Below are 72,089 nucleotides of genomic sequence, written 5' to 3'. Positions count from 1 at the left end.
TCATACTGAGTGACATGATCTAGAGCAGTCATGGGTTGATGGTTGGACTAGTTGGGCTAGATGACTTAATTGGTCCTTCCTTAATCGGTCCTTAATGATTCTATGCTTCTAAGTTTCTAAGTGAAGAATTTACATGGCAGTACTCACCCCTACAGTTTCCATCCACTGCTCCCCAAGAAGGTGCTGAATTTGGGGCTGCTCACTGGGAACATTTTTAAAGCATTTTGAAGGTTACATCTTAAAAGTGGCAATAATACAATACAGAAGAACATGAAAGTAGGAGAAACTTTAGAGACTACTCAATCAAAATTCAATTTCTTTTGATGGAGGATGAGGACGTATGTGTTTTGTATTTCAGAATGTGCAGATGAAAGTATCTGCAGTCCCAATTTGATTATAAACACATAAAATCATGTTGCTTCTTTCTTTAAAATATCCTGACTGTGAATGTTTATGTGGATTTTGCATCTTGACTGTAATTAAGATAAGCATAAAAAAGGCTGTGCTTTGAGAGGACAAGATGACAAGAGAGTCAAGAGAATAATGACAGTAAATGTTAACATCTTTCACTTTGGAATAAGGCAAATGAGTTCTGTTCAAAGACAATGCCTTGGCAATCATGACGATAAAATACAGATATAAAAGCTGTATTTATATACATTAATTAACAAATGGACAAACATCTCCCTTCTCACCACTCCTCTCCAAAAACAACAACAAAACAGTTTTAGGAAATTAAGAAATTACTAAGAATACAGAGGAACTGTATTCATGCTATTGACCCTATCATTATTTTATAGAAAATTTGATGTGTGGGTTGTTTTTTGATGTTTCTTTATTTCATCTTGAAGATTACTTTTCTTCAGCCAAAGTAATCTTCCTTGAATCAATTACTTGTTTTCACTACTGCCTTATCAGTTTGCATTACCTTTAAACATGAATATGCATGTGTGTTATTTATCTACATCAAATGTTTTAACATGCTTTCATCAGAAATCCTTGCGAGTTTTTCAAAGATCTTTGTTACCAAGGTTGTCAGAATGGTAACACTTTTATATAGAAGAGTCTTTACAAAGTTAATATCTTTAGTGTAATGAAGATTTGAGGATGAAAGAAATCCCTGAAGCTTTAGAATCATGAAAGTATTTTCAAAGGAATATTCCACTTTTCCTCATCACAGTCATTAGGAATACATACCAGTTAAGAAAAACACTCTGCTAAACTTTCTAACCAGACATAATAGCCATTTGGTTTCAGAATATATTTTTATTCTACTACTATTTAAGGAGTTTTAGTGTTTTCTACTGACAGAAAGAATTAGTTCAAATCACTTCATTTATGCTGTACCCAAATCTGTATTAAGCCTTGAATGAATAATCATCTGACCTATAAATCACTCAGTAGATCCAAATCTGATATTTAAAAAGTACAAAGTCGAAAGAAAGGAGTTACTGATCAAACCAATTTAATTAAACTCAGTTGAGTGAGATATCTGCCTAACTGTATAATGATTAAAATAAACATTTTACAGAAACTTTTATGTATGTTCTGTGAGAAGAAGAAAGAAAACACACTACTGATTGAACTCAAGGTCATTGCTGGTACTTGACTTTATGGAGTAACAAAGCAAGGTCCTTCCCCACTGATTTTGAAATATGTATAGGAGACTCTACATGGGGAATTGCATTAAGTTAAATGATATGCAAGACCCTCGAATCAACACAGCTTTACGTAGATATTTGATGGCTCCATTTTTTTTCCCTTGAGGCCTTTTCTATCATGCTTATTATTAATACATGCTATTGTAAAGCAAGATAAGCTTCAGCTAATTTAATTGCAGCAAATTATGAGTATTTTCTAGTAGAAATTTTCCTACAATGTCCTGAGGAATTTACTCAATTTCAGATACACAATCCTTAGAGTTGTCGCATTTAGATAGAAAAATACTAATTACTTTATAAGAAAAGATCAGTCAGATATTAGTATGATTGCCACTAATCATCAATAGAGATCTTTAGTCATAAGAAATGACTGGATAAATTATGTTTCTTAAATTTTTAAAATGCATTTCCTTAAATAAAGTCCGAAAAAGGAATATGTTGACTTCATTTTCCAGTTTAACTTCAGCTAAATAGCTAACAACAACAACACAGTTCATGCAACAACAATTTGTTAATGGAAACCGTTGAACAGTTCCTAATAAGGATTTTAAGCCTACTAACAGTGTCAGAATACAAGTGATAGTGTCAAAAACAACAGGTAAAAGGTTGAAAATGAGCAGAATTTATGAACACATGTCCATGATCTGCTTTCCTCCAGTAACATGGAACAAAGCACTTTGACCCAGGAAGTCTCAATGCACACCTTGTCCTTTTTCACTTGTATTTATTCGGACATATCCTTCTAAAAAAGCTGAGAATCAACAAACAGAAAGTGCAGTGGTACAAAAGGCCCAAAGGCACATTAAAAAAAATAAATGAAAACCTATGTAATTTATGGGTGTCTAGGGAAATCATAGCTCTAGCTCTAAGTTAAAATATAACAATTTAATTTGAAATACCTTTTGTGCAGTTGCAGCCAGCTTCTGGTGGTGAAAACCAAAAAGGAAAATTTTTTCATTTTTTTCATTATTTGGCCTCACAAATTATGCCTCCTGATACAATTTGGATGGGATAATTATATAGAACATGCATGTACAAAATGTAATTCTGAAGCCTTAATAAGAAGCTAGCCTTTTCAGAGAAATTAGCAAAGTAAGTCTATACAGGATCTTTAATTAGATAGATGCACAGTCCTTGATAAGCATATATGTAACCCATTAATGTGCAAATTGTTTTTATATGTTGAAGTATCTTTTTTTTTTAACCATCTCAGACAACAAGCTTTTGAGTCTCTACATAATGCAACTAATAGATGCCTGAGAGCAACAGTGAACTGTACAGTAATTCCTATGCATAAGAAACAAAGAATGAGAAGTAAGATTTTGACCAGCTGACAACTGTAAGAGGGAAAGAGGTGATGGCAGCTCCAGCTGCTAATTTTTTTTAATGTGCTATTTATTTGTAAGTGATAAATCAATTTGCAAAGAAAAAATGTGGAAATTGAATCATTCTACATCTATTCCATTAATTAAAGTTACGATCTCATTATTTTACTGAATTTCTCCTAAACGAGGAAGTATATAATTGATTATCTTATTGCACCTTTTAGTTAATGCTTTTATTTTTTTACCGTAACTTCATTTTCTCCATTCCCTCTAATTTTCCTCTGAAGATAGTTAATAGTAACAACAACAAAAAAGTATAATCTAAACTCTTAAAGTAAGTCACAAAAATACTTAAGGATCTGAATTTTCAAGCTTTGCTCTTTAGAATGTAAAAGAGTGTCCAAAAATTTACTCAGGAATCCCTTTTCTACATACTACTAATGAAACCCACTAGTAGTCTTTTTTTTTCCATTTCAATATTTCTGTCCATGTGTTTTCTTTCACTGGCTGCCTCAGAAGTGGGAAATATCATCCACATCTCCACTTTCTGCTCAGGTACAGTGAGTTTCTCTTCACTGGATCTAAATATTTAATATTTTGAGAATATACTTCCAGAAAGTAGTCTGTCACAAATTTTTTTACACCATTTTTTAGACCCTTTCCATTTTAAAGCTACACTTTAGACCAAACAGTCAAAATTTTTGCCCCTCCAATCTGTCACACTGTGTATTTTCCAGTGAACCATATATAACCAAGATATATCCAGAAAGTGTTACTTTATATTTCATATTCATTCTTAATTTTATGTTGAGAATCTGATGAGATATAGATCTGAATTTCTACAATATGACCTTTCATGTATTTGATTTACTAAAGCCTTGTATGTGATAGTTCACATTTACACGCTTTGTTTTATATGGATGACATTTTCTCTCTGAACATTAATCTGCCATTTTATTGTCTACCAACTACTTTCAATATGTTTCATAGATAGAGCAATTTTGACTTGTCACAGAAAGAAAACTGTCTCACAAAAATTTAGCTCCTGTAAAGAACACAGGTTTTTGTTCTTTTTTTGCCCTTCTGAGAGCATAAATTTACATTCAGCCTCTTGTCATTTCTTTAATAGGACACATAACACTTTTATAGATTGCTTTTTTTCCCGGGCCATGTATTTTACATGATTCTAAAGGACCTTTCATGTGGTACTTCATGTCATCAGTAGCCATTAAGGTATTATTTATAGAAATACACCTTAAAAAAAATTATTATGTAATCTTATTGTCAAAAATCATGCAACTGCTCAGAATACAATCTCTGTGAATCAGTCATGTTTCCCTTTGTCATTGTCTACTGTGGCGACTGTCATATGCTTTGTATATTTATCTAATCACCCTGAGTCACACAAAGACAAGACACATAAAGCAATTCTTTGGGAATATTTTCATGTTACTTCTCATAGAATATGGCTTATTTGTCCAGAAAAAAATCTCACATGTAAAAACCAAAGACTATGAGAGATGAGTGTGATGAGTGTGGCTAGAGATGATAATTCCTTTTTTATCATCACTAACAAGAATGCTAAGCTATTGCAGAATAAAAATGGCTGCAAGCAGGTCATCCAACAGCTCTTATGTTTCAGAAGAAAAAGTGCTGCAGAGCCATTCCCAGCCACTGCTGTTAGTGCATGGGGTGTATGAAATCAATAGGAAACTCAGGCATCAGTGCTAAGGCATCTGCCAGAGGAAATATCCATGTTACCTATCACAATGAGCTTCTGATTTTTATCCTTTTGATTCTGTTCATATATGGCAGATAGTTACAAAGCTCTTTTTTCTGAATTTCAGACTCTTTTTATCAATCATTAATCTCTGCAGTAGCTTGCACTATTTAATTACTCCAAAGAATATAATTATACATGAGTATAAAATTGTTTTTTGCCAAAATTAAAAATGAAATGAACACTACTGAAATACTACCTTAACAGCAACTATGATTTGGCTTTAGTAGTCTTCCCCTTTTTAAAGCAAGGGTAGACAAAGTATAACAAAATATCTGTAAAAAACACTTGGAATTAATAATAGAACATCTTTTTCATTATAATTAAGATTTTATTTTCTACAGGAAATTATGAATATTTTAATAGGCTACCCTTAGTGGGCTACCACGCTTTAAAACTAAAATACTTGGCATCTTAAGGCATCTTGACTCCTCTGCCCTTAACAGATTTGCATGAAAACCGGCACAAAATGTGCATTTCCCTGCACACTAAATACCAAGATGTATGACTCCTTAGAGTTCAGCATTCTTTCTTTTACTTTAGTTGCCAAACTTCTATTAAAAGTTTCTATGAAAAGGCCAGAAGGAAGGTTTCAAACTGTGGCAAATCTATATCTCACATTATCATATATCATGTTAAATCATTATGAGTAATGAATATAGTTCTTGTTCTAAAAATATTGGAGTTACAGAGAAAGGAACTGGTTAATTAGCAGATAACATCACCCCTACAATAAATGAAAATTCATTTCTTAAAAAGTAGAACAGATAATCCTACATTTATATTTATATATAATAATTTACACACACATATGTATATATATATGTATATACAGATATAGTATAAAGAATACAGACCTTGAAATCCATGAAATCCACAAAAAGAGTGAAAAAGAAGGGGGAAAACTGGTTTTAAAGTTCTTCTGAAATATTTCCAGCTTGTTATCTTGGAGAGATGTTAGACAAAAGTCATCTTGGAGGCAAGGTTCATCCCCAGTGCATTTGGGTCTCAGGTTGCAAAACTGCCCAGGTGAGCTGCAGCTTGCCCCAAGAGCCCTCTCCCTGTAAGTCTAAAACTCTCATTTCTGATTCAATGACAACAGCACTGCTGCTATTTTATATTTATTAAAAACATTAACTACAGCAATGAAGTATGCCATCTTAGAAAGCTCTATAATCCAGAGCTCTACCTCCTAAGGATGCTTAAACAATTGACATTCCCCATAAAAATGAAACACAAAAAGGAATATAATACATATAAAAATAATTAAAAAAAAATTAAAGTCCTTTAAGTGCAGTAAGCAAAAATAAGAAAACGTAGACTTAAATATTAAAGTGAGTGAAAAAGTATTTTTAGCACAAGAAAACTTCACCTCCCTGACCCTACTATTCATCCATGAAACAAAAAACTCAACAAAAACACAGTGAATATATATGCAGTTGAAGTCACTGCCTAAGCAACAGTAGAGGATTGTACTATTATTGTTTTGTTTTTTGTTTTTTAATTATAAAAAGTTTATCCTTTAGAGTGGAGAGAATGCAAATTATTAGCCCACTTCCTGCTGAACATACATTTTTGTGTCCTCAGATGTTTATCAGCAGTTTTCAAAATAAAGTGTTAAACATTCACGTGCTTTCACATCCAAGTGTGAAGGACGGAAACTGTTTTCCTTTCTTTTGTCTCAAAGCTTGCTTTGTAAGGCCTTTTCTGGTGACAAGACTCTGACTGGAAACTGCCAGTTATCTAGATGGGTGTTATGGTGCCTCACTGTCTCTGCTTATGGTTGTAAAATAGGGGCAAATAGTCTTTTCTGGGGGGTGGGGGTGGGGGGGGTATGGCTTGGAGAAGCTTACCACCACAAAAAGACAACAATGCTCCTGCATGGCTATGAAGGTGACATCTGCTGCTGGCTTATCTGTTGGGCAGACATGTCACACAAACAAAGAGAAAAGAAAAAAAAATTGAGAAATGGAGAATAAAAGGCCTTCACTGAACCAAGGATTTTAGAGAAGAATTCCTAGAGAAGAATTCCTGGAGAAGAACTCCCAAAGAAAAAAGTCTTTGACTGAGAAAAAACCTTTGGCAGAGAATTCCCTGAGGGGGAAACCTCTTTGGAAGAACCCCTTGGCCTGCTTGCTGCCATCTCCATCTCCCGCAGTGACCTGACAAGTTCCTGAGATCAACGGACCTACTACGAACCTCGCTGGGTCCACAGTGGTCATGATATCTCTCTTGCTTTCTGCCAAGACTCCTTGCTTTCTATCTCTTTTCTATCGCTCACCTTCCCTTCCCCATATCCCTAAGCAACTAGTATTTGTAAAAAACTGGTTGGGCTAACGTTTGACTCATTGTGTCTTAATCTCACGCTAGGTATGCACATAATCAAAGAACCTCGTCTCCCTCCTTTATATTGGAGCATGACACCATGTGAAGCACTTATCTGTATAAGGAAAATTGCTGTTCAGATCCACAAAGAAGCAAATTCCAAGATCAAGATCAGAGAAGTATGAGTGGAGACTTGTACCAAAATAAATATTATAAATAATACACAGCAAATGAGATAAACTGTTCTTTCCTGCACTTCTTTCTGACCAAAGCAATACAATACAGTGTCAATGCTAGTAACTGCTTAATAGAAAAATATTTACACAATGCCTGACTCCCTAATCATTCATCATGCCAGCAGCCACAAAAAGAAGGTATAAGGCCTATCAGCACTACTGCTTGCCAGCACAGAACTAGATTTTAGATATACATTTGCTTCAGCATTGATGCTGACAATACACATGAATTTTCATTCAGCTCCATAGAAGTTTCAGGCTTAGAATATCAGGATATTTATCAAAACAAAACTGGCATAGCTAAAAAATTGTGCAATATTTTCAGTAGAAATGGCATGATTAAATAAGAGACTGTGTTTAGATCAGCTGGCTTAGAGAAAGAGTGAGAAGAAACTTCTAAGAAGTAAATGAGAAAGAAATTGAAAAAATTCTGTCTGGTTCTCAAAACTGCATGTCAGATGCTTTATACCTGGAAAAAAATACGATTAGATAGACATACGGTTGAGAAAGTTCATAATATATATATAGGAAGAAAGAGAGAGAGATGTAAAAGAAATACTGCCAAACATGTAAAAGGACTGATAGTGATGTTTGTGGTTATTTCAGCATTCTTCTAGAGATAACGGCTCAAAAATGTGACTTTGGCTTTTCTTGTGTGTGTGTGGTTGACAGAATTTTTTTTCACTGACAAAAACATCTCTAGTTCACCATGATGAGTTGTAATATTACTCAGAAAAGGTTCTGGTAGGGCTGAGCAGTGCTGCATGATTCAGGGTATCAAGCCTAAAAAAAAAGCTTCCTGCCAGCAGCAACAAACTTCACAGAAAACATAGAAGTCAGCTACGAATATCAGCACTGACTTTGAATCGAATGTGGCCTGGGGATGAGCCACCTGAGTGCCATCCCCTTATAGAAAGAGGAAATGCCTGTAAACGTCCCCAGGATCCCCATCTTTTTGCACTCCCTACTCTATCCCATTTCTTATGGTCCTCAAGACCAGCAGCGACATCACTGTTATCCTCTGTACTAATGAAAGTTTCAGACTGTCCATTAGCATTTAGCATTGAAACATGACAGAAAAAGGGCTGGCTGTTCTAAAGGTTATGCAGGTAATGTAAAGACATTCAGAAGATTTTATATTCAAGAGAAAGGGAGGGAGGGAGGGCTGTTAGAACTGCTTAATCAGCAACACTTAATTTCCCTACAATAGCTGATACAGCTGAATTAGTGAAATGATCCTTATTCAAAGATCACTCTAGCAACTTGCAGAGTGATTAAACTTCTGCACGCCCGTCTATTATTTCTGTATTCGCATTTATTTTTACTGAAATCCTAAAAAAAAATTACAGCCAAAAATATAGCTGTTTTATTCCTCATAATAATCTAGATTGATTTTCCCACCATAACATTTAAATGCACTTCATTTCCTAAGGCATTAAATGCAGTTTACAGTTAGTTGCAATAGAGTGTCTAGCATTAAAAATGTTGGGTACTTAGCTGAGACAAAAGTATTGTGGTTTATCTGTGTAATTATTTTCTATTTTCTCTCTTTCCTGCTATAATTCAGCTTGTTTATACATAGAGGAAATGTGATGATAACTGAAAGCATACAATGTTATTAATCCATTGATTTTCATGCATATATATCTAGAATTTAGTAAGAATGTAATAATACTGATTTTCTTTCATAAAGAATTGGATTTAGAATAGCCCAGTCCATTAAAACCTTACCTGAAGAAATTCTATCAGCCAAGTGATTTATTTTTCATTTCACAGCCTGTCATAGTTATGGGAACTCGAGGGACAATAGCTCAGCAAAAAGTCACAGCAACATCCTAAAATTCTGGGTTGGGATTGTGCTAAAAGATAGGTACAGTGTATAGTGCACGTAGGTCTCGTGGCATTCTGAAGTTCAGAAGAGTTCTGCTTCTTATTCAGGTAATTCAGAGATCAGTACAACTGCAGTGAGTACACTGCATTCCCCACTGATAGAAAAGAGAATGAGATTTATAGTTGTGCTTTCTGAAATCAAAATCTAAAGAATTGTTCTCAAAATTTATTTCAAATTCTGAACATGATCACTGCCTGGTTTATGAGAATAGATGTTACCTTTGCTGAAACACCCTCCACTGGATATAGAAAACTTAAAAGAGACATTTCCTTGTAATTACAAGGTCAGGCTGGACCGGCTCTGAGCAACCTGATCAAGCTGTAGATGTCCCTGTTCATTACAGGGGTGTTGGTCTAGATGTCCTTTAAAGGTCTCTTCCAACTCAAATGATTCTTTGATTCTATGATGGCCTAATAATCCCACAGTAGTTAAGCTCCTTATTGTTGGACAAATTATTCACACAATTTTTGTAATCTATTGCATTTGGGTCACTTCTGCTATGCAAAAAGACATCAGTGTAATAATTATGTGGAAAAGGAGGTATCACAGATTTTATCATGAACATATGCTCTGAAACACCTTCTCGAGGTGCCACAGTTCCTTAAAAGAAATGAAATCAGACAACAGTAGCATTATTTTTCTTCAAAACAAAGAAAAGAATTTTTCTAATTACTATACATTAAAGCCATAAAAGTGCCCAGAAGGACACAGTAATGTGGATTTTAATGTTTTTTCTCCTCTGTTATTAATCTCTTAATTTTTGTAAAGACTACGAGGTGTCTGGTATATTGCATTTAGTATAAAATAGGAAGGGTCAGGCATTTAAATGTAAACCTCTACACTGGATTATTTATGAAGTTGTTGAAGTTTACATAAACTCAAGAGTTAATATTAGTAGAAAATTTAATCTACGTTATATTAAAATTAATAAAATCAATAACAACCAGATTTTATTTTGTAAAAAATAAAGAAGGTAGGCCTTCAAAGAAAAGAAATTGCTTAGAAAATTTAACAAAACTACTTTGCTATCAAGAGCTTTGTTTCGGAAAGCAACAACACCAATGAGGAGAAAAGCAAACTTAACATCTTTCATGCTCCTATGGTGCTCCAAAAGCCACCATCATACTGAGCAGCTGGCATCTTCCTGCAGAGAGAGAAAGAAAAGGGAAGAAAGAAGTACTTTCTCCTTTACATTTCCAAAGATGCTCTGTTTGTTAAAGACTTAAACACTTTTTCTTGTGATACAAGCTGAAGCATCAGCCTCACTGAGCTGTTTGAGACTTTTCTCATCCTTTTTGGTTACTAAATTGCGGCAGTGAAAGGCTCCCTGACACCTATGATGAGCAAGTCATGGCCTGAATGCATCATAATTAGAGAAAAGAAGTGTGGGCTAGGTATTTTAAGCATTGCTATTGATTCAGTTCTCTTCATTGCAGAAAAGATTTTATTGCTTTAAAACATACACTTTGTGAGAAGACACTGAAACCTTTTTAAGAGTTATTCCCTCCACTTGTTAGCTAATGTGTCCACTCAGATAGTATTCACACTGTCAATGATCATATTCCATTTCACTATAAAGCAGAATATGCAATGTAAGCCACTGCTGAAGGTAACTTCTTCTATTTCACCTTATTTAAAGAGGAAATAGAAACAACCACAAATAATATATTTGTGTAGAAAAGAAACATGCATGAGTTAAACAGTTATACTTCCACTCTTGTTATACATGCTGGCACAGATCTTCTATAATTCACAAACTACCACTTAGAGTTTTGTAATTCTAACAATATCAATAATCTTCAGGACAAGAATGTGCTCAATAACTCACTAAATTCTAGTGTGCTGAACTTCTGAGAATAAAATCCACCAGATTCCTGTACTAGGTGTTCATAATCCAAAACAATCTGTACCCCCTCTTACTGAACATGAACACTCTGACACCTCCTCCATAGGAAAATAAATAAATTCATCTCAAAGAGGTCATGATCTCCTACTGTTATCTTTCATAGGTAGAACAGTATTGCTCAGCAAAAATGTCCTCTAAGACATTTGCTGTCTCTACATAACCTGTACCTTCTTTTTTTGGTTGGACTATCCCTGGCTAAGTGTTGGAAAATGACCTCGAGCAACTGTGCCACCGGGATTTATCATCACTTGACTAAGATCTAATAAAATTTCAATCTAAGGCAAATTTTCATTAATTTTATGGCCCCTAGAAGGCTAATATAATACATACAACTTTTAAGTTTATATCTATGCTTGCTGAGCTGAATCTTTAATTCTAGCCCAAATCAGCCAGGCACTTACAGGGATACTTTATTTTTGAGCACTTAATTCTACGGAATTAAGAATTCTACAGAATTAAATGTAAAACTGAACTAAAAATATGAAAAGTTTTCTTGCCTTTCTAAAAGTATAGTTCATATTGTGAAGTTACTGGATACTTCTCCTTGTACTTTCCAGTTGATACAACCTAGACCTTTACTTCTGAAGTAATCAGATTTAATTAAACCAATGAGTTTTTCATATTGCCCTAATGCATGTAATAATTGTTATGATTCTATTATTTTCTTTGTTAAATACATCTGTAGTTTTAAATGACAGGAAATCAAGCCAGTAATTTGTAAAGATGTGTGAAAAAGAAAATTGCTCTATTCATACATTCATAATGAAGAGGGAGATAACATAATAATGCTTTGTATTCTCACACCCTCTAACAAGAGGAGAAAAAAAAGGAAAGGAGCTGGCCTGGATAATTTCCTGCAACCCTTCCTTTGTTCTCAAGTCTTTAGAAGTATTTGTTTGAGGTATGCAAAGGAAGAAAAATCATCCAAACCAAGCTTTGAACATAGTGCTTTAGTGACACAGCTTCCAAGAACAAGAAAAAGCTCATTCATTAGAATAAAAAGCTGGAAAAATGCCAGTGCACAACCATGCACATTACTGTTGTCATTCTGTACTACATCATTCCACAATTACTCAATTTCAAATACCACAACTGAAATTTGTGCAAATGAAAGATTTTCCAGTCTTAAACTACACCTCATGTCAAGCTCTCCAGTTTTGTCATCACTGTAAATAAAATGTATTCAGGACATTTTACCATTCAATACATTCACTGTCTGGTTAAACAGAGAGGAAGCAAAGGGCACAGACGTTACTGAGAGAGAATTCAATTGCTATTTTCCTTTGATTTTTAGGACTTCAGAGGTAGACCTGTCAAAGGACATAAGGAAGTGAAGAGAGAGCCTTAGTGACACTGGCACTGCCTTCTTACCCTTCTCAGCTCCAGAGCAGGCTGCAATACCCATCACCAAAGAAAGGGCTCAGCTACTCCACTGTCTTATTAAGCTACTTTCTGCCTCATTTTTCATGGATCCCTGAAACTCCACAGAAATGATTTCTTCAGAGGAGGAAGGGGGAAAAAAACTCTTTTTGCTAAATAGTTTTGTCAAAGTATTTAAGTCTAGTTAGTTATTTAAGAGATTTTATAGCTGCATAATGCTATCCTATCCAAGTTCCTTGAATTTTTCCTCTCCATTCATGAATAAACCTCAATGCTCAAGCATTACTACTAATTATGTCTAAAATTATGAGCAGCAGACACACAAAAACATATTCATGCCAATTTGCTCAATTCAAGTGTTGTTTATCTCCAAATTCTGTTAACGCTTCTATTTGAATGTGAAGAAATTTTGAAAGATAAAACTGATCTGTAATCTTATCCCTTTAATGTAGGATTATGACAGAATCATAGAATGGTTGAGACAGGAAGGGACTCGTGGGTCCATCTGGTTCAGGCCCCCTGCTCAAGCAGGGATACCTACAACAGGTTGCCCAGGATCACACTCATCTCTCAGTTCTAGGGTGAAAACTCCTTGTCTAGTAGTACGTTGAACAAACAAACCAGCTAGTTCAAGAAGGATTTAACAGTTAGTTTAGCTAGCAGACTGAAGAAAAGGTTTGGTCTGGTTTTTCCACACCTTTATTTTTCCCTGTATATCTTTCTCTGCTCTACTGTGAAAGATGTATGGAAATAAACTGCTGATTTAGAGATAGATAACTCCTTACATTCACTTTAAATAAAACAATCTTTTCTTATATGCAAATATTTTAGCTTATTTTATGTTTTACCTATGCAAACAGTTTTTTCACTTCACATAGTAAATATTAGGTGGCATATTTCACCTTAGCAAAAATAACAAAAAAATATGATAAAAATACACCACGTGTTATGAAGTCCAAGACATAAAATCTTTTCATAAGACAAAAAATCATCATTTTTCATTATGCTTTATTTAGAGGTTACACATTCTCTGGCAACATATTAGCCCTCCTTTGGCAAGCACTGCATATTTTCTACTTTAAGACTGCAGCGGTAAGATCCATACCCAACTTTGTCCTGAAATATCCCTTGAATGTTTAAAGTATGATGTAGCCACAGGCATAAACCGTACAAATACATTTTATTTACTTTCTTAGAGGTCTTAGAAAAGACAAGGATGTCCCAACAGACACTTGAAGACAGCACAACCATTCAAACTGTTGGTGACTTACTTAAATGTTTCATTCCTGAATTTAATTTCATAATCCAAAAAAGTCAGCACTATGAGCCTCATCAACAAGCTGGTTGAAATGTTCAAAACCCTACGCAGATAAATGAGTGCTACCACTGAGCCAGTATATATATTCAAACTTTTAAAAAAATATTATTCTAATCTTTTGAAGATTACAGGTATGCTGAAGTTAAATATTTGAATACATATACTGATCTATGCTTACTGATATATTTTTCAAATACTTTGTCAGTTTTTGGCCCATGCCCTCATAAACTTACAGATTTTCTCTATCTAAGTATTTATAGTTATCTTTACTTCAATAGCCGAATATCTCTGCACAATATAATATTTCACCATAACTATCTTAGCAACTAAGAAGATAGACAGATTTCAAGTGTATTTATACTGTGCATTACCCAGAGTCAACACTGACTGGACCTAATGGCTTCACAAAGCATTGCACAGAAAACCAAGCTGGCATATGAAATTCAGATGCCTCTTCTAAAGATCAGGATTGCACTAAGGAAGGACTGACACTGCTTTGCATCTGACCATCACACATTCACCTGTGGTACAGCAACACACTGAGTTCCAGGCTCCTGTAGACAGCCATTTTTCCAGCTGTGTACAGAGATGAAATAGTAGTCAGAACCACAAACGTAAACAGCTCAGACATATATGAAGCTATTTATGGAAATACATTTATAGCACATTTACCTAACAACTATCATTCTGAACACAGTTTGGCACTTAGCTTCAGTTAAAGTAGCAGCGTTACAAAATGCTGCACCACCCAGCAAGGACAGGGAACTTTCCCAGCAATGGCAATCCTTGGGACCCCCACATGCCACCTGAAAAATTAAAGAGGTGAAAGTAAAATATCTTCTGCCTGCCTGAGCTGCCTCTGCAGACCCAGAAAAAACTGAGTTTTTACGCCTTTATCATCACTGCTACATTGTAAAATAAATTTAAAAATTCACATCACATTAGGACAGAATCATTTCTGATAGCTGACCTGAATACAGAAGAGGTACATCAGCACTGGGTTGAAGAGAGTTTATAAATCTTGTTTTGACTGAAATGCTCTTGTCCACTGATAGATATTCAGGACTAACTCCTGCAGGAAATAAGATCTGAGATTCTTGTCATTATACACAGAGTGAAAGCAAAATGTTCAAATTGAGTTTAGTATTCTCTGTGCTCCCTTACAGGAGGGATAGAATTAAAAGGGATTAAGGCCCAGCAGCAAACTAAGAAACATCTTCCTATTTATTACTTCTATAGTGGAATACTTCTTACCTGCTCTGGACATAATTAAATTTCTGGTATCCTAGAGATACCAATATAAATATCTTTCCCTATTGTTGAGTTAGTTGGCTGGTGATCCACACACATCTAGAGCTCTACGTACATCTTATTCATCTTCACATTTCAATTCAGGAATTTCCCAATGAGCAATTTTTGAGTACATATCTCAATGTACAAGCAACATACTTGTTATTTTGTTCCTTTTACATCTGGATTTTTTTATATTTTATTTTACAGCTTCACAAAAGTCACTTAGACTTCCTCATTAATCATCTTCTGTTCCCAGCAGCAATTCCACAAACACAGATTTCTGGAACACTAGTGGCCCATAATTAGTAGTTTATAGCTGACCTGCTTTACATAACAAAATTCAGAAATTCATATGTCCAGTCCTGTAATATAGCAAACACAGAATTATAGAATAGCTTAGGTTGGAAGGGTACTTAAAGATGCTTTAGTTGTAACCCTCTGCTGTGGGCTGGTTGTTTCCACTAGATCAGATTGCCTAGGGTCTCATGCAGCAAGGTCTTGAGTGCCTCCAGAGCTGGGGCATCCATAGCTCCATGGGCAACTTGTCCCAAGGCCCAACTACTCTCTAAATAAATAATTCCTTCCTAACCTAAATCTAACCTTTATTAGTTTAAAACCATTCCTTCTTGTCCTAACTCTATCAGACCATGTAAAAAGTAGATTCCCATTTATTTTAGAAGCTCCTTTATAACACTAAGGCTCCAGAGCCTTCCCTTCTCCAGGCTAAATAAATCCAGTTCCCTCAGCCTCTTTCTTCTAGCAAGTAAATTCAAAGCTTAGTAAAGGTTTATTGGTCTAGAACTAGAATTCATTCTGCAGCATCTGTAAAGTCAGCCTCAGTAGTGCAGCATTTGACATTTCTTAAACTTCGTAACATTTTACAGACCAAGGAAACAAAGCCTTAAATGCTTTCAAAATGTTTTCTTCTTGCTACTGTTCTATTACTGCAGATAGAATCAAAGCAGCATTATTTCAGTTCATCTTATAGCTAATGTAACTAATTTCTCTCTAATAAACAACCATTTACATCCAGTGTCCTACTTCACCAAGTTATTAAAGTGGCTAAACATAAATAAAGCATACACAACTATATTACACAAGTTGCATCTGTAGTGCCACTGTAGCGTGAACTCACATTGGAGAAAAATCATCACACAGTTTAGTCATTGTTGCACATTCTCTCCATGTATTATCAATCCTTAATTACAGGAATCTAACACCACTGAAGAAGCACTTCCATCTCTTGATTTCCAATATCCCAAGTTCTTTCCATTTTAACTCATTATTACTAGAACATAGACTATATTTCTTACATTACAAACACAAATAGAATCATAGAATTACTTAGATTGGAAAAGACTTTTAAGACTACCAAACCCAACCTAACACTACAAGTCCATCACTAAATCATGTCCTTAAGCTACACCCAGCTATCTCATAAATGCCTTTAGTGATGGTGACTGCTCCACCTCCCCGTGCAGCCTCTTCCAAAGCCTGCCATCAATTCATTGAAATTCCATGCAATCAATTCCAATTGGGGTTGCATCACATTTTAAATAATTTAAAAAATGGATACAGTTGCGCTTAATACAGCTCTTGTCAGAGAAGCACTGTTATCTTAGTGCTAGGCACTGAACAAATGTATTTTATAACTAAATTTCAAACAAGATACTAGAATTCCTGGTGTTTCAACAGGTGAATGAATCAACATAGTGGAATTCACATATGATAATATGTATTTGTCAGCATATATCCTGAATCACAGCATCATCTTTTAACAGCTCCATCCTATGGCAATCATAATAGAAACCTATTACTTCACTGACTTCTCTCAGTGTTAGCCCATGACAATATACATTTTTCATGCCTGATGATTCATTGCAGAAATGTCACAGAGAATGTGGAAAGGCTATGTTTACAGAAAGCCACACTGACTGGATCGTGAATCATAACTACCGAAGTTTATCATAGCTGCCGAAGAAAGAATTGTGTTAGATTTAAAGATGGATTAAAACAATGTTTTAACTCCTTTCTCATCAGCTTAGTTAGATATACTATTAAGATTAAAACAATGAAACATGATAAGCAATGCGAAAAATACGATATAAACAGATTCCTTCTCTGTGGAAAGCATTCCAATTTTTGCAATAGTAAGCTTCTCTGAAAGTAGTCTTGCCCAAAATCAGAATTTTATTTGGTGATTTCTTCTGAAAAGGGTTTCCTTACCAGACTTTTCTTTCCTAATAAGTGAAATGCATGAAAATACACTTTATTTGCATTTCCATTCCATTATTATCAAAACAAATCTTTATTAAAACTATATTTAATCAAAGAACTGATAAGAAATTAAAAATCCCAAATTTGTAATGTAGAAACAATTTATTTCATCACTTATCTTTCATTAATTCCTGTAATTTTCAATAATTTCTGATGTTGTGTCTACAGGAGAGCTAAACTAAATGAGCAGCATCTACCAGCTGAAGGGCAGCTCTAAGCCTTAAAGATATTACTTCTCATATGAAAATGAAAGCTCTCTCTATGAACATAAAGCAAAAAAATACCAAACAAACAAACAAAAAATTTTTAGAGAAACTCTAGAACTCAGTTCTAATACTATGAATGAAAACAGGATGTCTACACTAAGAAAAGCTACAAATAGAATACTGTTCAATTTGTCAGCAGTGTTTTATATGTCTGTTCCACTTCACAGCAGTCACGTTGGTTATGAGGACACAATGGATAATAGGGAAATTCATCATCAGACAAACTGCTGAGCTTTTTGGGTTAAAGTCCTGCTCAATTCTTTAATATTTCTACAATACATTTGTAAAAGAATCAAGAAAGAGAATTCTTGCTACATATAACATAATGAGCAGAATGCATGGACTACATCACATCAACTAAAATATCATGTGCACTTTTCCTTCATAGAGTGCCAACATTAAACATATGCTTACTTAAAGTGTACTTGTGAACTTTTTACTTTTTTAACAGAAGACCCAACAGTGTCTAACAGAACAAAGATTGCTCAGAGGCATTACAGATGCTGCAGAGAGAAAACGTGTTTGGAATAAACAGAAGAGGGCAGCATTTTACCATATTTTAAAATCTATAGCCGCTTTGCTTCCTAAAACTGAGACACTAACAGGCATAACTTTTTGAATGCTAATTTTGTTCAAAGATGACCTACATTCGTTAAAAATTTCCCTTTTGTTAATGCACAATATATCACCTTGCTAGTTAGGCATTTTAAAAACTCCTCTGTAAACTAATTGCTAATAACAGCTGATAGCATTTACAAAAGCAAAGTAACTTTAATTATGTATCCAACCACAGATTCCATTTTACTTTGGGAAAAATGAAATTTCTATTTGGAAGCAGCACTAACAGTACTTGAGCTTAAAAACAGACCTCAAAGAAAGCAGCAGATCTGAACGCACCGAAGTTTATTATATAGCTCTTTCTGCTCATTATGTTTTATATCAGAAAAGGAACACGTGTTAAGAGCATATGTGGTATCATAACTATAATATTCAAAAATTTATGTGAAATGCTATCTAAATTTCACTTCTGTGCTCCTAGGAAGTAAGAGTTATGAGTTCATAAATAACATATCTGCTTACATTTCTTAGAAGTTGGTTGAAAAGCAGGGTTTTTAAACAAACTTTGCTAGCCATTGATGTTAATAAGTAAAAAGATTGTCAATAAGCAACAGAATCTCAAATAAGGGTTTAGAGAAGAGGTAATATTTAATGTATTTTTTCCAAAGAAAAACATCGATCGATCTTCTAAACTTTTTAAAGACTGCATCCACTGCTTTGCTCCTGTCTAAGAATGATCATTAAACACTTTTAGAAAAATCTCTCTGTCTTGTCCCACTTCTTCCAATTGCTCAGATGAGAAATGGCTCCAAGACAAGGTAGGAACAAAATGGTTTCTGTAACGGTATACTATGTATTCAAAGGTTGCCCTAAATAAATTTCTAGCTTGATAACTGACGGCTTTGCATATCTGTCTGTGCTAACAATATATGTCTAAATGCTACTTTTCAGGAAGAATATTGAGTATTTTTTCAGAATCTTGCTGTAGGGTAAACAAATGTGAACTGAAAATAATGTTTCCTATTTTATTACATTGGCCTACAGAGTCAGAGGAGGATGTTGCTGGGATGGTAGTAGAGGTTGAGCTTTCCAACCAATATTTCATTATATTTTGTTGCCATGCAACAGATGTCAGAAGAGGGGCAGTCTGACAAAATGTTGTCTGACATGGAAGTATGTATAAAGCAAAGGAGTGGAATTGGATTCCTCCATGCAGAAGACATTGCTCCCACTGTCATTCACTGACATTTGCTGAATATTTATGGAGATCAAACCATAGATGTGAGCGCAGTGAGGCAGTGGGTGGTGAAACATCAACAGTGGTGATGGCAACAGTGGATAACTTCCACTGGTGCAGACTTTTACAAGACTCTTCAGTAGCAATCAGTTCTGTATTAAGCAGCTTCACATTAAACTAATGAACATAGTGCAAGACGGGAACACCTTCTATAGGGAAGATTTCATGTTAATTTTATGTTTACTTAGTCTCCACACCTACCTCATTGTTAACACTGCCTGCTCATTGTTTCTAGTACTTTTAAAATTCATTACATTAAAAACACCCACTTGATTTTTCTTTTTTCTGCAGAAATTGTCTTTTCTATACAACAAAGATAGGAAATCATTTTTAAAAACATAGCATTAGTCTGTTTTTTTAAATGCCACATTAATACCTTGTCAGCTGTCTCTCATAATATTTAAGTACATTCCACTCCTTGGCATTAGATGAAAAAAAGCTATACATCATCCCATGACATATATCATATGCCATTCGCAAACCACAGCATAATGCATTTGTATTTTCCTTAGATAATAAATTAGGAAACTCTGAGTCAGACTGTGCAACCTTACAGTCCAGTTTGCTCCTGAAATGGCAGAGGAGTAACAGGAGGGACCTGAGCTCATGAGCTCAGATTGGTTATGCCCATGGACCTCCCCAGGCCCCTTCTCAAGAGCTAACTGGCAGAACTCGCCTCCTCCCTTTGTCCCAGCAAAAAAAATGAAAATTGAAGTTATTTCAAGTCCAAACTTCACCAGATGTTAAGCACCAATACTTCTGTTCAGTTTTATTATTATTATTGCCTCCTCCAAACAAACAATGATCTTACCTCTGCTTTTTCAGCAGGTTTGGAATTTCTTTATATTGCTCTTCCAAAGGTAAAACGGAGTCTGTAGTCTCATCTACGCTTCCATACCCTTCCTTTAAGGCCAAAATGACTGTAAAAGTACTTGGAATCAATGTTTGCAGTGCCTGCAGGGAAAATCTCCAGACGTGGACTGGCAGAAAGTGAGTTCTGTGCAAACAAGTGCACTAGTGGAGGCTAATCTCCATTACATGATTTCTGTAGAGAACCACATGGCTCTGTTTGTGGCCATCCTGTAAAATCTTTTCCCAGGGGGCTCTTTTAAAGAACTCATATTTATACTATTTTAAGGTAATTGGAATCCATTATTTATTTTGTTTGAGCCTTTTTTAATATATTTTTTTTATGTCCACTTGACCAAGCCATCCAGTATGAATCCCCTTACCTTCTTCTGACATTCATCTTTAAGGTACTTCTTCTCTAAACAATAATCAGCAAGGACACAAATCTTTACATTAGAATACCTCACTCATTGAAAACCAAACAAATTGAAACAGAAATTAAACTGAAACATGAGAAAACACTTTATAATGCAAATTATAAACTGTTACATTTTCTATGTGCATGCAAAAGACTACATTTTTAGAAAAACAGAAAAAAACCCTATTTACTATAGAGTTTCTCTTTAGCACTTAAAACATGCATTTATAGGAAGGGATGATTAATTGCTTCAAGAAGCAAAAAGTTAAAAGTAATGAAGATGTGACATTCTTTTTACAATTTTTTTTTTTTAGTTTTGTCTGCTGAAGAGTGATTTTTACTGAGAAACAACTATCTGATAATTCCATTACAATAAAACATGATATTAAAAACTTCTTAGTAATTGGAAAACATTGATCTCTACAGACAGGTGGTCTTGGAAGATATGAATTTATCTTACGATTCCATATTTGGAAGCCAGGTAGAAACAGGTGGTTTCCATAATGAACTACCTTATTATCTATTATTCATTTATTCTATGCCAAAATGCTTACATCTATCATTTGCTTGGTTTGTGGTTTCCTTGCACATTATAAATTTCTGCTAACAATACAATTTTCTCCTAGTTCATGTAGAAGGAAAGCTGTGTGCTGCTTTTTGTTTGTAAAACAGATCTACATAATCCAAATAAAAACCTAGACCTGCTCAATTTATGACTATATTTAAATTTAATTCCCAGAGATAGTATCAGATAAGTCAGATAATAACTTCCCAGATAAGAAGTATCAGATAGTCTTGTATATTGTCAATACACTTGATAAATAAAGATTTCTTTCCTTTCACTTCCAGTCATGAAACCATTTTAGACACTTAGCAGCCTGAGAACTCATTATCACAGTATTTCATAGTCACATTAATGCTGTGATGACTGGCCTGAGCCAGCCTTTCCAGTGCCACGTGAGGGATATTCCCAGAAGACATATTTCATGAATGGCTCAATTAGGATGATATACAAAAATATTGCTCCTATGGACCCATGGGCATTTTTGAAAATGGAAACAAAGGGAGAGGTATAAACACAACTTCATAAGACTTGCACTGCCAGTAAGCATTACATGGTCCTATATTGGAAAAGTACTGGTTCTCCCTTTGGCACTGAGAATTCAGTATATGGTAAAAGCCTATTTATTACTGATAGAAGCATTTTCTGACAGTTTTTTCTTGTTGACTGGAATTTTTTTATTTTCTACTTTAGTTTAGTTCCAAGTTGATTACATAACATTTATAATTTTGTCACAGCAATAATTAAAATAGGGGCATTTTAGTTTTTAATACCTCTCTTGCTAGAGGTGGCATATATACTTTTTTCATATTTTATTTTATTCTTGACATGCCTGTTTGCTATTATGGTTAGAATAAAAAAAAAAAAAGTTAAGCAGGGAGTGAGGATAAAAAGCAGCTTAATTAAAGAAAATAGTATCTTAAGATGATTATAGAGTCTAGTAGATTTATAAATTATGATATAACTGGTAATTAGAACTGCTATAAGCTCTTAGTTAGAGTTAAAATCTGTTGAACAAAGCCCTGTGGCTCTACGCTGGAATACAATGCAATTCCCAGTTACCTCAGGGAAAAACAGTATGTCTAAAGGCACATAACTGACATGTTTTGTTTTTAAAATCACTTGTTCTGTCCCAAAATGATATACCTCTGGAACAGAAAAATTACCACAAAACTCAAAGCACCAGCAACAGATTGAAAAAGCTAAAAAACACTTTCCAGTGTTTAATTTCACTGCTAAAAGGACTCCTCTAAAAGCACAAGAAACAGAAAAAAAACCCACAACATTAATAATAATCAGTTAACAGGATGTAATCTCATGAAAAATATTTTTCATATTTTGAAATGATCAGCCATATTGTTCTAGATTCCTATTTGTGAAGGTACAGTATTTATCAGGGCTTGGACTTCCCCATTTTCAGTGACTTTGCCCAAGCACCACAGGAAGAGCAAATTTGCGTCATGTATGATTTTCATACTATATATTGTCTCTGAATTAGTTTTATTTTGGATAAATTAAAAAGGGACTCTGAAGTCAATGTGGCAAATAAATGTTCTTTTCTCACCAATATTGCATGCTAGGAAATGGTTGTCAGATGGCTTTTTACTGTAGTATCAGTTTTTAAATCTTTAATGATATTACCCTTACAAACATCCTGTAAAACTGTAAAGTGTTATCTATTCCATTTGAGTAACTGAGATACTAAAACCTAAATGACTTAGAGAAAACATGGTGAAAAAAATTCTTAAGCTGAAATTTCTTAAGCCTCGGTCTAGTGGCTTACTCACAATGCTTTCTCTGAGAAATTTAATAAAATAAAATAAATCAATGGAGACTTAGGTTTCCCAGATAAAATATAATAGCTTGAAAGTCCACTGACAAGAATTCAGGGCACAAGGCAAAGACCTTTAAACTATTTTGACTGGATCACTTAATAGCATGAAAACAACATAATAAGGAGAAAATTAGACATCTGCTTTGGGTATGGCAGTGAGCTATGTCCTCAAGGACTTCACTTTCACTAAGTGCACGTGATGAATTTCTGATCCCATTAACATGAATGGTGAAGCTCCCTTTAATTCAAAAGAACTACAGCCATACTCAGGCCGGGGCGATATATTTAACAGAAAATTCAGAACACTCAACAGCAAATTTACATCTCAGAGATGTGATGATCTCTGCTCCTAGTTACAAATGCTACAAAGTAAGTCTAGTTTGACCACTAAAAACTGGGGCTCCACCAAAGCCCCTAATACAATATTCGAAAAAGCAGGGAGTGCCGCACTTTTGAGGAAACAGCAAAGAAACTAAATGTGCACATGTAGAGACATTCATTCATCTTTGCAAAATTAAGCCAATCTTTCTCAACAGGTTTATTAAAAATACATATTTGCACATTAAAAATGCATATATTTATACAAGACTGCTACAGTTTTTGTTCAGAAGTTTACTTTTCATTTCAAACCACTTTAGCACTAAGAAATAAATTGTGTCAAAAGTAGTTAGTAATAAAACAACTGTTTTATTTCAACTAAATATTTCTAGTTATTCCCTAATATCTGGTTTGTGATTCACTTCTGATCTCCTCCAGCTCATAAATCCAAAAAAGATCAATTATCTGACTTGCTTTTTAGAAAAAGATCAGATGAGATGGTATATACATAACTTGTGAATCTAAAAAATCAGCAGGAAATGAGATTAGTAGCTTCTGCCACATTAGACAGGAAACAAGGTCAGCTAAATTTCAGAAGTGAGGTGAAGAGAATAGGTGCTTTCCCACTGAGGAAAGATGCTTCGGATCTACTGTTGTCGAAAGGAAAAGCAGCTAGTAATATTCTTAAATGACATTAGATCATTATTCACTAGATAATTTAACTTCTCTTTTTGTGTGCAAGCACCATGGATTAGAGGATTGCCTCTCTCTTTTACTCCTTTAACACTGCCTGCTGACAATATCTTTGGTTTGAAAAATTCCTGTAACTTTTTTACTATTATTGACAAATGTATTATGTTCCTTTTAATCTCTTACAGTGTACCTTTGTTCTCTTTTGGATAAAAACATCCGTTATCTTCTAGACCAGTAGTAATAACCTAATGGCTCAGAACTACTAACTAGACTACAAGGATGTCTATTTCACATATCATTAGTTAATAAAAATTTCATAATCATTGCTTTTATGGAACTGGGAAGCTTTTTGTGTATATGTTTCTGTTGTTGTTTTTAAATGTAACACTCAGATTGTAATTAGTCTAAATTTAATCTATTATAATTTATAGCTGGCCATAACCATTTCCACCTTAGCCTAGTAACTTTGGATCAATTTGCAAGAATAACTAATCTTTTCTCTTTAAATGTATATTCATATATATATATATATATATATGTATCTTTATTACATAGAAGCATTATGTTAAGGAAAGAACAAGCCAATTGGAGTCATTTTCATTAGAAAGAAGATGACAATTATCCATGAACTGAATCCCCCACAGTATAAAAAGAATATTAGTAATAGCTTAATGCACAAGCTGTGTAATGATTAAAGATAAAATCTGAAAGAGTATAAGAATTTGCTATCCTATAATCCCCTCTAGTAATTCCTATATCCATGTAATATTACAAATTACTTGCAGAGAAAGAGCCAGGATTGATTGCTCATCACGTTTTCAGGCAGAAGAATAAGCTGTCGGCAAAAGTAGTTAGTAGATGGCCAATTCTGAACAGACAAAATTCACATGAAGAATAGTTTAGCTGTGGACTGCCTTGTCACAAAATGTGATGGACACAAAACATTAACCTCTGTTCTCTAGCTCAAAGCCTGTAAATGGGAGGTAAGTCCATTGGGGGCTACTGTATAAACCAGAGTTACCTCTGGCTCAGGAAATCTCTGCTCCACAGACTCTTACATGTCCCTTGACATCCACTTTTGGCCACTGTCAGAATCTAGTACAATCACTTTTTTGCTTTCTTTAGGCTCAGGCAACACATTTATATTGAGGAATCAATCATGTATATGTACTCACTTATGACAACCCCACAATGGTCTCTCTTAAATTATTTCCAACTTTTGCTTCAGGACTACAATGATTGCCACAAAAGGTCAAAAACAATCTTTATAGGATCAAGAAAAGTTACCTAGAGTAGAATACTTCAGTTGGAAGAGATCTACCAAGATCATCAAGACCAACTCCCTGACCTCTTCAAGGCTAACTTGAAGCTAAAGCATATTATTGAAGACATCATTCAGATGCCAGTTGGACACTGAAGGCACAGGTCACCAGAGACTCTCTAGGAAGCCAGTGCCTGATCACCTTTACAGGGAATAATTTTTCTCCTAATGTCCAACCTGAACTCCACCTGGTACAGCTTTTTGCTGATCCTGCATGTCCTATCCTCAGTACAACAGGAGCAGAGACCAGCATTTCCCTCTCCACCTGTCCTGCTAAGGAAGTTGCAGAGAGCAGTAAGGTCATTTCCTTTACTCCAGACTAGACAAACCAAGTGTAGTCAGCATCCTGTCATGAAATGTATATTCCAGCCCTTTCACCAGCTTTATTGCTTTCGTCTGGTCTCTTCCAAGGACATTAACATCCTTTTTACATTGTGGAGATCAGAAAAGAGCAGTTAAAGACAACCATGTAATAATAGTGTATATGTAATTACAAGTATAGCACATACATATCCAAAACAAATTCAAAGAAAAATATACAGTAAGAGTGAGACAATAGAGGTAGTTACTGAAAGCATGTGAATGTCATATTTCTTGAGTCAGATATATCATTTAACATATTACAGACTCAGCCAAAACACAATTGAATTCCAAAAGGTGCCCTAACCCCAAATAATGCAGTATGTGTTAGCTTGATGCATTGCAGCTAGATGTCTGTGCTTGACTAGTTATTAGAGGTAGTGCTACCGCAGCACAGCATTTAGACTTCTAACTTGCTGTTGCTATGGCCCAATTTTAAAAAGCACAATGTATCAGCCAAGCCACATTCTGACCTCCTGAAACAGCCAACTATTTTAGACCAAGACAAACAACGACATACAAACTTTTGGCCTTGGTTTGTTTGTTTGTTCTGTTTTTGCCAAGGACAGGTTTATTTCAATTACTGAGCAGTTGTCCAGCTAAAACTATGATTTACACACTTCACCTTTTCAAAAACTCCCCTAAGAGTTTCTAAGCAGTATTCATATACTTGGAATTAAGTGCATATATTAACTCATATTTTCTTAATCTCCTTTTGAAGACTTACAGAAGTAGACTACTACTGAAGAGTTGAAACAATCACCATATATTTTCGAAATGTGGATTCACTGAAGTTTGTAGGTAGAGAGGGATGCTATGAAGGGATCTAGATACATATAGCATAATTAAATATTTAGATTTTGAAATCTTATGATAAGTGGCAATTACAATATCATTTAAAGAACATTAGAATAAGAAGTACTTCAGAAGTTAAAAAAAGAACCCTATGATGTTCTCATATATGTGCTACAAATATATGTGAGCTACACTGCCATAAATTCCTCTTACTGACAATAGCTGCAAATATCTTTGCTTTACCTACACCAGGATGATACAAGAAGTTAACAACCATTGGAATAAAAGTGCAGCTATACAATTTTGTTATGTCTGCTGCTTATTAACAAGCAGAGCCCTGATACTCTCTTACATCACAATTATAACCATAGAACAAAAGTGATTTTCTGCCTTTTATCACATTTTCAACTTAAATTCCATAGCCCTTGCCACAGTTGAAAAGGTTGACATTCTGCTTACCTCAAAGTGGCAATGTGTAAACACACATCCAGTTTTCTATTAAAAACAAAACGAAATAATATGACACTCAGTCAGATGGTAAGCACAAACTTAAGAATAATTACTCTGTATGCTACATTTCATTCAGGTGCTCTGTCTAGAAGAAAATAATAGGACAAGTACAATTATCAGCCTGCTGACTTAGAACTCATGTTTTTTATCTATTAAAGAGGGTAAACATTTGATTTCTCATTCATCACAAACTTTTAAGGTCATCTTACTTAAAATGTTAAAGCAAAGCACTACAAAAACTTGATTTATAATTAAGCTTGAAGACAAAAACAGTACTATTTATAAAACTGCCTTGTCATTTTCTGATCAATGCAACTCTGCATTCTAACTAAATAAACTGAATGCCAACATCACAGATACGTGAGATAAGTATGACTTTCTAAAATCTTTTTTATCTTTTATTTACGAATGACCGGCTATTGTTGACAACTTAGTATTCTTTACTGATGTTTCTAGCAAAAGGGTCAAAATTAGCTTTCTTGTTCTTTTAATATATCATTTCTATACACTGAGACTTGTATAACCCAGAAAATAGCTTTATAGAAGAATGGATTTATTTTCAAATGTAAGCCAACAAATTAGATACTCCACTTCAAGTTTTGCATTTCCACATATACATTTTTGCATATACACAATCCCCCACTTATTTCCCCAAGAGATTTCCAACATGTTTCACAACAAACTGTGCTAGCCCAGAACATATTTTCAACTGTTTCCTGGAACATAGATTACACTTCTCCATTAAGCCTTCCTTAATACAGGAAAATATTCTTTTTCAAATCTGGCCAGGCTTTCAAATCATTCATTTAGTTACAAATAAATTTATAACACCACGTGCACAACTTACACTAAAGAATATATTAAACAATCCTCATAGCTTTTTTCTGCTTTGATTTAGGTAAAAAGTCACTATCAAGAAGTGTTACTTACTGTATTGACCACTGAAAGAAGTAAGAAGTGTAAGTTACTGTGCTGGTTTTGTCACTAATAGAGTTAATTCTCTTCACAGTAGCTCACCTGGTGATATGTTTTGGATATGTGATGAAAACTGTATTGATAACACACCACTGTTCTACTCATTGCTGAGCAGCCTTTACAAGAAGTCAAGTGCTTTTCTGGCAGATGTTCAAATGTAGTGTATTCACATGATATCAACAACCAGAAATTATTACCTCAGTCCAGTCTGAAAATACTGATAAACTTGCAAGATGAAATGAAATCTACAAGCTACTTCAATAATGTAATAAAAATAAAACCTTAATGTAGAATATTAATTTAGTAATTCCAATGCATTATTTTCCTGTATGTAAAAAATTAAAACCATTGAGATTGGGTTTAGTTTTCCTAATACATCTGGACACAGATTTCTAATGCTGTAGTACACCGTAGCTTCAGTAATTAGAAGGAGAGTTGAAATGTTAGAAAAGCACTTTTTTCTTTGCAGTCCATAAAAATTTCAGATTACCATTTAAACACAAATTTTTCATTGATGTTTATTGATTGCACCTAGGTTTAAGACTGTGATTTAAAATCTTTCCTGAAGTGCTGTAAATGTAAATTTATCACAGTTATTTTATTGGCTATCTCTGTTAAGTTTAATGGCTTATTTTATGAGGATTTGGACGAAAGTAAAAACATTAGATATTAGAATGCATGTCATACAAGGTAGTTATACAAACCGTTATTTTAATATATCCTGAACACTGTATGCCATAATTTACAATAACATTTCTGAAACAATCTGGGTAGACATTCTTAGAAACTCAGTTTGAAATGTAGGTTCCTCTCAAATCATTTGGAGTGGAAATGAAGTAGAGGGTAAAGGAGTGCTGACAGCAAATTTTACAGAATCACCTATGGTCATATAAAAACTCGTTAAAGAATGTCTTATTTTTACCACTGTTTCTTGTTTTCCTACACCAAAAGTAATTTTTGAATGTGCTCAAACTTCACTAGAAGATACATTTGAGTAAAGTAAAAGCCATATATGTAATGAGGAATACTGCATTGTACTTATAATGAATAGATTGTTCTACTTTAACTATACTTGTGAGATGAAATGGCCCTAAACAATATCTGTGTTGCTTAAGTAAAGTAAAAAAAACATAGATAATTGAAGAGCTGACAATATATCCATTCAAAATTAATGCCCAGACCAAATCAGAAAGTTAAAAACTAGAAGAGGTCATTTTCATCATGCTTTATCATCTTTGTTTCCAAGGTAAAACTGATTGAACAATTTATAGACACAAAATCAAGTTTATTTTTCTATGTATTTGTTATCTTCCTAATTACTCCTTAACTAATTTTCAGAAAAAAAAAAAAAAAGAGAGAAATAAGAGGACATCTTAAAAATGAAAAACTTGCTGGATACATTATATTAAAAAAACAATTTCTGTGGTTTTAAAATAAAAGGTGTAAACTTCCACATTTTCCACAGCTTTTTAAGAGGCAGGTTCACATCAAAGAGACAGGAAATAGAAACACAAAGCCCTGCTCTAGTAGATTTACCAATATTTTTGACTCAAGCAAATAAAAAGCATTCTCCTCATCTCCCAAAATAGACACAAGACAATCAATCTGGTATAAATAGCCAATCTTTTGCCTATTTTCTCACTCTATTGTTAATATAAACTACAAATTCACAAAATGAGTTGCTTTTCTGAATTGAATGTGCAACTTACATTATGAGTTTAATGTCTAATTCGAGTCACTGATACACAGATTAACACACAAAAATTAAAAAGATTTGAAGTAATTAGTATCAATATAAAGGATATGCTAATTTACAAAGCATGTCATTAATTACACAATTCTATATGTGTCTAAAAGAACTGTGCTAATTCAATAGACCATATTTTAAAAGTCTTATCCACTGTGCTTTTCAAACTGACTCCCTTGAAATATTACATTTTTTTAAATCTAGACAGATGCAGCAATAGTTCAATTATATGTATAATTTCATGTATTTTGAATCAAGAATTTAGAAGTTTTATTTAGAAAAGATTTCAAAGAGAAATTCTTTCTGAAAATTTCTTTTAAAGTTTAAAACGATTTAAATTTATTTTGTACAAACCTGTACAAGTTTTGCATCAGAGTTGTGCACAAAAGTAAATATTTCCGTTCCTGGAAGAATATTTCAGCAGGAATTGCTATAGAGCTTTATGCTGGTTGATTCAGAACACACCCAAACATAATTGTGGCAAGTATTTACATTGCATAATTTGTTCTTATTGCATTATATGTTACCAGATACACTTATTTTCCCATCATCTCTTTATCATGAGTCAAATATTTGTCGGGCTACATACACTGAATGTGGTTTCTCTAATCGCTAATTACAAATTCAGTTTATTTGTAAACTAATAATTATGTTAGTGATTAAAAACAGTATAAACAGAATAAAATCAGTCCTAACATGCACAGAAAATAATAGTAGCAGGTAATATAATTTAAAACTCACATAGGTTGTAACTGTCCTTGATTGTCAAAATTGCTTGGAAATAAAAGTTGGCCAAAGTCGAAAGAAAATTTACTGAAATTGAACAAACATGACATATACAAATTAACTGCATTTAAGACTGGGAAGATTTGTTCTGACACAGTGACCTTTTAAAACTGTCGATAGAGAATTAAGATTGCACTTTTATAGACATGTCAAAAAAAACAAACTTTTTTTTTAATTTCCCTAGAAGTTATTACTCACAGAATCACAGTATCACAGTGATTGTGTTTAAGATTTTAAGAAAGCAGTGATTTAAGGAGAGTTTATATTTATATACTTTATGTATTTGAGAAATATACCTGAGCTTTAATACAGCAAGGATTCCCACATTGGGAATAATTTCTGGACAGACCTTCTTGCACAAAAGCACTCCTTGTCCTAAATAAAACTTTCAGTTTATTGCACTGTCTCCAGAAATGCACTTAAACATATTCACACTAATAACATCCCATCATATTGCAAGATATCAGAGGTTATTACATGCTTAAGAATTAGATAAAATACTATAATCCACTTGTTTATTTTTAAACAGACGGGTTTCAATTTCTGGAGAATCTTGTCTCAGTATTTTTTCATCTCTGCTTGATATATTTGCTATATACAGTAAAAAAGATGAGCTAGTCCACATAATGATTTGAAATACTGTGAACGAACAGATGGATGATACAAAGTGGAAAAACAGCAATTCTTTATTACCTGGATTGTTTCTCTTAAGGAAGAGGAAGAAAAGCTAGCGCTTGTTATTTGAAATTGCCTAATTATGTTTTCTTCTTTCCTACCATTTACGCAGTTGATTCTGATGTTACTAGTGAATGGCCATTCCTTAACATGAACGAAGTAAGCACTAATCCTTCTGCTCTTCCACTTTCTTGTCTTGATACCATTCAGGATTTGATTCCTTACTGGAGGCCTTTTGGGCTTAAAAGTGGAAACGTCCTTAAAAGTAAAGAAAACCTGCACAAATTTTTGAAATGAACCACTGTGTTTTATAAAGCATCTTCAAAGAATAATTTGACAAAAAAGGGAAACTGAACACAGCTAATTTTAAAAATCTGCATGAGCCAGACTCAAGGTAAGAAGATGATTGAAGACTGTTCAGAGTACCATGAGAGACTGGCTGCTTGAGAGTCAATATAAATTACTTTGTTTTCCTAACGTGGAATTTTTGTTAAAATCTGAAAGCTAAGCTCTTTATGGTACAATGCTCCATTGTGTCGCCCTGAGCAATTGCTGGGTTTGCTGTAATAGTTCAAGAGCCCTTGTAATTATAAACCTGCATGTTATCATTAACACACCACACATTTGGAATAAGTTCACTCAGTAAAAACCTAAAGCAAGCTCATTGCTAATGGAGGGGGAAAGGATACCCTCAGAAGACATTCTTGAAGGTAAGACGTTTTAATCTAGAACTGCTACCTTTCTCTAAATGACTCTGAAAAGGTATAGGGAATACTATTTAAATAACTACAACCAGCCCTGCCCAACAATACACAATCACTTGTCTGCAGCCTCAGCTCAAAAAGCAAAAGTCTGACAGTGGCAAGACTGTAAAATAAAGTCTACTTGGTGCTACTAGACTTCTAGCATTTATAAAAAATGCCTTATTATTTGTATAAAATCAATAACAGGAATAAAAAGGACACTCCTTCAGGTATAAGCACCTGCCATAGGTAGAAACTTGTGATAGATGTATGCTTAAGTATGTCACAAAGTTCTGACAATATCTTAGAAATATACTGGTAATGTAGATAGTAAAATATTGGTTTGCTGTTAAGTTACTAGGTGAGTGCTGTATGCTCTCTTAGAAAGGAGGTGTCTAGGCTGCATAGAGGTAAGCTGTCAGACTTACACTTACAGGTACAATAAGTCTGAAGTATTTTGCCTTGCAAGTAAGTATCAAAGTACGTCCAACAAGCTGGAGCTTCTGGAATAAGGACCACTACAAGATCAGAGAGAGTGCATGTGAATATGAACAAAATCCACAGAGGTTGTGTGCATGTATGTCTTAGAAGCTTAGGATCTCCTCCTAGGTTACAGCCTGTTCTCTCAACCTCTAAGTAAAAAACAATGCAATGACAAAATCACAAAAACAAAACAATAGTTAAACATGAAACTTTACCCATATGTCATACAACTCTACACAGAAATGTAAATCAGTGATTTTCTCTTCATAGCTTGTATTTAGTTTTATACAAAATACTGGCCAGTCATACCTTCAGATATTTAATTTTTCAGTGACTTGGATTAAATATGGGACTCTGAAGATAGCATTAAATGAAATTAAAATTACTTTTATAATTACCATTTCTACATTTTGTATCGTCTTGCATTAATTAATTAATTCAATTGAAAAATGGTTTTATTTTTTTTTAAATAATCTTTGTGTCTTTCAGGAATTGCAAAAAGTTATATTAATTACTGTTTATTAAAAAATAAAAATAAAAAATTCCAAGGAAACAAACAAACAACCTTAAAATACAATAAAGTTTTAGACCAAAATTGCTCTTGAACATTCATATTCACAACCACAGTATCTGACAAATTCTGTGGTTAAAAGCTGAAATCAGTTTCCTGGAGTTACAAATATCTGTGTGTAATCTCATAACTCCTTGCTTTAAGAAGAAAAAAAATGCCCACTGACTTCAAAAATGAGAATCTGTTTACTCCTACAAGTTTGAGCCTGAAGCAAGAAGCAGCATTAGAAAGCGCACCAGTTAAACACCGTCTCTTAAAACTTTGCTCTTGGAGCCACCTCACTATTCATGAGTTTTTTTCTTCCTTTTAACATTTAAAAAAGCTAACTGATCCCATTTTACTGAGTTTCCACTATTTTAAGGGCACATTAAAGCTTACTCAAAAATTCAGTTTTTGCCTCTTAGCCATTTATGCATTTAATCTGGTTCCTTCATGCATAAGAAAATAGTTTTGTCTCTTACAAGAGAAATTCCCTTACTAATATTTCCCAGTTAAGAATCCCATTTACATAGTAACCTTAAGAGAAATTAAAACCTTCCCTTTTGTTCGTTCATTTTCTCCAATCCCCACAAGCCATGAAGGGGCCCATATTCTACTCTAGAGAAAAAACAGAATTTTCTACATAAATCAAGGAATGTTTCTGAAATGACTATACTCTTTTCCTCATAAATGTTCTAGGCAATGTTCGTGGTTTTCTGACATATAATTCATAATCTGATCAACTGCAAGCTACTAATTTTCATAACTTTGATGTAGAGATGGCTAGTAGGAGAAATTGTAGCAAAGACAAAATATGGATGTCCATATTGATTTTCAGTGTAATTTTTTCCTTCGCAGACAACATACAATTGGAAGGGGGTGGTTTATAGCTCAGATGTGGGGCCATTCAGAGTCACCTCAACAGACTGGAAAAAAACACAAATGGGAATCTCGTAAGCTCAGCACATCGGAGTGCAACATGGGAAGGAATAACGCCTTGCATCAACAAGAGTTGGGAATGACTAGCTGCAAATAGTTTAGAACAGAAGGACCTGGTGTTCCTAGTGCCCTCACACCAAGCTAACCATTAAGAAGCAACATGTTGCTGTGGTCAAGGCAGCCAACAGCAGGAGGCTAGTGGCACAGTGCTGCTAGCACATCGAGAGAGGTGACCCTTCCCCTCTCCTCTGGGGAGACAACAATAGTGCTACGTCCAGCACAGGGTTTCCTGACCAGTAAAAAAGGAAGTGACTTCAGCAAATGGACTCAAAGGCACAAGTACACCAAAATGATTGAACTATTGTAGGATCACTCACAATTTAATTGGCAAGGGTTTGTAAAACAGAGAAAGCCAACATTCAACATATGAAATTCCAGAACGTGTTTCATTTCCATCAGCCCATTATTAATCAAGTGAATGTAAAATACACCTTTGATGCTTTTTGAGTACATGGAAGAACAGTGCAAAGCTTCAACTGCAGTAGAGGTTCCATATTTTGTAAAAATTCGTGGAAAAACAAAATTTATCTGCTGAAATCACGGTAATATTTCTAATGTTATGTTATCAATAGCAGTAGAGATACATCTATAATTAATAGTCTTATGATTTTATAGGAAATTAAAAATTCCAAATTCATTTGATTAGATATGCATACTTTCCACTGCAGAAGTCTGATAAATGAGTACAACTGCCTGTCTTAACTGAGTGGTAATTTAAAAAAAAAAAAAAAAGGATTTTTGGAGTTGGAGAACAAGAAGGGGCTTTATTTTTTTCCTGAGCTGAACTTCACCTTGGATTTAACTGTGAATTTGGATTTAATCCTTGCTCACACTACTGGAAAGTTACCTAAGTAAGAAAAGTTATGTAAAACTATCAACAAGAATTAAAATAGGATTGCAGAAGACTAAATAATTGCTTGGAAGAAAAGGTCCAACAATATATTGTGAATATTCTGAACTTAAAGATCATAAAATTGTGAAAAGAGATACAGGTCTAGAAAGGAATGCAAAAGATAATTTGTCCATATTCTCATTGTTATATTTCATCAGTTCTTAAAGACAAACTGGCAGTAACACCACAGCTTTTCAAAGTAACATACTCTAACACTGATCTTCTCTGAGGTACAAGGACTTTCCTAATCACTATTCTAAATGTCATTTAATGTAAATTAATCCTACACTTGAAGGTCATGAAGAATATTTGATTCTCCTTCTTTAGTAAAACACTTTAGCAGCTTGGAAGACTTATTAGCCTGCTTTTATCTCGTGTTTTCTGCACTGAATATACACAACTATTCAAAACTCTACTTACAGAGCTCGAGACTAATATATCTTTTCAAGATATAGATGAACACAGTACTCATTGCTGACATGGATTCAGTTTATGACTCACTGACTCCTACATTTAGTTTAGTGTTGCCTACTCAACACTCCCTCACGTTGTATTTGTGCTTTTCATTTCTCCTTGCCAGCCATGGTACTTTGCACTTCTATTTACTGAATGTTATCTGTGTGATTCGTATCATTTTTTCAATTTATGAAGGTTAATTTAAATTGTAACCTTGTCCTCCAAATTTTTTTGCAGGCCCTTCCAGGCCATGTCATACAGAGCTTTGGTAAGTTTACTTTTTTCCTCTTGTCATTCAAGGTTAAAAGTATGAAAGAAGAGTAACTCCCTCAGGGCTCCGAATAGAACCAAATGTGAAAATTTAGAAAAAAGTCATTCCAAATGAATGATTTTGTTTCATTTTATAATATCCATTTTCTGTCCATAATATTCCATTTTTTTCCTGACAAATGAAATTTATGGAAAAACATCAAAACAACTGTACATCTTATTTTATCTGGGAAAGCTAAGCTTCCTAATTAAAAAGGGGATTCTTATAACTTTACATTTTTGTATTTACAATACAGCTTATTTAGTAACTTCCTTAAAATAAGTTGTAAGAAAGCATGCACACATAAAAATTCTTCTGTATTTTTCTCATTTTACACTGTCATGTTGCTGGGTTTTTGCTTTTGTTTTGTAAGCAGAAAGTAGAAACATTTATTTAGTTATAGTATATTGATTGTTGGAAATCTAACTGAAGAAAGTATACATACTAGACACGAAAGGGTCTCAAAATGGTAATACAGGAATCAATAAATATTCAAGAGAACTGAGTATAAGGCAAATGGGGAAAATGACAGGTAGATACACTATTCATTTCATTCTTCAGAAAAGGTATTTTCTTATTGGAAACTATAAAGCTAAATGAGAAACTTCTAAGACCTGATGTTACTGGGCAAACTTCCCAGAACTCCTTATTCTACTCCCTTCAAGCCATTCTTTGCATAGTTCACAGACTCTCTAGAGAGCAATGAAAAGGATGTTAGGGCATAAGTAGAGAAAAACAAATGAAAATTAAATCTAATTGTTTGGGAACAATATTTTTCTTTCTTTTAGTTACAAACAATGAAGAAAATGCTGTTACTAATGAATGGATTACTGGATTACTGAACTGATTAACAATATTCTAGATATTCTAGAGTATTTCCAGAACACAATACAAGGTGAAAACAGATAATAGAGAACCTAGTATGTAAACATTGCAGTAACATTATGAATCTGATTATTATTACTTTAATGTAATTTTCAGACTTAATTTACTAGATTGTAGAATAATATTTATTCTCACAATTTCCTAAGAGCTTCTGCAATAAATTCAAAAGGTCATTATATTTTCTTTAAGTTTTTTATTCTACTCAACCTTATTAGTCAATGCTAATTAAGACTTATCATGCTACTAAACAAGGGCAGAAGTTTAGTCTAAGAAATTTTATAATCTACCATTTCCATATAAGAATTTTTTTTCCAGAAATAATAAAAAAAAACAAACCCACAAACAAAAAATCCAAGCCACTGTATATATACAAGATTTCTAATTATCTTGTGTTGTCTTCTATGCCAAGTAATGCTATTCCCAATCCTGAAAAGAAGTTGATAATGAAAAGCACATTTGAATAAATCAGAAAATTTTTCAAAAAGTAATACCAGGGGGCAAAAGGCATAGATGAATTATTTTTAAAATCATATAACTCTTGGATTTGAAGCTGTTGTTATGTAACAGATTTTCCCCAGCATAAACACTTTCAAAATGTAGAAAACAATCCCCTTAATATCCAAACTGACCTTCAGTGGTTGGCTTTGTTTATAAAAAGGAGTAAATATGTTTAGATGAGTAGTCTGACATTGTAGGTACAGAAGAGTTCATTTCAAACGGAACTTTTAGAATTGGATTTTTGTTGTTGTTCAGTGCAAATCTTTACAATCCCATGTACAGTTTTCCTTAATCTTGTTCTCTTTATTTTCTTTCCTTTGTAATGAGCTTCCTCACAATATTGAGAAGGCTTTTTCCCCTACTGTCTGTATTGTTCATTAGTTAGTTCAGAGCAATGAAGCATGAGTACTGAGCATGCTGTCCTCATTACACTTCCATTCTCTTTTTGTAGCTTGTAACACTATTCAAACTTCATTTTCTTGCTTGGAAATGCAATACAAAAGCAGAAAGCCTCCAATGCTGCTCTTTTCCTTTGAAAATAGCAACAAATAAATAAATAAAACCCTTCCTACACATTCTGTAGCCCACATCAACAAGAGTGATGCTCTATTACAAAGTTCCACTCCAGTTATTATTTATTATCTTTTGTTTTATGAATTTTGTCCAGGCTATACACATAAAAGCAAGGTACAAATGGGCATAATCATTTGAAGAATTACAGTAACATTAACTTTTCAGAATAATTTATGTAGATTTGAATATCACTGTGCTGAAATAAAAATAAAGAGAGGCATTTTTAATAATATTTTCTTGTTAAAATATTATGACTTGTGAATTAGGGCATGATAAACCAAAATTGAACAATATTAATTTTATTTTGTGATATCTAAATATTTCAGGGCAAAATATCTAAAGGTCAAGTGTGCATGTTGGTCAGGAAAGGAAACAAGGTACTTGAAAGAATTCCATTAAAATCATTAGAGTTTAATGTGCTAAAATTTTGTTATTTGGTTGATGAATGAAACATTATCTACAGACACATACACATTAAAAGCAAATTGGTTCATCACTAATAACCTTTTTTTATGGAGAAAACAAAACACAAGAATGATTGAGCAAGTTTATCAAATCTCCTGTTGACTCCACTGCGACAGACAACAGCTTCAAAGTGATCAGTGTTGATCCCCTAAAGTTAAACGTTCTCTAGTTTGTCCCGCTAATGCCTGAAACAAACCCGGAGGACATGCTCAAATGCCCTAATGATTCCAGCTCTTGGGGTAACGTGAAACTCCATCCTGGTCACCAAACAGGCTAAAACAGTTTAAAACAGTTTGCATTAACAAAGGAATAATGCATGTCCCTCTGATCCCTTCATAACTGTATAAGCTGAACAAGATCCAAAGAAAAATGTTTCACCTTTCTCTAGTTACTGTAACAGATAATTCAGTTCTGTTCTTGACGCCCAATTAGTCCATTTATCTTGCAGTACAACCTTGACTGCAAATTGCATTTTATGTTTCCTTATTTTCCACAATATTTTTCAAAATGAAAAATAAACAAGAAAAAAAAATAGGTGGGTAAAGAAAACATACTCATCCTGTCTCTGTTGAGAGAGATTTTTTCTATTTTTCTAGATAACAGCTTATCTGCTGAAGAAGGGTGTATTAAAGATGTCTCCCTAAAGTAATAAGTTTCAACAAGATCTTAGAGGAAATACTAAGGCAATCAAACCTAAAAGCACAATCATGCTGCAAATCTGGCTTCACTAGTTTTGCCTCTCAGAAATTTTTCCTTCTATGAAATTAATGCCTGTTAAATCTTGGCCACATTTGTACACCAGAAGTATTGCCCTGATTATCATCCATTTTTATATTTCATTATTCACTGCAATATAGTTCCAAGAAAGCAATGAATTTGCTATTTAAACAAATACATGTTCATAGAGAGTCGAAGCACAGACCTGCCTGCAGACTAGGTTTCCAGAGGCTGGGACATACCACAGGGTGAGTCAGGACTTGCAGGGATGTACTTCGCATTTTTATGCTGCAATAACTAAAGCTAATCTGTGCCCTTGACCATCACTGAGCTGCTCTATCATTCTTATAGTGAATTCCAGAGGAAATGTGCCCTTTGGCATCACAGGGGAAGAGCTCCTCCCCCTTTCCTAACGCTCACTGCACTTCTCACTGTGAAGCTATCACAGCAGGAATAAAAGCAGTAAGTGGTCCCTGGCCCTCAGCTACAGACAGATCAACCACTCAGACTAAAAGTCTGCAAGTTTCATTTGTGGACTGAGAAAAGGTTAGCTCTAAACTCAAACTATTCCATCACATTGTCTGCAGTGTAGACTCTCCATTACATAGTCTCCTGCTCTTGTAGCCCCTTCAGCTGTCCACTACTCTTCAGGGTAAGAATTCCTCTGAACTTCACATTTAACAGTGTCACAGAATTAAGTTGGAAGGGACCTTTTAAAGGTCATCTAATCCTTCAAGATCGGGGATAATCAACAAGGATGTATACAGCTAGATCAGGCTGCTCAGTGCCTGGTCCAGTCTGATCTTGAATGTTTCCAGGGATGGGGCATCCATCCATTTCTAGGCTATGAGAACAAATTCCAATTCTACTAAGTATGAATTAATCCCTATTCATAAGAATGAAAGAATGGCAACTAGGCCCATGTGTTGAACAAGTACATTGCTTGGGGAGCTGAGCAGGAAGGACTTCTCAGAGCAGTGACTTGGTATCAAGGATTAACTAAGAAATCTACTCTTACTGGTGGTAGAAAGGCTATCTACGTTTCTTTTCCATGGGTAAAAATAGTTTGTATATTCACTGCACTTTACCACCATTCAGGAAAAACAAAGATTCCTATTATCAAACCCGGTCTGAGATATAAACCTTTTAAGATAGTGTTCTACTGATGCTTTTCCATATAGTGTGAATGATTATAGACTTTTATTACCCCTTTCTACACTAAATCTGCATTCAAATTCCAAATGGAGACAATATATTCTACTTTATATATCCTGAAAACTATCTGCAGCTATCTTATTCCAGTTTTAACCTGTTACATACTTGGGAAACATCAACAGAACATACACACTCAAGTATTATTAAGAGTGATTAATTATATCTCCTTAAAAACAATAAAAATGTTTACTCAAACATGTCACACTGTGTTGATTAAAATATAAAATAAGAACACTTGTAAAAATGATCTCAAATAAAATACAGTTATGTGAGCAACTGGTATTGTCCAGTCTCCAGTTACTGCAGGATGGCAAACAATATGTGCCTCTATTTCTAATGCACCAACTGAACATATGTCTGTCAGAGAAAGACGGAAATACAATGAGGCTAGGATAATTTAAACAAACAGCTGTCACTTTATGCAAGATTGCCTTTGGTGAGCTTTGATTTGTGTGTGTACAAAAAAGGAAAGCAGAATTATAGAACTAAACAGAATTGAAAACCTAAAACTTTATGAAGTAGGAAGGTCAGCATACTTGTCTCTCATTTTTTCTGTAAGCCACAAACAACTCCAAGCTACAACACTGCTTCATTATACTACTCCCTGTCAACAATTTCAGTACATTGCCCTAGGCCTATTAAGATTCACACAGAATTCATCTGTGAACTGCATTTGTGCTTTCAAGAGAGGAAAGAAAGGCTAAAAATTATGTCTTTTTTAAGGTGAAACATACTTAAATTCAATTAGTTTTACATTGTTTACATACTACTTCTTTCTTTGGGGGAGGGGATGGGAACAGTTGCATTTGTATATTTTGCATTTTGGAATGTACATACAGTCACATAACAGATATGAATTATCTTCACTTTTATTTATTTATTTATTTTAATTTTAAATCTTGAATGATTTCACCGAAGAATAAGGCTCAAAAATATATAAAGATAGAAAGTTTCTGCAACAAATTTGTTCTCTTTGAAGCTCATGTTGCCAAAATGAATTAGCAAAGTTGAAAACCAAGATTTCCTACCCTTTATTGCCTAAAAGCACAGGAGAGATTCTTTATTTTTAAGTATATATACAAGCCTTGATGCAAACATCAATGTCAGATCCTGGAAAAATGACTAACAATGATGTAAAAAAAAACCTACCAAGAAACATCCCCATAGGGAAAACATCAAAGGGGTCATGTCCACCTGACAATGGAAATGAGAAAATGTGTAAAATTCCAACATATTTGACTTCGAAAATACTTCCTGAATGTAAATCCTCAGAGCAACATATTCCTTTGGAGTTCTGCAGCTGAGACAGAAGCTAGTCTTTAAAAGAAGTCTTCAGCGTGTATATATATATATATATATATATATATATGTTCCATCACATTCCACATCACTAACAGGGAAGAATAACATGAAGTGTTTCAAAACTTTTAAATTTTCATAAAATTTAGGGTCTTTTAAGAGAAACAGAAAGAATAGTGGCATAGAAACACATGGCTAAAGAACAGTTTGAATCAGACCTGAGGTCTCTGAAAAGTGTCAGAAACAATTTTTTCCTCATCAAAAAACCAAAGACTGAGAGGTGTAGGAGAAGCTTCTTCTTATGAACTAATGATTGTACTATGTGAACAAAAATTGTTTTTTTTTCCTAACATGTCTTAATAGGGAATCTACAGTTGAAGAACTTCATACAAAACATAATAAGCAAAAGTTAATTATATTTTCTTAATATTTAAAAGTATTTCATTGTTGAACACAGTTTGTATGTAGAAAGGAACTCACATTAAAGTTCAAATTAATGAGCATTTAACATTAATGTGACTTACTCTGTTACTCTTTCTTTACATTTCCTTACATCAGTTGCAGTTTGTATATTTGGAGCTAAAGAATAACCTTCAGGTTTTCTTCATTTTCAAGCAATTCCATCCACCTTTATAGAAATATTAGACTGTTTACTATCCAAGACAGGAGGCTGCTCCTGCTTGCACTTCCTGTGGCAACTTATGAGCAGCTTCTCTTTATGTACGCAGCTCTTTACTGTGAGCAGGGAAACAGCCTTGTATGTACTGCACTGTTGAGAGATCTGCCGTAACAGTCCACCAGGGTGTTACTGAAGGAGGTGCAGCCCTCCCTCATTGACAGTTTAGGGGAAGGCTTAAGAAACATTACAGTATGTAATATTATACCCTTCTTTCAGCTGAAAACTCATTGTTTAATAAGTAAAACAATAAGTTGTATTAAAGGTTAAGGATAACCACTGAAGACATGTGACTAGAAGGAAAAATTAAAGTAGCGTTTGCTGCCAGACTTCAAAGCCTCAGTGAAGAACTGAATAATTGAGATATATTGATGTGAATACATTTATATCCCAAAGAGATTCAAGAATTTTTTGGCTTGATATGTAACAAGCAGATTTGCTGTAGCAGACTCCTTTCTACATCCTGCTTTCTTCATTCTTGCACTTATAGCACTCTTAAGAATGTAAGAAATATTAGTATTCTGTCTTAAGTTTTTTTAAATAAAAAAGTTTCATTTCATAATGATAGAAAGTCTCAATTCTTACCTCAATAGTTCCCAGGTTTCATAGCATTACTTTCCCATGCAGGTACTCTGTCTCCTTGCTTTGGGATAGGCCCAGTCACCACGTGCCCACCAATAGCCCCACTCCCCTTCTGCCAACTCTTTCATTCAGGGCAGCTCACCAACACTAGTGCAGCTTATACTGAAAGGTAATTGTAAATTATGTGTTTGGAAATATCCCTTATAAAAATATGCCTTTAATTCCAGTTTTTCTAACCCTGCACTTACCATTTCTTTTGCAGAACAACTATTCTTATTGTTTTCACAAAGTGAGAGAATTCTTCCATTTCCTTATGGTCTGTTCTAGTCAATCTATGTGAATACATCCTATTGAACATGAACGAGCAATTTTATTTACTTTACTCACTGAAAGTTACCTAAAAAGTCTAACAATGTTTATTTGGCTGTTTTCCTTTAAATTTCATTACTTCCTAATCCATGCTGTCGAAGTAGACATAAAAATAAGCATTACAAAGATAAAGAAATAAGATAAGATGTAGTAAATTACTAATGCCTTCCAGTTCTCAACAATGTAATATTTACCAAAAAAATTACCTTATAAATACAAACACGGGGCATTTCCATATTAGACTCACACCGTTAAACGAACATCAGCTTCCAGCGAAGCAAATATCAATATTTTTCTAACACAAAGCTGTAACTTTTAATGCAGCTGTGTTAGAAAATTTTTGCAAACTTCTTGCAAGGAACACGTATAATTGTTTCTTCAAACATGAGTGAGAATTTTGCTGCTTCAATATAAGAAGAGAATCTATGCATTAAAGTTTGATATTTTCAGCAATATGACCTCTTTGAGCCTCTCTCATTTTAACCAGGTTTATACCTTTCTGTAAAACAATTCAGTATTTCTATATAGGTGAATTTAGTTTCTGAACTGTTAAAATTTTAATGGCTTCCAGTCTTTGGAGAAACAAAAGGTGCTGTGTTTAGTTTTTTTCTGATAATAAATGTAATATACAGATGAAAGCAAAAAATAAAAGCATTTAAACTCATTTTATAAATCAAATTGAAAAGAAAATTCCTTTTAAGAGATTCATGCAAGAATGATGTAGGTTGCATTTAAACATACACAGGAGTACAGCAGCAAATGTAGGATTTTAATATAAGACAGGTCGATGTGCAGCACTACTTTTAAAAATAGTTTCAAACAGAATTGCAGTTCCATACCAATATAAGCTGAAAATAATTGTATAAGATTAATCATAATACGTAGCTTACAAAGAAAAGGCAAAGTTTTCATCCCAGTCATCTTTCAACTAAAATTTTGATTTCAAAAGATGTTCTGCTTGAAGCAAATATATTTGCACAAACAGGACTTCATACAAAATATTACAAATATTATTTAACTACATTTGGAAAGCAGATGAATCTGACTTATTTCTATTAGATAAAAAATAAGTCTGTAATCAGAAGCACACTTGTGCATAAGGTATGGTACACTACAGCTATGAAGTTATGATGTCGGATGGCAATCATGCATATAAAGTTTCTGATTTGAGCTATACAGAGGTGTAGGTGTACAGATCCGTGCCTCTCTGACATAAACAATAATTTCCAAGTATGTCTCGCTTTTTCTTCCACCTCCTATTCATGAAGAACAGACCTATTTCTTGTTCACCTTAATAGAAACTATTTTTCCTTGTTACTGTTCATGAACCAAGAAACAGATTCACATTTAGAGAAGTTCTTAATGAGAATGTATATTTTTTTCAATAGCTAACCTTCGTGTTAGATATGAATAATCACATTTGATAGAAATAACCTATTATTTAGTAGTACTTGAGACTCAAGAGAGGAAAGTCAACAATGTAATTATTACCACTTTTAGATTACTAGACAGCTATTCCTTGACACTGTACTCCTGGAAGCAGGCAGTTGGCCTGTTTAATAGAGATCCAGATCTTTATGCTTGCCTTGGATAGGGAAAAAAAAAACTAGTGCTACATTTCATACAGGACTAAGTAATCGTTGTTATAGAAACAATAGTTATCAGTAACTTGAACCAGTTTGTAAGCTGATGTTGTGATTTTACATTCGTTTTGCAACAAGTCTATAGCCAACCATCAATCAAACAGAGAATAAAAGGCAATTGCCCAAGAGTAGATGCTATGACAGCCCAGATGTATAATTACTAACGTATTTAGCAACACCCTGCAATTCTGTAATAAAGATCAATGGCTTACAGAATAACTTGGCATCTAAAGCACAGAACTCTGATTGCATTGTGTTTGTAAACACGTTTTAAGCTGTTGATAAGATAAGGTCTGTCAAGCAGAGGAAATTAAAGTCACTGTGGCAAAGATCCCTGAGATAGTTAGCATCAGAAGAGAAAATGATATGCCAACATCTCAGAGCATTCTTGCCATTCATGACATACGTAGCTACACAAAAGTGACTTATGGGAGATCCCTGAACTAGTCAGGGTAGACAGGGCCATTCAAAACAAAAATCCCAGAGGTGAGGTTGCTGGAAGCAGTAGGATAGTTCTAGATATAGGAAAAATGCACATTTCTAAATGTAATAGTAATTACATTGTCATAAGGCCACTGTGGTAGTTAGATATGTAGAGATAGTTATTTGTCTCTCTTACAAATCTACCGAAGCAAATAATCTGTATTTTTTTGTGACCAGATTATCAATAGATTTGCATATGCTGCAGTTTTGAACCATATTAATCTATGACAATGAATATTTGCTACAGCAGAATAGTAACAATTCCAAAGTAGTATTTGCTCACTTGGGTTAGTCACAGAGGGCTAGATTATGAAGATTTACCCACTTTTTATGTGGTAAGAAAATACTTACTCACTCTACTTGCCATACAGGAAATTCAAGTGAAGGAGCCAGTCAGAGATGAAGCCTGGAAGAGATGTGTCCACATCTGCACCATTTGTAAATATTATTAATTCTCCAAGTCAAAACCAATCATATTTTAATCAACAATAAAATAATAATTGATAATAATTGATTTGCCTGTATTCATAAAGAAAAAAATCACTTAAAGGAGGCAAGGAAGGAGAAAAATAGCTTCCAGAACATGTTCTTCTTAAGGATGAAGTATTCAACACAAACCTGGGGTCAAGACAATTAGAAAAAAAGATTTATCTAAATATCAACAGAAAAAAAAGACTCCTATTTAGCCAAAAAAATCCTGAAAACATTCATGAAATTATCATTTACTTCAAAGTTAAGTAAGGAAAAGAGATAGATACACTGCATGCTCTTTTACAGTTTGGAAGGGTCTGGGGAGCTCTATGGGTCATTTTGGTTCTACAGCTGATTCCCTGAAAAAAGCATATTTTATTACCAGTGCAAGGCCTGTCAGTAATACAAGCCTGGCAGCAAGATGAGATAAATCTGCTATTCCCATTCAGCAGTTGCTCTGTGGTCCCACAAGGTGTTAGGCTGCCACAAAAGCTTGGGTGACGTTGTTTCTTACAGCAGCAAGAGTGAAGCAGACAAACATCAGCTGGTGCTGAAAACACAAGACATTAGACTTCATGAGCAAGCCATGATAAATTAAATGTAACATTGCTTGTGCTATTTCACCTGTCCCAGGGACAACCTAGCCATGAGGCAGATTTGCTGAGACAGGATCTTTTCTGTAAGCGTGGAGGTTAGCTACAAGCCATATCCATTTAATTATGTTTCTATAGCCTTCATCATTGTACTGTTTGAACACCTATGAAGCCTGCCAGTGGTGGAACATGCCTCTGGTGGAGCTGTCAGGATCAGAAAAGAATGCTGTATTAACTATCTTTTAAAATTGATAGAAGGAGAAAGGTACCTGAAGGTCTATCACTTTTTACTAATTCTCCGAGATCATAAGAAACATTCCTTGGCAGAATTCTCATTCTCTTTGACAGTAACTGACCCCACAGCTATTCCAGCTTTTTAATTCATCAATCAGATTCCTTTGCTTCTCAGTTGCCCTTATTTCTATTGCGTAGTTCAATTCCTGTATTACCCAAACCTCTCCAAATCTAAAAGCTTCCAGATTGGTCATATACCATCCAGTTCCTTGAGAAGTTGCTTCACTCTTTGCATATTAAAAAACTTCAACCAGTACAGAGAGAACATTTCTCTTTCAATGCAAGGGTGATCACAGAGTGAATTTATAAGGAAAACAGAAGTTTGTCCTCTTGTTGACACTTAAAAGAAGCTAGCAGTACCAGCTCCAGGGCACAGATGACCAGTCTGAACACTAAGGAGAGCAGAAAAGGATGAATGTACCCTCCTACATCCTAATCCAATTGACAGTAAATGCTGTAGAACCAGAGAGAGATGGACTGCAGTGAGGTTCACTTGCCTTCCTCTAATAATATCTCATTCTGCCATTGTTAGAAGCAGTACGTTGGGTAGAGAGATACATTAATCACATCAAGTAGAGCATTTCTAAGCTTTCTGATACATCAGTACAACTACTTACACTCCTGCCTCAATGAGATGGTAATCATCATATAAGAACAGTCACTATAACCAAACATTTTGATACTAAATAATTGACTTATCAATTGAAGTTACTCAGTACAGAACTATTCAAGCACTAGTACAACTTTATTAACATTATTAGCTAGAAAAAAGTTTTTTAAAAGCATTTTCAATGTAACCCTCCCACAGGGCTAAACATCAGGCTTAAAATTTATAAATATTTCTCTATCTATTAATATTTTCATCTCCGAAACCAATGCTTAGATAACCTAGTGGGGAAATCATGTTTTTTACTGTGTTCAAATAAAAGCATACTCATGTGTAGAGAACAAAATCATTCCTCTAAATAAAGTCTTTTTCCCAACAGCAAGTAATTTATGTTCTTTTGTTGAGCCATTATAGCATTCTGCAACATTCTTTCACTAGTTATGGGCAAAGAAATAGATGCCTGAAACTGCAAAGTTTTTTTAATGTCTATACTATAAGCTTTACCTCTCCCTTTGGTAACATGGAAGACTCCATTTTCCCTGACTGTTTTCCTTGAACTCTTTATATTTGATTGTTACTTCTGTTTCTTTCCACTATGTAAAATTCCCTCTCTGATCTTAACTGATAATATGGGCTATGACATTGGAATAAGAGAGAAGCATATATCAAGGAGGAAAAGAACAACATAACTTAGGAGACTAACAATAATAAAAAGGTAAAATTTCTAGTTGATTCCGGTCCATTTGAGACATTTTAGGAGAGAGGCTTAACCACAGTACAAAATAATATCAATTGCACCACTGATAGATCAAATAAAGCAAGTGATTTGGGATTTAAATCAACACATCTATGTAATTTATTTGTGTACATAACTAATCCATTTGAGCATACGTGATTTGAGTTTTCATTGTATGAAAAATGAAACAGAAAAAGGTGGTTTTAGTCGAATTTTTTCAACTGTTATTTAAAATTGAATGATCATTGAGCAGTCAAGATCTTAGATTATTTCAGAAAGACACGGGATTAATATTTTCCAACATATCAACAATCATAATTTTCCCTATAACAACTGTTACATCAGCAATAAATTACATTTGTCATTTTTACTAATGGTAAGTTCAGTAAATCATATAAAGACAATATACCTCTGTATTAGGACTTCACGTATGGAACAGAAATCTTAAGTAATAAATTATCTTGAAAGAAATGCTACTATTGTTATAGGCTTTAATTCTACACGACCACAAAAGACACCAGTATCATCACTGCAAAAGGAAAATTAAGTAAAAGATAAAATTCTGCAGCCACATCTACATCAGCAAGTAGTGGGGTCCAGCAGGAGATATACAGAATAAAACAGCGCTGGGGACCGTGCTCCACAGACAAGGAAATCAAAATGATTTACATAAGTTCATAATGAAATGCTGAACTTTAAATTATGACTAGCAAAATATAACCCCTGGATTGAATTTCCTTTTGTACTGAAGTGTGTTAAGCCTGATTCTGTATAACACCTCCTATTTTAGTTCCATCCAAAAAACACAGTCCATGCTGTCAGACCACTATACTATTCAAATCAAAGCAGAATAAGCAAAGAAAATTAGGATAATCACACTGCCCAGGACTCCTCGCAGACCCACTAAAAAGCTAACTTAGATGCAGCTAATCAGTCCATGAGATGAGGCTTGTTTTCACCTCCCCGTAATGCAGGAAAGCTCAGACATCTCCTTAACACTCACTCCTAGAAGCCAGTCCTCCCACACACCTTTCCAAGGCACACAGATGCTTTCTAACAAACAAGCTTACTCTTCCCAGGAGATGCAGGAGAGCAGCATCAGTTGAAGCACTGACATAGTGAAAGTATCAAGTTCCTGAATTAATGCGCTTTTCATCTAAGCATAAATTTGCACATTACTAGCGTTGCTTTAATCCTAAATTCAATGCTAACTACCATAATGCCACAGACTACTCACAAGTTCTCTATCTACATATCAGTTTCTCTGTATAACCAGGTAGGCAGAAAAGATTATTTGGTCAAGAGTTCTGAGATGGTTTAAAGCATAATTTTGAAGTAAATGAAAAACTCTAAATTCTCATTTGGAATCTGTGCACATGGAGACAAGGAAAGAACATATAAACGTGGAGAAGTACCTAGTAGCATGCTGAAGTACATCTTCTCAAGCAAACCACTTTTTCAGAGAGAAGCTGTCAGATACATATATAATAAACCACAACTGTGTTCAAAGGTAATGCTAATATTGCTCAGTGGGAGTCTAGTTTTAAATGTCACGTTTTCAAGCCTTTCTCTAAACGACCTTTCTAGAGAATACTTCGAGGGATCTGGCATTATAAGAAATTATTTAGGCCTGATTTTCAGAGCTATTAAGTGCACCTATGATCACAAGACCAATAGGAGACAGATAGATATTCAGGTTTATCATATCTAGATAGATGGGTTGCATATATACTCCAAATAAAGTATTTCCACTCAAGCTGAAAGGAAGTAAGACAAATCAGCTTGAATTAGGATGAAGGTGGCATGATGACAACATAACTTCTTGTCTACTTGAAGCAAAACAGCTTGAAATTACATGAAAAAAATCTCGAAAGACGCGTACCTTTGCATCCAGCTACTATGTACATGTATTTACTAATAGATTATAAGAACAATAATAATATGATTTGATTATAAGAAAAAGGTAAGTAAGTAATTTTACAATCATAATTCAAATCATTATGTGAAAATATTTTTAAAAGCATCTAAACAATCAAATATAATTTTGAAATGTTTTGATTTTTGGTGGAAAAAATTCTCCCTGCTATAACAGAACTTAGTGACTGCTTGCTCTAGAACAAACAAACAATTCAGAAAAGTTTATTCATATTGACCTGGGCATTCTGTTTTTGCCTTGACAACACAAGTACAAATTTTAAATGCTATTGTCTCACCTGCATCCTTCATAATGTTATATTACTTTCTCTTATGTGTTACTCTTCCTTTCTGTCCTGTTGGCCACAATAGAGGAGAGGCTCACACAAAGAGAAATGTCTGGCACTTTGCAGTGGTAAGATGACAATGCATAAGATAGACAGAAAAATAGGGAGTTTCATAGCTGAGGAGCAGCAACTGAGAGCCCTCAGCACTCTGATGTTCCTTTAAGTGGAATTTGATGAAATAGAAAGCCTGCTCAGAGCTGTTCATCACAGCTGGAGTAAACAAGTGAACAGGAGCCTCCTTAGATGTTTAGTCAACAGGGAGCTGTCTGCTTCCGTGTTCTTTAGTTGACAAAAATATGAGACCTGAATACATATCTATTCAGGATATGGGACATCAGGACAATTTGACATTTGGCAAAGATGGAGTCTGTAAAAGCTCATTATTTAAAAGATCTCTAGGTGTAAAGTCATTAACTAGCATATTTAGAGGCCTAAATATTTTCCAAACATTAAAGACACAGTCTACCCTATCCATGAAATTTCTACTGAAGAAAAACAATAAGAGCCAAAGAACACTTATGGAACAGGAAGACAGTGACAGTTACCCTCCTACTTAAAGGATAAGGATAAGCAAAAGGATAGACTACAAAGCAAGTTATTCTGAGTAGGATATTCCCAGTTGTTCCTCAGTATAAATAAAGACAGTTTTCCCCTCAAATGTCACAGCATATTAAGCGCCAGGAGAGAATTACTCCAGCATATGATGAATGAAACAACATTACCCTGAGGAACTAAGTCACAGTGCGACAAAGCTATCCATGAAGTGAACTGCAGTACAAATTCTCGATAATTCTGACTCTTACAGTATGAATACTACTGCAGAGGCAAAACATTAATGATGTATGATACTTTTCTCATTTGTTTTGATATGCTAACTATTGCTAAATGAAGTTTACAGCAGTATTTTAAATATCCCAAGAATTATAAGAAATTTGGGCATCTCCAAAGCTTCTTAATCTAATTTCATAGTGTAGTATGTGTAGTGTAGTAATTTCATAGTTTTCTGTAAGTAGCCCTGTGAAGGGAGGCAAAAGGAAGGGCAGCACTGATCATACTGCCCCACCTTGGGATACTCTTTTCAGTTCACCACCTCTGTACCTTATAATGACAGTAATGCAGCTAATAGTCTCCATGCACTTCAATGTTCTCCACATGAAGCTTCAAGATCCATGTAAATTAAAAAAAAAAATCGATAAAAAATGCACAGATTGTATCTTCAGAGAGGCTTTGGTAAACAAAATACAAAGCGGGATTTTTCATATGGCTTATAAATTTGCTCAGAATATCTGCAAGGAGCAATGGCATAAGTTTCATTCCAGAACAGTTTGAATCTTCTTATTATTGTTGCACAGAACCTTATGAAAATTGTTGGATAGCACATTTAACTTTTTCTGGGTAAGAAGAACTTCAAATTGCCTTTTAGAAGAGTGACAATGCCATATAACTGCTAAATTTCTAAGTACAATTCTTTTGATGTGCCTACTGACCTAGAAACTACAAACTACAATTCACTTGATGTGCAGTTTTTATTTCCGTAGGAAAGCATAGCTTTCTTTGTTACTCAAAATAGAAAATATTTCCAAACTGTATTTTCTTACTCAATCTCTTCCATGTACATGATTATTACATGTCTGTCCTCAAGTAGTTCAAACAACAAATAGCTTTGGTGACAGGTTATGTGTATACTGAAATAGATCTCAAGTGCAGTTGGTTCTCTCACTGATCAGTAACTCAGACCAAGTATGAATGCTAATTAAAACTCTGTTGGTCTTCAGTGCTTTGTGACAAAGAAAAAAGAGCCAATGGTTGCACTGAACTAATTTTACTAAAAATTCTTGGCCTCACAGTCTGCTGAAACTTCAGATTTAGTGAAAACCTAATAGTATTTTGACCAATTCTGAAATCTGCCCAAACACTTAATTTTATAAAGCATCTGTTACAAACTGACTCTTAGAATACTAATATTTCAATGCACAATCTTCCACTAATAACTTCAATTTATAATGTTCAAAACCTTGCCTGAGACGACATCCTGACAAACATAGAAGACAGATAAAAAACTCACAAGAAATCTTAACAGAAGGTTATGCTTTTCTTTTCAAGTGGAGCTACAGCAACTTAAGCAGTTCTAAGGGTAGGACCAAATCATGCCTTTCATATCTCTTTAAACATGCTTTGTTGAAGATAACAGAAGAAAATCTCCTGAGATTATGTAGCCTCATGTGTGATTATTATTCAGCAGCATATACCTACCTAGATCCGACACTGCGCTGTATTATAAATCAGTATTAATATTCTGCTATCTGACACCTCCTGAAAACTGTGACTGAATCTTTGGGGACAGTCTTTGCTGTAAATTATTTATACTGAGTTACATGGTTTGCTTTTGTGCTTTTCTGTTCTGGGAAAGAGTTAGTATGACTAGACATTTGTGGCATATTTCCTGATTGCACTTAGATAATTTCAGTCTCTTTTCTTTACACATATTATCCTTGCCAATAGTCAAAAGGTAAAAAAAAAAAAAAAAAAAAAAAAAAAAAAGCTTTATTTTAAAATATACTTAATTTTGCACTGTGCATTAATTACACAGTTGTTGATTACCTTTTCTTTTTAGATGCTAAAATATCACCTAACAGTGATATGCATCTTTAAAAAATAATTGAAAAAAAATTTGATTTCTTAATTATTTCTCTGTTGCTGATAATAATGATTATTTACCAGCGTACTGTCATTTCTGCTGAGCTTAGAAATAGTCAATAATGTTAAGGCCTGAATGTACTGTTTATAAATAACTACATATTTCCTCTGGACCAACCCTTATGAAAACCTTTTTGACAGTCTTGACTTTTGTTTCTGTGAGCATTTTTTCCAAATAATTCTGAGAAACAGAGAACTACTAAACAGAAACAGTTAAGTGGATAACTGAGGTCACTATCAAGACCCAAACGCCACATTTGGCTGGTTTTCAGCTCAGTATTGGACCGTAACATCCCTGACAAACTCAGCACCTACAAGATGGCTCTGTATCCCTAGATAAAGCTGGGAAATACTTATGATTTCCAAAATTCTTAGTTCCACATATTACACTATTTTTTCTGTCCCTTTTGAATTAAGGGGTAGAAGAAATAGTCTTCAGATTGCCAGGAACCACCCGGCACTGGGAAGAGGCAATTACTATGACAGTGGCCTACAGAATTCAGGGAGCTACTTCCACTTTCTGCTGAATAGGTAGAAGAGATTTTTAAATGCAAAGTTTGATACCATATCTTCCCAAGTTAATTTGATTCTTGCTAGAACAGAGCAAACAGTAAGGCTTCCTCAGGTGGCAGATGACTGAAGATGTGTATTTGAGATGAGTGAAGAAGTGTATTTGGTGTCCATTCTTCACTGCAACTGCCTCTGTCCCTAAGCAGGCTAGTCTAAGAGCTTTGTAAGTGAAATTCAATTCTGTCTCAGGTCAGACCAAGCACTGAACCATATTTGCATTGTAAATGGTATTTTCAGATCTTTCTCACCAGCACTGTCCCCAGTGATGGCAGCAGCATACTGAAGTTCCAAGAGTTCAAGCCCTGTACAGCAGTATAGCTATAGACATTATATTTGGTACTGTGAAACCACCATCTGGCTAGAAGGAAAATCTAAAATAATTGTCTAATTGATGAGCATTTTGGAAAGCAAGCAATACAAAACAGTCCATACATGTTTCATATTTGTAAAACAAATGTATTTTTGCCGTGAAATGTGATGTTGCTTACTGTTATGATATGGCCTTTAGAAAGAAAATAATAAATCATAAATACCCTTAATAGGATAATACTACCATGAACGTGAAAATAAATAGGCATCTGTAAACCACAGATTAAAAGAGGCAGCATACTTGATACAAAACAATGCAATGTAATGCCAACATGAGACAAGAAGATTACAGATTTCTTCAATTAGTCATACAGCCAAACAATGAATATGAATACTCAGTATCAGCACTCTGATAAAGAAAGCATATCAGGAAATGGGTCAAAATAAAGTGCATCAGGACTGTTCAAACAGATGACAGTTACGTGAACATAATCTTTTATTTCTCATTTCTTGTATACTATCAAGATGCAGAATTCTGGCAGTATTTGTGGAATAAATTCACTGTTGCATTTCTTTTGTTACTATTATTATACCCAAACTAATTATTAGTATGAGACGAATTCTCCCAAGACAACTCAATAGCTATCCTCCATTCCTTTTTCTTAGAGGTGGACATAGGAATAGGATAAATTGCCTCATTTGCCTTGGAGTATTGCAAGAGAATAAAGACCTTAATGAAACTTATTGTACACTAATTATTAATTTGTGATTATTGGCCATTAACAAAAAACAGCTCAGTTTGAGCTCATCATACAGGAGGAAAGACTCACTCTATGCTTTGCCATTCATTCCTTCAGGACCTTTGTAACTCCTGTGAGGAAAAGAAATATTATCATGCAGTGGTCAAATGTAGGGAATGCTGAGGTTAAATATGCTTGATCTTGTAAAAATTTTTCACTTGCATAAATCAAGAGAAAAATTAGTCTATTGCACCATACTGTGAAAGCCAACTTAGGGAGCTCCTGTCAATTAATGTACTGAATTTTCTTTCAGTTCACCCTGTTCTGGCACTGTGAAGCCCAGAACAAATATTCTAAATGCAAACTGCTAGTGAGTGAGTGATTCTAATTACAAAAAAAAAAACCCTGTTACAAAGAAACTTCAACCCATGCCATCTAATAAATTAAGGAAAACATTCTGACATCAGAAGTTTGAACTCCAGCTGGTACTTACATGGCAATTTATTATTATTACAAACTTTTCACTATTCAATCATTATGACTTGAATGTCTCTCCTGTACCACAGGAGCCAACACCTGCCTGGTGACTCAATGGCAGTATAGGCACTCGTGAAACAAAGAATTCTGTAATTTTTCACCCTAATTTTTCTCAGTTGTTGCTGCTAATGAAAATGATAATCAAGAGACCAATATTGAGTTACAATGGGGAGCAAGAATAATAGTAGAAATTTCAATATTCAGCCTGTATAAAATAGCTTCAATTTAATTCATTTGTAGATAACACATTTTAGCAAAGAAAAAAAAGTGGATAGCTTAAAATGTACTGTGTCCCAAAAGAGTCAGCAGTGCTGTTATAAGTATGGAATCAGGGAATTCCCATTTAAAATTGTTTAAATTTACCTAATACTACTTATGTTCCAGGCTATCTCTGTATTATCCTTCATAACACTGTGCTTTTAGTACATTTATTTTGCACATCTTCGTTTGACTCATTCCAAGCTAATAAAGAAAACAACTTTATCTCAGAGTAATCTTCATGACAATGCCTTTTATTGCAAATCATAGTTGACCATCATCTACTCAATGTTATATTAATAAAGTTTCTCCTTTAGTTTAACATGGCATTTTCCAGCCAATACCCTGAGAGATGTACTTATGGAGGTCAGATAAATGAGATCTATTGTAATGTAATTGCATAAAAAAATCATATAAAAGAAAAATAAGACCAACTGGATACATTTTTGATTCATCAGTTCTACCTTGTTTCTTATTTTTGCATATGCTTCATATAATTCAATCTGTATGCCTATCCTGCGCAATTTACGCTGAAGTCCAGGTACACTACTGAAGTCAGACCAACACTTAAATGTACTAAGCAGACATCTTTGCGTTGTTTTTACTCAAAATTGACAGAGGATTGGTTATTTCATAGGTTAAACCTCTCAGAATTGTTGGAGAGAAACTATCAAAGTCCCTTGATTTCAGCATATGAGCTGAAAAGTCCTCACATTATAAGTATTAGGATCCATTTCTATGTGTCATATCACCAAGCAATCTTGTCTTAATGATCAAAATCACGATCCATACTGAAAATTAAAGCTTTCCCTATTTAATCTATTTATATGTAATACTGTTTTCTCCAAATATCTCTAAGACAGACTGATAATGAATATACATCAAATGCATCACTCACTATCACCAAAGATAGGGCTTATTTCAATGCACTGAAGGCAATAGTTGCTGACACAAATTAAGTAGCTGTTTAAATCTTTGTGATATCTTCCTCATTTAAAGAGCTATAGCATGGCAGTTTTTAGTTGCCCTTTTCCAAACATGTTTTTTCCAATTCCTACTTATGCCTGACTATGCGAGATATTTTACACTCAAAAAGCATTTAAAAGAAATTTTCATAATTTAGCCTATTTTGTTTTTCCTAACTAATTTGATATTACATATCTTAGCAATGTCTGTGAATAAAAGTTATTAATAGTGCTATTTCTTACAACACTGTAAGGCATTGCTTCACCCTTAGTTCTTTCTTACTGAACTCCAACAATGAAACAAACTCTAAAGTATTACCTCTGAGGCTCAAGGACAGTTAATACAGGGCTGCTGCTATGCTCAATCCCAGACATCTTGCCCTTGCATGCTGTAGTTACAAGATTTATATGTAACAAGATTCAGTGTATGTATTTCAGGAAGAAAATGGAAGTTACTAGAGGTAGATCAGAATTGGTGATTCTCTAAAGGATTTTCTCTACCCTCTCCTATAAACGGTCTATTTTATGGAACACGCAGTCCACTTGTACAAATAAAGACAACTTTTCTTCTTAAGGAATGCAACCCCCAGCTAAATAATAATACAAATTCATTCTGACTGCTATGAATTACTTCACAGCATTGGTCACTGATTTGTGACCATTTTATACAGTTTAAATTCTGCAGAACAAGTTTTGAGTTGAAGTCTTTTTATCAGAAAGTTAATGCTGATGTGTACATTTACATAAGAAAAATGCTGGAACACAATTTTTTTTATAAATTATACACAGATTATCCAAATTTGCATTTTCTATTATCTCATCAGAAAACTTTGTACAATGGACTCTCTTTCTGAAAAACTGTATTTGTTCTTTTATTGAAATGTTGCCATCAGAAAGCATAGTTTGTTCCCATCCATAATTCAGAGCTCCCTTCAGAAGAGGCAGAAGCTGACTGTTCAAATATATTGAAACTATCATAGCCTGCAGCACCTGCTGCAATGCATTATTGATATTCAGTGGTGGCACTGACGCATTTCTATGAGCATATGCTTTCCTCTATATTGGGAAACTTTAAATGGAAACCTATTTCCTGTGGACTTTATTTTCCTGCGACTTCCTCAAGATAGATACTTGAAGAAAAAAAAAATGACCTCTGGACAATTGTAAGTTGAGGATGGAGTATCTTAAGGAAGTCTTCACTGCTTATTTTTTTCATTTTTACACAGCCCATTGCTATACAAGGGAAAAAAAAACAACAGGTCAGTGTGAGCCAGCAAGGCTGGCATAGCTATGCAAGTGCTGGTGCATTCAGGGTCTTCACAGAGCCCTTGAATACCTACACTTAGTATGTACTTATGTGATAGTTTCTATAAATCCTACCCAGAATCTGTGAGGTCTGGACTAGCAGCTCCATTTCTTTTATGTGGTCAGTCAGTTGTGTGTTTTCTGTTGAGGACTGAAAGCAATTTTTCCTTCTTGCTAAATTAGAACAATTCAGGGCTTTCCTCTTGACTTAAAGCTCAGTTCACATAGACTGAGAACTATATAGTATGTTCCAAAAGTAGCTCAGGTTCCTGACAAAATACAAAGTGTTCTCTGTAACAGCTGCGGCTGGGCCTCATTAGGACTTCATTCTAAGACAGTCTGCTGCTGCCCTTCAGTCCCTGTGATGACATCACTGAAGACCCCAACATTAAAGCAGCAATTTATGGAAAAGAAAGAATCTACAATGCGCAAAAAAACTTGTAGCTTAATTATATTGTGCTGGGTTTGTTTGTTTTTTCTTCTTGACTACAGCAATGAATCATTAAGTAAGTGAGAACTTGAAGACACTGTGCTGAGGAGAAGTGTATGGAATCAGTAAGCTGTGAAAAATCTGATTCTGGTATGAGCTTCATCAGTTACTACATAATTTAAATGGAAGTTGAATAATTCTAAATGGTTTTAGAATCTCATCTAAACAGTACCATTACTCATTCCCAGAGCATTTAGGAGACCCCTTTATGCTCTCAGATAAATTTAAAATGACCCTTGTAATTTTTATTTTGATGTAAATATGTCCCTCATATAATATAATGGTTCACTGCAGAGAGTTTTAGAAATGTAGTATTTTATAGTTCTGTTTGAAAGAAAGTGAGCATAGACCAATGGAAAGGTTCTGCTTTAACTTCAACAGATCTTCTATCACTCCTGCTTCTTAATAAATCACTAATTGCCATTTGAAAAATTCATACTCTGTTTATTTTTTTTTTTAATATATATGTATTAAACAGCTTCTTTTTGAGCCTCCTATAGTGGGAGATGATGGAAGTGTGACTCTCCTCCTAACCCCCCTGCCCACACCTCCTTGACCCACTGTCTGATCTTTCCAGGTTTCCTTTTTACTGAAACCCTAATGACTAATCTCATGGCTCAAGTGAAAAAATAAACTCCCTGACTGAATGGCAGAAAGCACACAGGCTTTAAAAAGCTTCTGTTACTCACTTAGAAACCAAGGGAAATAATTATTTTGGTTGAAGCAATAAGCTATATATTACTGCCAAAACAAAGCTAGTGTCAGGTTAAGTACACGGTCACTTATTCAGAAAACCAGTATTTTAGTAAGTCAGTTGCAAAGTGTTTTGATTTAGCCTCAGCTGTTGCAGAATTCAAGGCAGTAGTATCAGACAATCAAAATGCTATACATTCACAGCTGAATTCACTGTTAGGCATTGTGTGGCATCTGTTTATGTTACTGACACGTAAAAAAAAAAGAAATGGGAAATACAAGTTTCAATTCTTAAAATCTATTATAAATCTACCAAAAGCAGCAGGAGAGTGAGTGATTATGAAATACAAAGTTCTAACGATGGTTAAAAAAAAATACTTCCAAGAAAAGAAAAATAGAATACAATAACATAGACTTTCGACCACTGCACCTGCTGCAGAAAATAAATGACATGATATAGTGCAGATTAGAAGCAGCTAATCTAGTGCTAAATATTTTAATGCTGTTACTCTGCCGTGTTATGACTACAAAATTCTTAGACTAAGTTCATGGAAGTGAAGTTTTCCACATCTGAGTGCAAAAAAGCCATATGAGGTCTGTAGAAGTTAAATCAGGAGATGGTCAGCTGTGTTACATAATGGAAACATATTTTGATACAATATCCAAATGAAAATCTGCAACTGAAATGTATATTACATACATACAAAAATAATTGAACAAAAAGAAAACAAAGAACTGAGCTAACATCATTAAACACTGCCATTCATCTTTCTGGTTTCCACGCTGTAAAAAAATCTGAATCTAACAGAAGTGCATTTTTGTGGGTTATCCTCCATCTGAGGAAAACCCTAAGCTGGAGCCAAAATAATGAACTGATAAGATCTTTTAGAAGACTACGGTGTGTAGAAGCGGATTATGAGCCTGACCTAGTACAAAGACCTCCGTAGCAATTTGAGGTAGCTGAATCACAAATTCATCACTATCATAACACAATCTTCAAAATGACAGTCTGCAGTTATTGCATTTATAAAAAGTTCCTGTCTGGGAACGTAGTTGGGAAAAATGAAGTACCAGAACAACTACGTGTCAGGGCTAACAGCACTGCCCTTAAGTTTGTGTAGCTGCTGAGTTACAGTATTTTGGGTGGGAGAAGGCTCCACAAGCTGCACTTATCTCTCTTCTCACTGATGTGATCTTAACAATTGTCATGTTCACAAATGATAAGAATGCAAAAGCGCCAGGAAAAACTCATGAAACTCCTCAACTTCACAAAGGCTTTGAAAGTTTCCTATTTTTTTTTTCCTCTCTCTCTCTCTTTTTTAACTTGAAGTGATCTGTTCAAATGAACAGCACTTATGATTTATGATCTTATTGTGTTTTTGATCAAGTAAACTAAACACTTGTATGGAACCAATTCAAGATCTACCAGGATGAGGACAAAGGGGATTCAGTTTCTATAATCTCCTCTCTTCTCTCTTATTTCCTCATTTGTTTACAAACAGTAATTCAGCAGTGTCTATGAAGACTTAACATTAACTTCTTGAGAGATATAATTAGATTTTTGCCTGTAAATATAAAAATCTCTTTACAGTGTCTTGTCTTGGTGCAGCAAGTGGTTGCTGTTAACATTTGCTAACACAGGGAATGATGCCTGCTGGTTTTAACTACCTCCCAGGAATATTCAGATACAAATTCAAAGAATAAAATTACAGAAACTCTAGTGCCATTTTAAGTCCCTCACCATTTGAAGCATCCTCCTGGGAGCTTGGATATTAAACATGAGTTTAGGATGAAATTAAAAGTAGAATGTCTTCTGAAATCAAGACTACCAGAGCATACATAGGCAGAATACACTCTGCATTATAAATAAGTGGCAAGTAAGTCAAAACACAGAATGAAACCATTTACCACAAAGTAAAATAAATAAATAAATAGAAAGTACAAAATACTGCCATCCAAAGCTTACAGAAGTACATATTTTTCTCTACTTTATGCATGGCACATTGAAGAGAAGATTCAAAAATGTTATGCCTGCTTGGCATTATTCTCCTAAGCAGTTCATTTTTAGAGAGGCACGTCTTGAACAGAGGAAACCAAATTCATGCAAGAGGATTCTGCCTGGAAAAATTCTGTTTCATTTTTCATTGAGTAGCACAAAAAAGGTCACAATAAACAGTTATAAAACATTATTATGTAGTACTAAGATGTCAGAAGCACGCAGTCAAAATCCTGGGGGTATTAAGGAAATTTCAGGGTGAAAAACTGTTCAAGGTAACACAATAAGACAGTGTTCTAAAAAAAGGGGTAAGAGTTGCATATCAAATCCCAACTTAAGCTGGAAATTCTCAAATGGTTGCTTTATCCATTTAGTTCCTTTCATTCTGATGCCAAGCAAACTTCTTGGCACAGAAAAATGGACCATAAACCAGATACTTAGTATAAATCAACAAAACAAACAAAAAAAAAACATGTGCCCCTCCTTGGAAGCATTCAAAACTAGGCTGGATGGGACTCTGAGAAACCTAGTCTGGAGGAGGGTGCCCCTGCCTATAGCAGGGGGGCTGGAAGTAAATGATCTTTAAGATCTCTTCCAACCTAAACCATTCTGTGATTATATGTATAAAGTAGTCCTTCCAGAAGCATGCTAAGGCAAATAACATGTATTTTGTAGGTATTTTCCACACATTATCTAGGTCTTGCTCTCCTTCAGAAATACTCACATGAACACCTTCAAATCTAAATATTATGTAAGCATTTCCTGCTTACTTCCATAAAACTGCACATTATTTTTTCATTAACAAATAGAACTGGAAACAATGCACATTTAAAGCAAAGTTCATTTGTCTTAAAATAATTGGCAATGTAAAATGAAGGAACCTCTTTTTGTACATTAATCATTTCTCTCAGAGCATTATTCTACATTAGAGAAATATGCTTAATATGGTGATGGCTTAGCTACTGTAAGTGTGTCTCCTCAATCAATAGTTGAATACTTAGGGGAACAGGTTAAGTATTCAAATAATTTTCTCCCCATCCTTGATTCCCTCAACCATCCTCACTTTTTCTCCACCTCCTCCTTATTTTTAAAGTATTTTGACAGCTTGTACATGAGGTATAACTTTGGTCTCGTGTTCAGGTGTATATTTATCAAGAGTCAGATTTTATTTCTTTTTATAATTTAGGTAACTTTTCCAGCAGCCTCTTTTCTTCTACTTGTGCAGTCACATACCAGGATTTTTAAGACTCAGAATTCTAACTGGGGGAAAAAATGAAAAAAAAAGAGTAAAAATATATAACTATATAAATATATTAGATGCACTGAAAGAATATGGGGATTTACATCACAAGATGAAGGAATATTTTTATTTGCCTTTTCTAACAACAGATATTCAAATGAATAAACCTTATCCAACTGCCTACTGTGAAACTCCCTAGTCATTTTCCGTAATGCCCTGTAATCCACTTTGTGCATAACATTTGGAATACCAAAAAGGCAAACACAGAACCTCTCAAGGAATAAAAAAATGGAGAGATCAAAGTATTCTCCCATGAAACAGGGATAGTGTCAAAACAGCAACATGTGCATTTTAGGATTATGCAATAAACTTAAAGCAACAAGACCGTTTTCTGAAAGATTTTACATAGTGTTTACATGCTTATACGTGAAACCATTTATGAAAAAGGTATTTCCTCAACTGCGATGGTTCTACTGACAAGACTGAAGATTAAAGTGCAGAAATGAGAGATTTGGAAGAGTATGTGTGTATGTATGCAAGTTTGTAAAACTTAGAAACACCCATATTTTCCATGGTGAAGAAATCTCTGCCACAGAAATACACTCATATAAGCAGCAATGCTCTGCAGACCTCTTGAACCTCTGTTATCTCCACTCACGAAGAGTAGCTACTGACACAAAGGAGAAATAGCCATTTAAAATTCCTGCTTCATCAGTAGGTTACATATTCAACAGGTAGCCCTTAGGTTTCTAGTTCTGTTTCTCACAGAAATTATTAATAATTCATTTCATATGCTATCATGAATGATGATGTCACTTTCAGAAGCAAAAATTATAAGCAACTGCCATTACATACCCCACAAGTCCTCATTCTGTCTCCGTTTACACTTCTGTACTGTCAAATTTAATTTTCTACCAGCTCCTTGTCAGACTTCTGCTTGATGTCTGATATCAAACAACGCCCTTGAGGCTCACAGAGCTGCCTCCACCTTCTGGAGGTTGTGGGAAAAAGGGTGACATTCGTGCTTTGCACTCAACACAGCAAACTAATCCATTAACTCATTTGTGAAGTGTTTGAAAAGAATTCCCAAGTGATTAAATACTAAATAAACAAATAAATCTGCAAATTGCAGAAATTTCTGCTTTCCGTCCTTGAACTACTTTCCACACACTTGGTAAAGAGTAGCAGACTTGCTCTGTTTATAGGTTATTGAATGTGACCATTTTGCACATTAATTCTTGTCTAGTTTTCTATTTAAATATCTTTTAAATGATAAATTTCATGAAGAAGGGAAACTTTTGCCATAATCACTGTTGAAAGGAAAAAACTAATACTCTTGGAAAAGCAATGGTGACATAGTTCTGCTCTATAAAGAATACTTTACAGTAAGCAATCTCTTCCACAAAGCATACTATCTCCTAGTATAAGAGGGAGAGCCAGCAATTAGTGAATTTTGGTATCTTTCCCTATTTGGCTGGCTGCAACAAGGGTTGGCAGCATAAGAAACTTAATTCACAGAGGATCTATTTGTACCATATTGCAGCAATGAAAATGGACAAGTTTCTTGTACTGTAACAGATGTGACAGTATAGAGAAGACTTGTAACTTTACTTGCACTGAAGCCATAGATACTCATATTTGCTGAGAATCTAACCCATTTTTATATGACTTTCAATGAATCAGTTCTAGTAGAGTGCAGATGCATCTCTGCAGAATTTCAGACCAGACATGGGGTACAGAGGATTAATTAGCTCTCTTAATTAAATTTTCAAGAAAATTCTTGTAACATCAAGTTGTTTTAAACTCTTCTTCACTTAAGAGGACAGCATACATATTGCCTTCTCCTTCACCAATTAGGTCAGAGAGCGATATCACATAAATTAAAAACATAACAAAAGAACCAGCATTCTCTACTTTTAAAACAATACAGAGGAATTAGTAACAAATGATGGTTTAATGTTTAATGATGCTTTACTCATTAATCCGAGCAAAGATAAATCAATAAAAATTGCTATCTTGTTTTCTGAAAGTAAACATTTAGCATCCCACGGTGTTATGTTCCTCCCCACTCATCTGCAGGACAGCAAACTCACTACTTCTGTTCTGAATCTCACAGAAATGCACTACTCCTGTGCTGCTGGGCTGCCAGTCATGTAAGTCACATCTCATAAGGTCTTAAGTTACATCTAAGTCTTGCTTATGTTATAAGCCCTGGGCTACTGCAGAAAGTTATTTTCATTTCAAAGAAACCTATATAACTGCCAAGGAAGACGATTTTGACATGTATTCTGAAGAATCTGGTATGCCTCTGTATTTGTACACCGCCTTCAGCATTTTATAATACAGAAAAAAAAAAAAAGCATGCACCTATATAAGATTATTTCCTGAAACATATGGAATAGAACCAGAACATAACAAGACAAGGACAGAAAAAAGACCTTCCACTTCAATGACAGGAAATTACAAAAAACAGGCAAAAACAAGACAACTACCTCTTGACCCAGATAACCAAGCTACATAATTCAGAGAATTCTGAGCCTTTCTGTTGCACAGCTAAGATCCCTTTCAGGTAGTTAATCATCCTGCTTGTCTGAGACAACTGGTATTCAAAACACATTTTGATACCTAATAAGAAAAAAGAATGAAATAGGGAAGTCTAATGAGAAAGTAACAAGTACAATTCTTTTGGAATTCATCTATAGATAGACCTTAAGTCTAAGAGATATTTTAAGGCAGGTTTTCCTACAGACTGGAAACTTATTAAATTAAAAATTAGCCTTTGATTCTCCACTTCTGTTGCTAAGAATTGGTTCTGTGCACTAATTCCAAAGGAAGTCACATGCTGAGAAGAGGTAAAGGCTTCATAAATACCAGTTCCAATGTTTCCCAGTTGTACTGTTTGATGTAAAATGCCTTGGAAGTGCAGAAAAACCACAGTGGACATGTACTTTGAATGGCTGTGGATAAGCAATCTGAATGTCTATGGATTTATGAGAACTTATTCACTGAATATCTTTATTGTGGATTGTCAGTGACAAAATCTAAGCAATCTTGTTTCTAGAAGATGCTCCTGAGCTGTGACTTCTGCAGAATGTTTTGAGGTCTGAAAAGTTCTCCTAGGTACTCCCAGTATAAGTTTTAAGCAAATAACCAGCTGACATATTTTTCAGAGGTGACCTAATTTAAGATCCCTTGCGAAACATTAATTAATTCATCATGTTGATTTATTCCATCCATTGCCTCCTTTGTCTATTCCCATTACTTCCTAAGAAAATTAAAAATTCTTTTAATTATTAAAGACTAAAGAAGACTTGTGAAGTCTTTAATTTATTAAACTATTTTTCATGGATTACAAATACATCATACACAAGTGATTTCTCTATATTAGTTCTAATAGGAAGATAATTCATGCCTCCAGTGTCCTAAAGTAATCCACTCAAAAACCGACAGCATATCCTATAAACTAAATCACACCATTAGTGAGATGTGCACTGCAGACTGTTTATCTGACTACAGCAGAGAAAAGCAAATGATTTCAATGGACCTGTAATATTTTATACAAAGTTCAGCATGGTATAGAGCAAAATATATATTTCTGACTGTCCACTAACTATGATATGTTACTAACATAAACACTTTTAAAAACACAGCTACCCTCTGTTCCTTACATTTCAAAACTAAATTTCATTCATTTGGACACAAGGCCTCTCAATGGAAGTACACGAGTCTGGTATTTCTCTAAGTTGCTGAGGAAAAGCTCCTGTAAGTGAAGAATTTAATTTTTCCATTTTGTTAGCTACTTCCCTAAGAGCAAGAGAAAAATAAGAAGCCAGAGTTGAAACTAAAGAGAATTTTTCCTACAGCCACCAGTCCATACTACAGATACTATTAGCCTTGTGCATCTACCAAAATCTCATTCCAGTTACTAAAGTTCTCCCTGGTAACCTTTTATTTATATATTTATATAATCATTGCTGTTAGCTCCTAGATTTTTTTGTTTTGTTTTTCCTTTTTTTTTTTTTTGTCATTAGAAAGATGAAAGAAACTTATTAAATGTTTGTGGACTAGCATTTAATGAGCAGCATATTTAACTGAAGCATGCTAGATATTACTTTCAGATTTTGATTGCTTATAATTCCCTATGGACAAAGGAAAAATACAGTATTTTAAGGTGCAAGCATATCCCACCAAGCAGGTAACTCTAGCTAAAAGACTGTTATTAAAACATCCCCTGGAAATGCTTAAATCTTTTAATAAAGCTGTGTCTTTTAACAAAGGAATACAAGCCTTTTTGAAGCCTTAGCTAGAAACAAGTGATTCAAAAAGGATTAAAGCTTTGATGCATTAATTTACCTACTGTTCAACTGCAATATCCTATTAGCCCAATCTAAAGTCATCTAAAACTTCTAAAAGTAAATTTAAACTGTTTTATGTGGTTCTGCAAATAATGGATTACTTTTGCACATCTAGACTAGCTATTGAGTTCAGCTTTTTCTTTGATTATGATTATAAATGTACTGACCTATCAAAAAATAATTTAAATTGCTGGAAAACTATACTTAAATAATTCCTTATTGCCACAAGTAGTTCAGAGATCATTTCTAGAGTGATAACATCTTGCACCTACAGACTTTACTAAATAAAATTTCATCCCATGAGGGAGTAATAAGGTTCACAATTTCTTAGTAATTCTGTAGCTGGAGTGAAACTCATCCATTGTGTGCATGCTGTGGTATTGCCCATCTCCTTGCTGAACTCCTGCACCCATATATTGATTTTACCGGTTGTTTTTTGCTTATTTGTTTGTTCTTTGCTGCTGTTTGTTCTTCTCCCAACTTTCTTCTGATGAAAAGAGGAAGAAACATTTTTTAATCCTACTGTCTGCCTCTCCTGATACTTTCTGTCAATGTTTGTGATGGAAAGAAGCAGTGCTTGCAGCAAAGTGGCAGCTGCACAACCATCAGCTTCCTGCTGCAAAAGGAGGCTGAGTGGCTGAAGGCTGTGGGGAAAGTGGATGCTTTTCTTCCCCCATTGGTGGATTTAGATTGTTGTTTATTATTATTATTATTTTATTTCTTATTTCTTTTTGCATTTTTACATTTTTGCCGTTGTTGCCTGAAGTGACAAACACAAACTTCTTTCTTTCACATATATATACTTTGACATGTCTCTCTTCTTTTACAAATATATTTGTGCCCCAAGACTACAGGGTCTAGGGCAGTCTTAAGCAATTAGGTTGCAGCAGCACTGGAGCAGACCGAGCAGCAAGTCAAAACATTCTTTGTGCACTGTCACCAGCAGTTAGCGGCACTGAGAGAGTTAAGAGACACAAAGTATACTCTCTTTAATGTTTCAGCTTTTCACATCAAGACACATATTAAACATCAATAAAAGCTGTACTATGTGTAAGTTTTTGAAGAACAGATAAAGGTCTGCTCTTTGCTATTTAAAACAGCTAACTATTCTACCAGTTCTTTAACACAATACCGCTAATGTGGCTTAGTTTTATACTTTATCACTTGCCAGATGCTGAGTTGGACAGAAAGCAAAGTACTAAAAAGTTCCAGTGCCATTTTCAGAGTTACTATTCGTACCTACCTTCTGAAAAAGTAAAAACGCAATACTTTAGGCTCTTTATGCATCATTCCCTTCTGTTCTTCATGACCAAAATATTCCAAAGATCAAAACTTTAAATGCTTTCCAACAAGTTTTAAGATTATGTATATATATATACATACACATTTTTCAAAACAAACATGATATGAATCTCTAGGATTTGAAGATGCATTTGGATTTCAAAACAGCATTTCTACACGTAACCACTAAAATTTTGAATAACAAGGGTTGTTTGTGATTGGCTTGTTGAACTATTCTCCCACTTTTTGAAAAAGCAGACAGCTGCTAACAATCACTGCAAATTCAGATATTTTCAAAATGTGTGGAGCCAGGCAGATCCAATATCTTCACACATCTGACTGGTTCAGCTTTTAGATAGTTTTCGACCACATCTTGTATTTCTCTTAACATTATGCTACAGGTCTTGGGCAGAAAAATCACTTAAGTACCCACAATGGAACCAAGTTTGTAGTTACTGTTTTGGCACCACGTTGGCTTTATAGCATCTCATACCTTACACATTGTACAGATGTGTTTTATGACTGTCATGCACTAACATTCATTTTAATAACATCACAGCTATACCCTCGTTTCTTAAGGGAAAGAAATTACGCTTGTAACGTTATTCAGTTATATTTAAGGGAAAGCTGAAGTACATCTTTGCAGCACATAAAATATGTTTATTTTAATATTAATATTAAAAATGAAAAAATCTTGATCTTTTCCAAGACTTTATCTGAAACATCTTCAACATTCCACATTCAGTAGAATTTTAATTCTGAATTAGAGTCCTAATTCTTACTGATGTCTAAGTTTGTTTTTCCCCTGTGTGCCATGCTGGCAGGCTGCCATTCTTTTCAGGGTTTGTTTTGTTTTTATGTTTGTCTGTTTTTTTCTTCTGCTCTTCTAGCAAAAAAGATAGATTTGATTGGGAAAAAGCAAACAAGCCATTCTTTCTTTAAAGTTCAATAACATATTTTGAAGTATTCAAAGTGAGAAAAAGCATCTCACTAAACAGATATCATTAACCATACTAACATGTATTACTAGATCTTACTTCCACTGGCTTAAAAACCATGTTCCACACAGTTGCAAGCTGCCTTATCACACTTGGCCTTTTCTCCACCAGAGAAGTCAACCTCTCTCATGAGACCATGAGTTACATTTTCATGCCCTCCACAGTATCCACTTCAGTTTTTCCAGCATTCTTCTTGAACTGGATTGCACCTACACCAAAGTATGGAGTACAGTCTCTGTCTTTTATCATTATTTTGTGAATGCTTACTTTGTCACACACACAAAGCTCAGGAGTTCTTGGAAAGCAATACAATTTTTTTGTCACAAATGCTTACGTCTTAACTACCCAACCACACAGAAAAATAGGAGAATGTTACAGTTCAGCTAGAGTCTAGTAGCAGCTGAGGGAGAAAGATACATTTAAATCGAAAATACTTCAATATGTACTTCTACAGCTCAAATAAAAACACATAAAAAGCCATTTTTTGTTTTGAACAACACTGTGTAGTCTGACATTATCTGACAAAGCAGGAAAAGCTGCATCTGTAAATGTGAAAGCCAGAAAGGAGTACAAATGTAAGGCTGTACTGTATGCATCATTGATCCTGTGTAGATCTTGGCTTGAGTTTGATTATATCCAGGTTCACAAGCGTATACTTAGTCACAGGCTGAAAAAAGCCCGAGACAGCTTAAATCTTTGTGTAAGAACTAATAAAGGTATTTCAGCTGTCATATTCCAAACTATAAAAACAAACTACTCTAAGCAAATATAGTACATTTTCATATTTTATTTTTTCTTTTAAAGATGTTTTCATAAAAAAATTAAATCACAGTATACTATAATTCTGCATATAGCCATAAACACAGCTGCTGAGCTCTTAAATGTTGTAACAAATAAAATATATTTGCCTCTGTTCCCTCTCTATATAAAGAAATATATTAGCACCTAAAATTTGCTAATACAAACTGTCTCAAAGCACTTTTTCTTCACTCTCACTTTTACAATATTTCCCTGATTTATTATTATAGACTGGTAGAATGAGAAAAAGTAGCAGACGATAGCTGTTGACTACAAAATCTTTATCTATTGCACTTTTCCAAAATTTCTATTATTCACTGTATTCTTCTCAAAATTAAACGACTTTCTCTTATTGAGAAATCAGAATGGCATTCTGAAAAAAAGTTCTTAGGTTGAAGCACTCTAGGCATCATATCTGTAAGTGGACACTTGTGTTTTGGGGTGGAGAGATTCTCTTTATTTTAAGATTGTATCCAGCACTCTTTTTATTTTGCTAAAGCTGCTCTTACTTATCAATAGCTCATGAGTCTTCCATATATACCGTTAGGTTCATGAAAAGATGTGAGGTGCTTTTTCATTATTATGGGAAGAATAGAGTTTCTTCCTAGATGTGAAATTACTTGTTCAAATATCTTCCCCTTCAGAGGAATAATTTTGAACAGTCTGGCAGTGTGAAATATCCACTGCCACAGTTTGAGGCTGAATGGGTCATCAACACAATACACAGATTTCCATACTTCGATTTGTTTGTAAAATCCTCAGAGCCTAGATCATTGGACTGGTGGAAACTATGACCAATCAGGGAAGTTTCCTGAAACCTGGGTACCTCAAGGATTCGCTGCAGAGTGACATGTTAACATATCAGTAAATATTTGCTTTCTGCTTTTTGTTTTCTTCAAATCTTCAAAACCAAAGCATTGTTACCATTTTGTTGGCAGTTAAGTGGTTTTTTTTTTGTTTGTTTTTGTTTTTTAAACTCCATATACTTAGCAGAGTGCTACATATCTTCTATTGCTAACCTCAATCTTATATTTGATGCAAAAAGAAAATTGTCATTTCAATACTGCAGAATTCTGGAACTTTACTAATACCAGTTACTTTTCAAGAAAAAAAAATACTGAAGTGCAATAATAGAACAAAAATATTATTTGATATTAAATGGAAGACAGACACTGATGCTTTACAGTTTTTTCAAAATACTTTAAATTGCTAAATACTTTCTAACTTAATTATTGAAAAAGCTAGATTTGGAGGCTTAGAACAGAACTTTTCACAGACTGTGACAAGAACTGCCTTTTATTTATCCTAAACCAACTTCGTGCTAGATGCAGTGAATGCTCCTCAGTTGTATCATTCAGTTCCATGGTCAGTTTTCACAAATAAAAGAATTTTTAGTCTCTCCTTGGAAAGCAGCTGCAGCATTTCCTTAACTATTTTAGTTGCTTTCCTCCATACATTTCTCTAATTTTGTTATATACTCTTTAGATGCAGCAACCAGAACTGTGCAAAGTGCTATAATCATGGGAGTACCCAGGTTTTTATAAAGTGGTGAATTTGTTTCAAAGAGTCACATGCAGTGCTGCAGGGGAATTCAGCAGATCCATATGAAAGGAAAAGTAAGGAGATATTTTTGTTAAAATGATCTTTTTGTAAGTATTCACTTGTTGCCCTTATTAAAATAATGGCTACATCAGTAATACTGTTTAGCAAATGACACATAGTTACTAAATAATGAGATATTAGAATGTGAATACTCCAACACAAAGAGGAAAGAAGAAAGAAACTGAATTGCCATAGTGAGAATCACAGTTCCTCTCTAAAAGGCAGAATGGACCAACATAGAAATACCTCCAGATGGAAAAGAATACAAGATACTACAGAAGCTAAAACAATGCTCTTTAGAAATCTCAGGTGAAACTGAATAGTCACCTCTAACTCCTTTCTTCTGATGGAGGCCAACAGGGAACTAACCTGGCCAAAATATCTCAAGAATTTTTCCTCAAATTTAAATGGTACAACGCACCTTACCATACAGGAATGTTTTCTCTAAGCAGTGCCCACAGATTTATAGGTCTAGACACTTTGAACTCTTTGATCCCACACAGCTACTTAAAACATCACTTAAACATTCCTTTGTTTTCAACAGTGAGCACACCAATCACCGACAAACAATGCGTGGACGGCAGCAAAGATATCCAACTAATTTATAAAGTATGGAAGTACAACCATGCTACCTGTCCTCAGCAAATCAAAAAGGTATATGCTTATACATTAAGATTGTTGTAAAGGAGGTGAACATTCCATGTAGGAAATGAAGATTTAGGTAATATATTATTTCACAAAACAAACAAACTAATAATAAGAAATAATAATACTAAAAAATACCAAACAAGTCAATGACAGTCAATACCAGATTTTAAGCTAAAGATAAGCTTTTCAAAAACAAGAGCTAAGACGCTCATATACTCATAAACTGGTGACACCTTCCTGAAGACTGAAGAGTGGGAAACACAGGACTGTTTTGTTCACACAGAAAAGCAGTGCTGTGGCTGGAAGAGAGCTGAAACTTACACAGCTTCCTATGTGTCCCACAGCCAATTGCAATGGGTACCACTTCACATACAGAGGTACATCTGTAATGAGAGATGGCCAGCATATGAAACTCCAGCTAAAAGCAGAGAGAACCAAGAAAGTTGTGCAT

Source organism: Cyrtonyx montezumae, unplaced genomic scaffold (genome assembly GCF_038088225.1).
Source record: "Cyrtonyx montezumae isolate F1298 unplaced genomic scaffold, pur_monq_1.0 scaffold_11, whole genome shotgun sequence".
In the NCBI taxonomy this organism is placed as follows: domain Eukaryota; kingdom Metazoa; phylum Chordata; class Aves; order Galliformes; family Odontophoridae; genus Cyrtonyx; species Cyrtonyx montezumae.
This window is presented reverse-complemented; position numbering follows the sequence as displayed.